General features: G+C 46.1%; 1 protein-coding gene across 1 annotated transcript; it reads right to left on the bottom strand.

Moving 5' to 3' along the window:
- Positions 1–41,452: 41,452 nt before the first annotated feature.
- LOC133883756 (acyl-coenzyme A oxidase 3, peroxisomal-like) lies at positions 41,453–48,066 on the bottom strand. The gene is given in 14 exon segments (XM_062323186.1): positions 41,453–42,015; positions 42,195–42,296; positions 42,374–42,478; positions 42,578–42,724; positions 42,800–42,919; positions 43,003–43,138; positions 43,365–43,495; positions 44,038–44,112; positions 44,308–44,407; positions 44,492–44,642; positions 44,645–44,654; positions 44,743–44,850; positions 44,949–45,066; positions 47,957–48,066. Coding segments are annotated over 14 exon segments (1,662 nt in total). The 3' UTR covers positions 41,453–41,766.
- Between the last annotated feature and the right edge of the window lie 24,023 nt (positions 48,067–72,089).

The raw sequence follows: 72,089 nt of genomic DNA on the forward strand, positions 1-72,089 counted from the left end.
GCATCGCGAGGATACCCTGCAAGACTACGACTCTCCTCTGCAGGCTACGCCCTTCCTGGAGGGCTTTCAGACCCCAAAGCTACCTAAGTTCAAGGGTGATTCAGACCCTGATGAGTTCGTCCACTCCTACGCCCTCGCCATAGAGGCCAACAGGGACGGACCAGCCACCATGGCTAAATGCTTCCCTCTCGCCTTAGAAGGGGTGGCCATACGCTGGTTCTGGACACTGTACCCTAGCACCATTCACGCCGGGTCCCAGCTCCGAGACCTCTTCCGCAGCAATTTCCATGTTACCTTTGTCGAGCTAGTATCCTCCGGAAGCCTATTCACTATCAAGCAGGAGCTGGAAAAAACCCTTCGGGATTACTTCCAAATGTTCTCCCAGACCAAGGCCCAAATTAGGGGCATATCGGACTCTTCGGTCATCGATACCGAATCCTAGGGCCTAGCAGAAGGCCCCCTATATCGGCTGAACCGGTGACCAATACGCACAGTGGAAGTCCTCATGAGCAAGTTCGAGGAATATGCGCGGGCAGAGGAGGTAAAACTCCGCCAAAGGCCCTCGCAAGCTACTGAGACTTCCCGTGTCAACCCTGAGAAGTCACACTCAAAGGTGGGATCGTCACACGCCCCTCCCTACCAGCGAAAAGGGGCTTCGAGGAGGCTCATACCTCCAGGTCCCAAAGGAGGCGGCAATAACAACATCGAAACATCAATAACATCAGCCTAAGCCACAGGGCTCCAAACCAATACCACCGAGGGGATGCGGTTGGGGACGTCCCAGAGGCCTCCTGGAGCGAAGCCGCGCTCCGAATCAATGTTCCGAGGAGGAATCCTAGTGCACACTACACGGCGCATGACGAGGACATAACACCGACGACTATCAGACCCTCACCACCTTCCGAGAAGAGTACCTCGGGAGGCAGGCAGCCTTCGCCTCGACTGAGGGGGCCACCAAGGAATGATCCGAGAATCGCAGGCCACCGGCCAGCCGGCGGGTCGATCATCTGGCCTTTCAGAACCCTCCGCAGCTAGCCCTACCTTCTCCGCCCCAATCATCCGCAGAGCAGTACAGTGATGAAGGGACGCGGAGCAGACAGATCGTCCTTGCCATAACCGGTGTAGGGAGGTCTAGCTGCACTTTGAAATGGCAGCGGTGAGACTACGCATGAGGGGTATACCACATCAGAGCAACCAGCATCCATCAGTAGGCTCTGAATGGGCCGACGCCCCCGTGACATTCACCATCGACGATTCCAAAGGGGTAAAATTTTCCCACTCCGATGCGTAGTTATCTCAGCCAACATCGCAGAAGTTGAGGTCCAGAGAATAATGATCAACAAGGGGATCTCGGCGGACCTCCTCTTCATACATGGCTTTGACCAGCTCCAAATCCCACGAAGCCGGCTTTCACCAGGCCACAGACCCCTCCAAGGATTCAATGCGGCCCCCCTTGAAGCCCTAGGCTAGATAGAACTCCCGATCAACTTTGGCGAGGGCCCTGAAGCATGGACCGAAGTAATCACCTTCGACGTTGTGGACGTACCTTATGCCTACAATGCCATTCTAGGATGGGGAACTCTGAACAAATTCAAAGCTGTACCCCATCACAATTACATCTTCTTGAAGATGCCTGGACCCTAGGCACTAATAACCATCCATGGCGACCAAAACCTGGTTAGGCGCATCGAGTACGGGCACCCTGCTCCACTCCCCGGCCGCCACATCCACGCCGTGACCCAGGAGGGATCCGAGGGCCCCCTATCGACGCATCTCGGGCACCACTGCCCTCCAAGGCCACAATCGGATGGGGACATAAAGTGTGTCCCTGCGTATCCAGACCAACACGACCGGACCATCCAAATAGGGGCGGACCTCACCTCCAGGTAGGTAGCCTGACTTTTGACCGTCCTACAGGGTAACCTCGACACCTTTGCATGGTTCCTGCAGGATCTCCCGAGAGTCAACCGCTCCATTATCGAACACTCTATTTAGGTCAACCCGAAGGCTAGGCCCGTGCGCCAGGGGCTTCGCAAGCTGTCCCCAGATGGGGCAAAAGTCGCAAAAGAGGAGGTTCAGAAGCTACTAAGGGCTGGTGTTATCCGAGAGGTCATCCACTTCGATTGTTTCTCCAACACCAACCTGGTCAAGAAACACAGCGAAAAGTGGCGTATGTGCGTCGATTTCACATCGCTGAACAAGGTATACCCTCAGGATTTGTAACCCCTTCCTAGCATCAAGTTGCTAAGTTTCCTAGATGCCTACTTCGGGTACCACCAGGTGTGGATGGCGATGGAAGATGAGAGCAAGACCAGCTTCATTACCCCCTTTGGGGTATACTGCTACGTCTGAATGCCCTTTAGTCTTTAGAATGCTGGGGCCACCTTCTCTCGCCTAGTGCACAAGATACTACGGCAGCAACTGGGATGCAATATTGAAGCCTACGTAGACGATATCATGCTAAAAAGCCAGCTCGAAGCCAACCACGTTGCTGACCTACAAGAAACATTTGATAGCCTCCGTGCTGCAGGCGTGCGACTGAACCCGGAGAAGTGCATATTCGGTGCTAGGGTTGGAAAGATGCTGGGATATATCATCTCCTAAAGAGGTATCGAGGCTAATCCGACAAGATTTGTGCCATCACAGAAATGTCACATCTCACCAATCCAAAGGAAGTACAGCGCTTGGCTGGCCGCCTTGCAGCCCTCAGTTGCTTCTTCGCCAAATCTACAGAGCACAGCCCCCCTTCTTCAAAACGCTGAGGGCTCCAAACCATTCAACTGGACTCCGGCATGCCAGGCGGCATTCGAGGCCTCAAGGCCCACCTTTCCAACCTCAAAACACTAGCAATGCCCCTCCCCGATGAAGGGCTGCTCCTATACTTATCCGTCTGTGCCTCTGCTATCAGCGCCACCCTGGTAACGGAGGAGAAAAGTGATAGTCGCTCTACCCAAAGGGCTGTATACTATGTCTCGGAGGCCTTAGCCGAAGCCAAGACGTGCTACACCGAGCTCGAAAAGATAGCATGTGCCCTGCTGATGGCCTCACGCAAGCTCTGGCACTACTTCCTTACCTACAACATCATTGTCCCAATCTCTTACCCACATCGACAAGAGCTTCCAAGTTTGACATCCGAACATGACAAGATACGTCGAAGCCATCCGCAAGGCTGAAGCACACTTATGCGGCATATCAATACGGAGCATACCGAGAACGGATAATAGCCAGGCAGATGCCCTGACAAAAGCTGCCACCATGGGAAAAGACCCACCACTGGGCGCCTTACTCAGCACTCTATATCATCCGGCTGCTAAAACCATTAACGAGACGACCGCCACCTTCCTCCTCATTGAAACCACCGACTGGAGAGCTCCCCTCTTATCCTTCCTCACTGGAACAGAAGATATGGAAGACCCGATCGCGCCCCACCACATTCAGCATCGCTCCAGGGGCTACCGTCACATAGAAGGCGCCCTTTACAAGACTGGTGTCTGCACTCCCCTCCTTCACTGCATTACCAGACAAGAAGGGGCCAACATCCTCTGGAAGATACATGAAGGCCTTTGCGGCAACCATTTAGCACCTCGCTCCCTAGATGGCAAGGCAATTCGGTAGGGGCTCCATTAGCCTACAATCACGTCCGATGCAGAAGACCTCATCTGCACATAACAAGGATGTCAGTGGATGGGACGTCGAAGCCACCGGCCCCTGGCTCCCCTACAACCAATCGCTCCCATCTGGGCCTAGGCTCATTGGGGCATGGACCTTATCGGACCATTCCTCTATGCCAAAGGCAACCTTCAGTACAAGGTGGTAGCATTGGAATACTTCTCCAATTGGGTCACGGCCGAGCCCCTCACCGCGATCACATTGAAGAATGCCCAGAAATTCTTCTCGAAGAACATAATTTGCCAATTCAATGTTCCACGATAGCTCACAGTCGACAACGGCACGCAATTCGACTCCGGGCCTTTCAGACAATTCTGCGATGACCTCGGCATCGAATTATGCTTCACCGCAGTTCGACATCCTCAGTCCAACAGGGCCATTGAACGGGCCAACGGCAACATCCTCTCTGGCTTAAATCGCTGACTCGTCAGCCTAGCTCGAGGCCTATGGGTCGAAGATCTTCCTAAGGTTTTATGGTCCCTCTGTACCACTGTCACACGAGCCACAGCGTTCACCCCCTTTCGCCTCCTATATGGCGACGAGGGTGATCCTAGCTGTACACGTGGAGAAAAAGCAAAGCTTGAGAAGATGGATGAAAACAGTGTGTTGACAATCTCATGCAAAAGGGATGCCGGTGAAAAGACACGGCGACCCAAGGGATCGAGAGTGGGAGAGACTTGCGGGTGGTCAAGATCGCAAGATAGAGGACATGCGTCATCATCGGAGTACTAGCTTTAGGTAGAAGCAAGTGGCGGCTAGTCATGCTTTGAGAAGTGTGCTAGGTTTTACTATTTGGCCTCAAAACCGTGGGAGGACTGGAGGAGTACATGGAACCATAGCGCAGCTTGTATTGAGATGAAACTAAGTCATAAAGGCATCGCAGGCTGTGAGAGCCTCCTTGAGCCATTCGTTTGAGAGTTGAGTTCTAGGGTTTTAGAAGGGAAAGAAAGGAATACTTAGCCATGTTTAGGTGGGAGCTGTGTATTCAAAACTACTTTGTAATCAGCCAAAAATAGGGCATTCCTCTGCAAGTAATGAATATTGTGTTTCCTCTTACCCGTGTGTTCATCTCCTTCTAGTTTCCCTATCTTGTCTCCCTTGCATAATTGTATGTTTTTCGAGTTTGTTGTGTTTTTTGTTTTTTGTTGGAGAGCTGAATTTTTGCATTGTGTTGAAGTTATTTTCCTTGTTGCCAGAAGGATACAAATCATTTATAAGTTGGTCATGAACCATAACTTACCTCTAGATTTATCAACTTGGAGAGTTTCTTCACCAAATGCCTAGTTCTTTGGATTTGAGTGTTTTCTCATCGAGTTGCAAGTTTTTATGAGCTATGCACTTTGAATGGTTTTCTATAGAACATAGAGTTCAGATCCATCCTTTGGAGATATGAACAAAGCAATCTTTTCGAAGATGTCCAATTTGATTTATTCTTGTTTCTCTCGGTTTCTTGCTCCCTTTTTTATTTCAGGTGCATTGGGTTCAGATTAGGATAGGTCATCCAAGAATTTGGTAAGTCTCCTATTTAGCCCCCCTCTAGTCACCTTCCTTGGTACTACAAGATTGCCTACCCAGAAACTTTTTCGAGTAGACAGTCGAGGGTTTACCAAATACTAGGTGCTAGAAACAAAAAAATAGATTGTTTAACTTCTGAAAGCCAATTCCAACGAGAAGAGAATGATTGTTATGTTGTGAACTCAAAGTTGCAAAAAGCTCCTTATCATGTTTCATGAGTGACTGGGGGCTACAGCGCCTATTGATGACCAATCTTACGCCTGCTTGAGTGGTAGGCACTCAAGCGGACATAAGATTGGTCATAATAAACACTCTAATTAGCGATTGACGCATCTCGAACTGATCAAAGGAAAAGTCAATAAAAAGACCATGATATGCTGTCAAAAGCTTCTAGCATGAAGTACTCCTATCAACTGTGAAAAGCATTTGAATTCCTGCCAAATTGGCAAAAGCTACTAAGTATTTATTATAGACCGTAGGGTAAAGAAAAAGAAAAATTACGGTGAGGGCATGACCCTGAAGTCCATCTCATCCACAAAAGCTTTGGCTGCTCCAGTCGCCTCCTCCACCTTCTGTGATGACAACTCCTCTGACTCGTCCCTGAAGCCCTCCTGGAGAACGTCAACATCGATCTCTAGGTAGTAGGCCTTTAGTATTGCCAACATGAAGGCAATCGCTTGCTCCACGTTCCATTGAGACTGGCTCAAGAGGTGCTTGACCACCATCCCCTGGAGTCCCTCGTACACCTTGGTGAGCTTGGTTGCCCAGGTGGCTAGCCAGATAGCATCATGTTGCCAGCAGCATCCACTTTGATACCGACTTTGGCAAGCACCTCCTGGAAGATGTTGAGGGCCGCGATGAGTTGTTGGTGGGTGGCGGGCATCTTGGCCTCCTCCTGGGCCATAGCTTCTCGGGCCACAGAGAGTTATTAAGGGCAATATGTCAAAGCGAGAAGGTAAAGAGATGGCATGTCGGGAATACTAGAGACCAACCCTTTATCTGACCCCCTAGCATGGCATCCGCTCTCTCCTTCTCGGTGACAACCTGGGAGAGCTAAAGGCATAGCTCAGCAGCCTCCTTCTCGAGCTCTTCTACCCAGGTGGTAGCCTTGTCGGCATCATTGTGGAACTTGCCCAAGCAATGCATGAACAACTATAGAAACGACAAGTTAGTACCTGTTATTTTATCAATTAACCTGATAACCTGCAGGCATATGCTTACCACAAAGAAGGCATTGAATACTAAGTCTGGGTGGTGGCCTATCCTCCTTTCAACCATATCTCCCCAAGTCACGTCCAAAGAGATCTCGTATGATCCCTTTGCAAGTGTTGATGTAGCCTCTGGGGCTGGGATCTCCAAATCCTGGCTGACAGCCACTGATGCCATGGGCTTGCCAGGCTTGTTCCTGAAGGAGGTGGGGCTTAGAGACTGAGGGAGTTGGGGCTTAGGGGCTTTCGATGGTGCTCCGAGTAGCCTACAAAAAGAAGAGTTTGAATAATATGATCTTATCAACATAGGAGAAGTGTTTATGGCACTTATGCATACCTGGACCGCTTCTTGGCCAGGGAAGGATTCACCAGGATCAAGAGAGGTGTCGACCTCTTGAGTCTACTCTCAGGGCGCCTCATATAGTCCCGGACTCTATCGTTGCTAGGTGAGCACTACTCGAATAACCCATGATAATGATCGCCTTCCCGGGGTCCTGGGCAAAGGGCTAAATGTGCCCAAAGTAAAAAACAATAAGGCTACAAAAGCTCTGGATAAAAAACATAACTTTATAGAGTCGGGGCCACTGCTCTGAGTGCTCGCATCGCTACTGGACCTCCGGGTCGCAGGAGCTGAGGGGCCTTGAGTTATTAGCGTCAGTAGCTTGGAATCACCCATTGGCTAGTTGACCAATGCAAATTCATCCCACTCTGGCACCACGCCGCTAGCAAAGGATGTGGCCGGCAACGTAATGCCACCGCCAGCACTCCCACTCGGACCCGTGCTTCCTGTGATGATAACTTGATCTGGGTCAGCATCGGGGGCTCCAATGTTCTAGGCCTCCAGGTTGGGTTGACCATGCCCAGGAAGTTGTGAAAGTCTGCGACAACCATCTCTATGGTTATGACTACTCGAAAAGAAAGCAAAATTTAAAAAATTAAAAGGTTCATGAGACTCACCACATGATCGTCCTTTGGGCGTTGGGATCCATCTCTACAATGGGTATCGGGACGTTTGGTGAGTTAGAAGAGGGTATTGCATCAAATAGGAGCTTGGTTTTCTTGTCGGTCGCCTCCAACAAGAGCATCGTGGAAAGTGACAAGAAAATTATAAGGACTAAGCACGCAATTCCTTCAGAAATAACTACTCTGGATCGGTAGGTACCTGTCTCACCTTCTCGGATCGAATCCATCTCGGCCGGAAATTGCCAAGCGCCGATAGTCCTCAACTTCAGAGGACTTAGGCAGCACCTAATGAAGTATCTAGTAACATCATATGTCATCAACTTTCTCTCCTTCTTATACCGGATCTCTCCGATGAGACTCCAGCGGAGGGCGGTCATCGTTGGCTTTTTTGTCCAGCGGGCCTCAGCAGCGACGTGAGGCCCTGGTAGGGAAGCCCCGGTGGACTGGCAGGCAATAGAACCAATTCCTATGCCACCCCTTCTAAGAGCACTTGGCAACGAAGTAGATGTACTCCACTGACTTGCCCTTCCGAAGCAGGAATTCGCCGTCACAAGCGACCATATTCTGGAACCCCTTCAATAGGTAAAATAACCTAAAGACACCAAAGGATGGGCAGAAGCCTAGAAAGGCCTTGCATAGATGGACAAAGACACTCAACATGATGTTGGAGTTGGGTTGAGGTGGATGAGCTCCACGCCATAGAAGTTAAGCGCCTAGAGGAGAAAACTGGAACAGGGAAAGTGGAAGGAGTCAAGGAACATCACTGTCCATGTGGTGTTTGAGCTTGGGATCGTCTACCTATTGCCAATGATCAGGGGATTAGAGCCTGAGGAGGAATGACATTGTCAATGTCTGCCTTGATCAGAGCCTCTCTGTGATTTTGGACTCCTGCCAGGCCGAAATCATGCTCACCATCTTGTTGGTGTTGGATCTCTCCTTCTTTATCTTCCTTCAGCCTATGGTAGCAGAGGGATTGGAGGAGGAGGGGTTTTGGAGGCAAAGGCACGAGGAACATGAAGAGGATGACAGAAAGAAAATGATGACTATGGGGTGAACAGTGAAGTGGGCTTCGCCTATGCTTTTATATAGAGCGATGTCTCTAGAAAATGGCTCTTTGACTGACGACATGGCAGGACTCAAGGACACGATCTCCTACTTTACCATCACATCGCATTTAATGCCTGACGCATGCGGAGTCACCATGCCGCCTAGCGTGCACTTTTTTCCCACCGTAATCATGACATCCTACCAGGTAAAAGATTCTCACCACTACCTGTAATCTCTGTTGTGACGGTCCAACTTTTGACCCGACAAGTGATAAGCTTTCTCCTCCTTGTCCTCTCTTGGGGATGGGATGATTTTTATGGGCTAAGCAGAAAACATACTCGGATGGAACACCTTCTCAAGGACTCGCCTAAGAACTCGGAGGCATTCAAAACCCATAGATGATCTGAGAACCCAGAGAACCCAATTTGACGCATTACCCTAATCTGGAACGCGAGTCCTACTCGATGACAGAATCGAGCAAAATGTTTATCTTTGCTGGCCATGTACTTGATCCCATCAAAGCCTCATTTGACGTACTAACGGGGGGCTTGATGATGACTACTGGATAACTACCATATCTGGGCACCACATGGTTTCCCACAATTCTCGAGGCACTTCTGTATCTCTAGGAAATAGACCCCTGGATGCAAGAAAGCTACTCATAGGTACCCAGGGTATTCTGTAAAAATGGAAGTTGATCTCGAAGAATGGGAAATAAGACTTTAGAGGACATACGATGCACCCCTATATATACAAAGGCTGGGGCCCCTGCGGATGACAAGTTTGATAAGCGATTAGAAACCACAAGACGCCATCAGCTGAGTAAGGAAGTCGCCGATTAGGTTTAGATCCAGCTAGGCTAGACATGCACCCCCTTGTACAAGCTCATATCAATACAAGACAAACATGAAATTGGGTTATTATCCTAAGGGAGGCTCGAACCTCTCTATACTTTCCTTTTATCCGTCTACTCTAAGTAGCGCCCTTTTATTCTACAAGTTTGTAAGATTGGCTGTTCACCAATCATCGACAATATTCTTGATGAAAAACTAGGTCAATAGGGATATTGGACCCAAGGATGGCGTAAGCCCATATGGGCTATGCCTAGGCCTAGGCCCAACCCAACTATGGTCCATCCCTAGTCTTGACCTAGACTAGCATGACCCAACCTTGCCCTGATTGGCTCGGCCTAGCCTTGCCCACCATGTTTCAAAGCTCCACTTTGGCTGTATGCATTAGTTTCCTCCTCCTCGGCCACACCTCCCTTGGGTGGATCCTTCAGGTGATTTGGGAGCTAGGGTTTAACCCTAGCCTGTCCAATCCGATAGCCTCGGTGAGCCTGATGGCCTAACAACATAGCCAAGAAAAGATACACGGGCTGTGCAAAAGCTCCAAGTTCCCAAAAAGACGTGCACTTCGCAAAGCATCAAAAACAACACGTAAATGATCAATATGTTCCAACAAAGAGTTGCTGTAAATCAGTATATCATCAAAATAGACAACCACAAATTTGCCTATGAAAGCACTCAAAACTTTGTTCATTAGTCTCATGAAAGTGCTGGGTGCGTTAGTTAATCCAAAAGGCATGACTAACCAATCATATAAACCAAACTTAGTTTTGAAAGATGTTTTCCATTCATCCCCCAATTTCATGCGAATCTGATGGTACCCACTATGCAAATCAACCTTAGAGAACACAATAGCGCCACTTAGTTCATCAAGCATATAATCTAACCTAGGGATAGGGTGACGATATTGGACTGTGATATTGTTAATGGCGCGACAATCAACACACATACGCCAGGAGCCATCTTTCTTGGGCACTAACAAGATAGGAACATCACATGGGCTAAGAGATTAACGGATGTACCCTTTATTAAGTAATTCTTGTACCTGGCTGAATTTCTTTCGTCTCGTCGGGATTGGTGCGATATGGCGCACGGTTGGGCAATGAAGCTCCTAGAATAAGGGCAATCTGATATTCAATGCCACGGAGAGGTGTGAGACCTGTAGGTAAATCCTTTGGAAAAACGTCGGAGTATTCCTGCAAAAGATTAGTGACAGCAGGAGGCACAAAAGTTGGTGCCTCGTCAATCGAAAACAGCACATATGTGCATATGAGAGCATAGCAAGTAGAGGCACTAGCGTCCCACTCATCAAAATTAGCTTGAGTAGCAAGCAAAACAGGACCATTCAGTTTTATTTCTTGTGCTACAATCTGATTCTCAGTTTGTTTACGCTCTCTACTCGCCCTAGCAAGTTCATCTCGCACAATTTGTTCAGGGGTCATTGGATGCAAAACAATTTTCTTTCCCTTAAAGAGGAGTGAGTACTGGTTAGTGTGATCATTATGCACACAATTTGTATCATATTGCCAATGTCTACCTAGCAACAAGGAGCATGCTTGCATACGAACAACATCACAATCAACATAATCATGATACGAATCCATAGCAAAGTGAACCCTTACTGAATGTGTTACCTTCATCTTACCACCTTGGTTGAGCCATTGGATGTGGTAGGGGTGGGGATGTGGTCGAGTTGAGAGAGCAAGCTTTTCCACCAGATCTATGCTTGCCAAGTTGTTGCAGCTTCCGCCATCGATGATGATTCAAACTGATCGCTCTTGAACAACGCCTTTGGTGTGAAACAAAGTATGGCACTGGTTTTGTTCTTGTGGTGCAAGCTGAGTACTAAGTACACGCTGCACTACCAGGCTCAAATACTTGTCGGCATCATCAGCAGCAACATGTTCTTCATGAGCAAATGTATCTTCATGTCCTACAATGTCAGTGGCAACCATGGCATATGTGGCACCATCCAAATCACTAGCTGAAGAATACTCACCATCCTCATGTATGACCAACACACGCTTGTTTGGACAGTCATGGATGATGTGTCCTCAGTGCATCCGGTAGAAGCAACCGAAGCACTTGGTGTTGAACTGTTGTGTGCAGCTTTGGTTTGTATAGGAGGTGCTAAAGCCACGATTTGCTGTTTGCTGCTGGATGGAGATGGTGCAGCCGAAGGGGAGGTCAACGCAGCCGTAGTGGTTGGTTTCCAAGAGTTGGTGTGACCTGCAGAATAGTTAGCTCGTGTCCTCGTTTGACGTCCCTGCACTTCACGTTCAGCTTTGCAAGCAAGATGTAACAAACGAGTAATATTATTGTACTCCTTGTAATCAAGAACATCCCGAATTTCACGATTCAGCCCCCCCCCCCCCCAAAAACTGTGCAATAGCTGCATTGTCATTCTCAATTAAGCCACAACGCAACATACTAATTTGCAGCTCCTAATAGTACTCTTCAACAGAATTGGTAGCTTGATGTAAGCGTTGCAGTTTATTAAGCATGTCACGAGCATAGTAATTTTAAATCTATGTTGCATGAGCAATTTTAAAGCTTCCCAAGTTGTGGGGATGTTATTGAAATGCTTACCACAATGTTCTCACCACCAAATAGATGCAAAACCTGTAAACTCACTAGTAGTAGCCCTAACTTGGTTATTTACAGGAAAAGCATGGCATGCAAACTTTTGATCAATAGCGAGCTCCCAGTTAAGATAAGCATCAGGATCATATTTGCCATTGAATGCAGGTATAGTGAATTTAACTTTAGCAAAAGAACCATCCTGATTATGTACCTCACATCGATGCTGGTTTTGATGCATACCTTGTTGATATGCACGCCGCCAACGGTGATCCCAAGAATTGTGGTTATTGGGAAGCTATTCCTGCTCGGTGTCACCAGCGTAATCGGCATCGCCCTGTTCGTCAATCTCACTATGGGCAGCTTGGCCCTGTACAACATTAGCAAGCTGTTGTGACAAGTCCTAAAGGCGTGTCATGATGTTGGCCAGATTAGTGTTGGTGGTGGTCCGGGCAGTCTTCATCTCATTGAGCATTGCACCTGTTGCAAGCTGGGAGCTCTCAAGCTAGCCCAGGCGCTCATTTGTTGTTCGGATATCATCATCAAGTCCTTCTACCTGCAGCCTCATTTGCTGCTCAAAGTGCTGTATGATGCCCTTTGTTCGAGGAGAATGTGCCATCCTATTGTCTGAAGTATCTGAAGGACCTGTCATTATTAGCACAACAAAACAAGAGAGCAAGGAACACAAGTGTATATCCTACAACTTTAGGGTGTGGTGCTGTTCAGGTTACACACGCTAAAGCCATTATCAAATTCTTACCAATTCTTACCAAGCCGACAGGGGTGACCTGCAACCAGCGGCATCAACCAATGAAGATTGGATGGAGCGATTGCCAGGTGACACAAAGCCGTTCGTTGTAGAAATCTATGTAGCTATAGGAAGGTTTCACTTTGTAGCAAGGATGAGCACAATCAATTCAGCACATGCAAGTTGAATAAGTGTTCAAAATATGTTTCAATGCTGCTGGTATAAACAAGGTGAGAAACTTATCAGCTTGGTTGTGCAACGAATAATGTGACTTGATGCAAGCAACGAATAATGTGACTTGATGCAATGCTGCTGGTATAAGCAAGTACTAGGAGAGACCCTAGCCGACTACTCAAAGCTGCTGTTAGGGGTGCAAAAAAGTTCACACGACGCGAGGCACATGCATATGAAAATGAAGTTCAATGCAAACAGCCCCTAGCTTGAGTAGTAGTATGCAACAGCTAGTCTCGAACGATGAAATGGAATTTTTTTTGGTGCGACGAAGGGTATCAGGAAGCACGAGTGTAGCCTATGCTAGGTCCTGGTAGTGTACTAGGCACAATTTTTTTTGTGGTTGTGGCGCACAGGGGTAAAAAGGTAATTAAAAGGAAGCCTGTGCGCATGGATCAACCTGGGTACTTTCCTTCCTATTTCAATGGATCGGCAAACCCTGGAAATGGCTCTTGCCTTCTATGGTTGAGACAACAAGAGGAAATTACAGCACGACCCAACAACGTTCTGATATGGCAGAAAACTTTCCTATTGCACGACCCCCTTTTTTTCGACAACTAGGTGTGGCTTTTTCTTTCCTTTTTGTGCTGTGCACCTTGCCTTTTGCCTTGGTAACACTGGTTCCTGGAAGAAAAATAGGCGCTGGAACTTTCCTTCCTAAAGCCATTTAAAAAGGAAAGACACCTCGGCGCAGAAATATGAGTAGAAACTATCCAATTCAAAGAGAGCTTTCCTTGCAGGTATGGCTGGGATGTGTAGGTTGTTGCGTGGGAAAACAAGGGTTGTATCGTGGTGCAAAGTGAGAAATATAAAGTTGTTGTGTGACCAGCAACACAGAACGATGATAGAACATAAATTCAACAAAGCAAAAGTACTGAAAGAAAGATGCAATGGCAAAATGGTTTTGGACAGCAAGACTAACCTATCCTTTTTTTTTGGCTTTTATGTGGATGATAGGAATGTAAATTGCACGACAAAGGTAGGGGAACGATCTCACTGAGCAACCTGAAATCTGATACCACTTGATACGCCTAGAGTGCCTGATCTTTCGGTGAGAGGATAAATATCGATTGGGTGGTGGTGACTCTCATGATCTGACTACGAATGAACAGGTCATGAGCGCCTTAGCAATCGTAGAACCAACTCCAAATGGTTATTGACCTTGCTGAAATAACGAGATCAACCTGAACACGAGGTTCAATTCCTGCAAGCAATCGAAGAACAAGCAAGAACAAGATGTAGGCAAACTAAAATCACTCGAATATGGGGTTCTCAATTGCTGTCTGACAGGTGGTCGCTGGACACAACAGAAGATCAATGTTTGCACAATGGCTAAACTTAAACAAAAGAAAACCCACCTCATAAGGGAGGCTCGACCTGGACTAAATAGGAGGAGGGGGAGGAGATTTCGGCCAGCAGCAAAGGCAGGGCGAAATATCCTTCTAACATTTCCTAAATTGCCTAAAACATGACTTTATTACATGGGCCCAGCCCAAAGGATTGGTGGTGCAGCACCCCTTTATTTGTTGCCATGTTCTGGACCTTCATTCCTTAGGAGAATCAAGTAGTTTAGTTCACATGCACGAGCTCGAGTCATCGGTCTTGTATCATTTCTGGAGTTGTGGAAACAGCAGGTGATGTGGCTGGAACTAAAGAGGTGATGTCCTCATCAGTTTGTCTCATGTTGTGCAGGTAATGGATGCAACTTGGCGGCCGAAGATGGAATGATCGGGGCCAAGTGAGGTGCTTGGAGCTGGACGATTGAGGGGGCTAGGTGGAGTTAAGGGTGATCCAAGCTGCATACATGGAGGTCAAGAAAAGCACGGAACGAAGGATGAAGACGGCATGTTGACGAAGTAAAGCGAAGGGGATGCTAGTGCAAGTGACATGGTGGCCCAAGGGATCGAGAGTGGGAGAGACTTGCCGGTGGTCAAGATCGCAAGACGGAGTACACATGTCCACATCAGGATGCTTGCTTAAGGTAAAACCAAGTGGGAGCGAGTCACGCTTTGAGAAGCGTGTGAGCGGTTTCGTGGTTTGTCCTCAATACCGTGGAAGGATAGTATGCATGTGGCATCATTGGTAGCTAGCATCAAGGCGAAGCTAAGTTATGAAGGCACCACGGACGTTCAATTGACGGAGTGAAAAATGGACCAAAATACCTCGGTGGTTAGTAGGAGACCATTGGAAGAGAGGGGTATTTTAGGAACAACGAAGCTTAAGAGCTAAGCAACCTCCCTAGACCTATAAATAGAAGGGTACGACTGTGTGGGAGGAGGGATCCAGCTATTTGAGCTTTGAGTGCTAGGTTTTAGAGGAGAGGAAAGGAGAGTTTAGCCTTTGTAACAGGTGAGAGCTTTTTGTGAGGAGATCATCTTGTAATTCTGCCAAAAATAGGGTTGTCCTCTTAATGAATTGAAGTGTTTGTTCCCCCGTGTACTTGGATTCATCTTCTTCTAGTTTCCTTCTCTTGGCTCTATTGCTTTGTTGCAAACTTTACATTTTTTGGTTGTGTTTTCATTTTGGTTGTTGTGCTGAAAGTTTTCCCACCTTGGGAAGTTCTTCTTCTTGTTGCTAGAGACATAAATTCACATACAAATGTATACATGTGGATCTTGGAATTCCTTGCCTCTAGATCATCAACTCAGAGAACTTCTTTCGGTGATATTTTCGTTGGAGCAAATGTTTCTTTCCTCAAGTTGCTATCTTTCTTTGGTGATGACTCGTGGGATATGTGCCAATAGAACCTAGAGTTCATTTACACCCATGAGAGCCATGTTTGGTGTTTTTCTTAGCAATTAGTTTCTCTTTGTTTTTGCTTCCACTTAGTTTTGAGGTGAGTTGGATGCCCATAGGAGAAGGCCATCAAAGAAATTTGTGAGGTGCCTATTCATCCCCCTCTAGTCGCCATTCTCGGTCCTACAATTGGTATCAAAGTCGGTTTCATCACCAGTTGACCTTAACCAGCTTTGTGATCCATAGGCGACAATGGCAAGATCTCTTTCTTTGAAGGTCGAGACTTTTCGTACTAGAAGGTGCCCATAAAGGCTTACCTCTTGAGCCAAGGAAGTGCAATATGAGAGATTATGGACTCCAATTATGAGATCCTTGTTGCTCGTACTACTCAGGTTCAAATTGAACAATATGAGGCCAAGAACAAGGCTAGAAATATATTGTTCACTAGCCTAAGTCGAAATGAGTTTGATAGGGTTCAGCACATATGGAATGCTCGGGAGATCTGGTGTATTCTGAGTGTCTTTCATGAGGGTACTAATTAGATTAAGGTTAGATGACAAAGCACATACAACCAAGAATATTAGATATTTGTGTAAGAACTCGGTGAATCTTTGGATGCCATGTTTGCTCAATTGATGGGATTGATAGTAATCTTAGATCAACTGGAGTTTTGCCCTACTCTGACCATGAGAGGGTGATCTGGCTTCCGCTATGCTCTTGACCGTAGCATATGGGAAGTTAAGGTCTTGAGCATTGAAGAGTCATCCAGTTATGACATATTGGCATGTGGTGAACTTTTCAGTAATGAACTCTTCGGTAAGCTCAAATCCATTGAGATAGCCAAGGTGATTGGAATAGGCCTAGGAAACCCCCTGTCTCATAATATGGCGTGGGTTCCAGAACCTAGTGGTAGTAGTCCTGATGGAGCTAGCTTTTCTTATGCTAACCCTTCACCCAGTGGTTTTGTTTTGTTTTCTTTGGTTTCTATCACATAGGAGCAAGTGGACACGTTTGATGATGAGGATCTTGCTTTGATGGTGAAAAAGTTTACTCGCTTCTACAACAACAGAAGAGACTGGAGGAGAGATGGTTTTCGTGCTTATTTTAAGTGTGGTGACACCACTCACTTCAAGGCAGACTGTCCAAGGCTCAAGAAGAAGGAGGATCACGTCCACGACTACGACAAGCATAAGAAGAAGAAGCCCTTCTTCAAGAACAGCGATAAGATGGCTAAGAAGGCAGCCAAGGTGGCATCTTGAGATTTTGTGGTGACGCTCAATGACATCGACACCTTTTCACTTGAGGAGGAAAGTTCAGAGGAGGAGAATGAGCCATCTGTGAAGAACAAGAGGAAGAACAAGGACTTCACCGGTCTTTGCTTCATGGTGGACGACAACAACAGTGACCCAAAGTTTGATTCTTCCAAGGTATCACATTCCTACAACCAGCTTTAAATTCAAGTCGATACCTTCAATGATGCGCTTGTTAGCTAGGATAGATTGCTTAAGAAAGTGGTTCATGAAGTCAAGGAACTCAAGTCTAGGCTAGATTATTCATCTTCTAATCTTGAGTTGCTTAGGTCTATCCAGGAAGAAGAAATGTCCACACAATAACAGACCCTTCGATGGGTCGTGAAGCAAGTTGCAACCAGCCAAAGATAGGAAAAGCAGCGAAGGCTGCACCAGAAGGAGCGACCAGAATAGTACAGCTAAATTAGGAAAAAGAAGATAAAAAGGTCACTATAGGAGCGAAGGCTCCAGCAAAGGATCAGCAACAACTTGTAATGTTCCTCTGCGACAATGACGATGTCTTCGCTTGGTCTCCCAGAGACCTGCAAGGAGTAAGTCAAAAAATCATTCAGCACAACCTAAATGTGGACCCCAAAGCGAAGCCAAGGAAGCAAAAGCTTAGGAAAGCTTCAGGAGAAAGAGAACAAGCAGCGAAGGCTGAAGTGGAAAAACTGCTCCATGCCTGAGTCATACGCGAACTATTGCACTCAGAGTGGCTGGCCAACCCAGTGTGAGTAAGAAAAAGCAATGAAAAATGGAGAATATGCATCGACTTCACAAACTTAAACAAAGCTTGCCCTAAGGATGACTTCCCATTGCCTAGAATTGATCAACTGGTAGACTCTATGGCTGGCTGCGAGATGCTAAGCTTCCTAGATGCTTATGCAGGGTACCATCAGATACGGATGGCGAATGAAGACGAGGACAAAACGAGTTTCAGGACCTCCTTCAGCACATACTGCTTCATGAGGATGCCCTTCGGACTCCGAAATGCTGGCGCCACCTTCACCAAATTGGTGCAGACAGTATTAAAACCACAGCTAGGACAAAATGTCTTGGCCTATGTTGATGACATAGTGGTCAAAAGTACCAAAAGGAGCCAACACCTCGAAGACTTGCGGGAAACCTTCGACAATCTGCGAAGAGCAGGCTTAAAGCTAAACCCAGGAAAATGCGTCTTCGGAGTACAATCCGGAAGACTACTAGGGTTTTTGGTGTCGAAGAGAGGCATCGAAGTGGATCCCCAGAAGATACAAGCAATTTTAGATATGAAATCCCCACAGAACAGAAAGCAAGCTCAACGCTTGGCAGGAAGGTTAGCGGCACTGAACAAGTTCATTGCAAAATCTGCAAAGCGAAGTTTACTATTTTTCAAAGTGTTAAAAAGCTCCAACCCTTTCAAATGGGATGCAGAGCAGCAAGCAGCCTTCGATGAGTTAAAAAGCTACTTGATGAAGCTTACAGCACTAACCAGCCCAGATCCAGGCGCGGATTTGCTGTTATACATAGCGGCATCCCCTTCGACAGTCAGCGCTATACTCATGCAGGAAAAACCCGAAGACAACAGACTGCGCCAAGTACCAGTATATTATGTATCCAAAGCTCTAGCAGGCCCAAAAAAGTCGTACACAAAGTTGGAAAAAGTAGCGTATGCACTGGTAATGGCATCCCGCAAGCTTCACCACTACTTCACATCTCACAAGATTACAGTACCAACTTCCTTACCCCTTTGCGACATGTTTGAAAACAAAGAAGCCATGGGAAGAATAGCGAAGTGGGCAACGGAGATCGCTCCATTCATGATCATTTTTGTGGCAAGAACATCATTAAAATTGCAAGCACTGGCAGACTTCGTGGCGGAATGGACACCCTTAACCAAAGCCTCAGATGATGAACCGCCAGAACCTGTCTGGACCGCATATTGCGACGGAGCTTGGCGAGCTACGAGAGCAGGAGTTTCGACAGTATTGTTTTCACCTTCGGGGACAAAGCTAAGATACACCACCAGGATAGAGTTCCGCTCCACAAACAATACGGTGGAGTACGAAGCAGTCCTCCTGGCACTTGAAAGGCGAAGGCTTTGGGCGCCCGGAGAGTGCTTGTTAAGACAGACTTGAAGGTCATAGCAAGTCAAATTAACAAGACATTCCAGGTGAAAGAACCAGAACTGATTAAGTACAGAGCAGCGATGCGAAGCATGGAAAAATACTTCCTCGGATTCACAGTCAAGAGTATATCAAGAAATGATAACTTCGAAGCAGATGAACTAGCGAAAGTGGCTTCACAGAATATGCCTATGCCTTCAAATGTTTTCTATCAGAAGCTGAGTGAACCAGCCCTCGAAGATAATTTGAACCAAACGCGTCTCGTTGCAATAGTCGAAAGCGAAGACTGGCGTTCTCCAATACTGGCTTATTTTCACGATCAGAGAGGCATCGAAGATCAGGTCGAGGCAAAGCGCATGGCCCAGAGGGCCAGAAATTACAAAGTTATGGAAAATAATTTGTACAAAGTCGGGGTCTGTGCACCGTTCATGCGATGCATATCCCAGAAAGAAGGCCAGAACCTGTTAAAAGAAATTCATAGCGGGTTGTGTGGTTCTCATATCGGAACAAGGGCTCTAGTCGGAAAAGCATACAGGCAAGACTTCTATTGGCCGACGGTTGTAAACGATGCGGATCAACTGGTCCGAAGTTGCCAATGGTCCGAAGTTGCCAATAGTGTCAATTCTAGGCGAAGGGGTCAAACAGACCGACGACGAAGACACAACTCATTCCGCCGATTTGGCCACTAAGGCGGTGGGGAATCGACATTGTTGGACAGCTGCCGCCAGCTCCAGGAAATTTGCGGTATGTGGTGGTGGCAGTAGAGTACTTCTCAAATGGGTGAAGGCAATGCCACTCGTGAGCATAACATCAAGAAACATACAAAAATTCCTATGGCAGAATATTGTATGCCGCTTCGGAGTCCCAAGCAAAGTAACCGTAGACAATGGCACTCAATTCGATAGTGCGGGTTTCAGGGATTTCTGCAATGGTCTGGGGATAAAAGTAATTTTTGCATCAGTATACCACCCACAATCTAATGGGGCAGTTGAGAGAGCGAATGGCAACATCTTCGCTAGTGTCGCGAAGCGTCTTCAAGGATTGCCAAAAGGGAAGTGGGTCAAAGAATTGCCCAAGGTACTATGGTCATTAAGAACAACGGTTGCAAGACCAACTGGGTACACGGCATTTCGCCTCCTCTTCAGCGAAGAGGCCATGACCCCAGAGGAATGCAAAACCAAATCATTCAGGGTCGGGAATGAACCAGAGGAATGCGAAGAATTATCATCGAAGGATGCCCTTGAAGAAGTAAGATTGCAAGCCGCAGAAAATTTGACCAATTATCAACTAGAGACAAGAAAATAGAGAGATAGGAATATATCCGAAAAGACCTTCGCCCCTGGAGACTTGGTGCTGCGAAGGTTCGGTACAACAACATCGGTTGGAAAACTTCAGAGTAAATGGGATGGCCCTTTCCTAGTAAAAAGATCATTGAGACCTGGCTCATATCATCTAGCTAATATGGAAGGTAAGGAGCTTCTGTACACCTGGAACGCAGACAATCTTCGCAAGTTCTATGCCTGAAAGCCGACGACTAAGTACGAGACTCCAATGTAATTTTTCTTTTGCAATATTTCTTGTAATCACATTGTAAGGGTACTGCACTCTTTTCCTCACAGGGGGACCCCTTCGTTAGGGGGTGAGGTTTTCAACGAGGCAGGAACCCATGTAAACATTGATATAGTAGTACCCCCAGAAAATATTACTTATCTCAAGTACTAGTAGTTTATCGTCGAAGTGCGCTAACCTAGGGGTGGATTGGCGCACCAATCGACGATGCGAGGGCGGTGCAAAGTGTAAGCAAAAAGACGTACACTTTCGACCTTTAAAAAAGTAATAATATAAAAAAAGAGAGAGAACGGGAGTACAAAAACCACCCTGGGGCTAAGAGTGCCTACCCCGCGCCGAAGGAAAAACAAACCTTCGGAAGAAAAAACCAAAGTGTTGCTTGACCTACGAAAAGGCGGTGCACTTTGCGAAAAAGTCGGGGGCTAAGAGTGCCTGCCCCGCGTCGAAGGAAAAGCAAACCTTCAGAAGAAAAAACCTAAGTGTCGCTTGAACTATGAAAAGGCGGTGCACTTCGCGAAAAAGTATGGGGCTAAGAGTGCTTGCCCCCGCACCGAAGGAAAAACAATCCTTCGGAAGAAAAAACCGAAGTGTCGCTTGACCTACGAAAAGGCGGCGCACTTCGAGTAAAAGTCAGGGGCTAAGAGTGCCTGCCCCCGCACCGAAGGAAAAGCAAAGCTTTAGAAGAAAAAATGAAGTGTCGCTTGACCTGCGAAGCGGCGGTGCACTTCGGGCGGAAATCGGGGACTGAAAACGCTCGCCATCGTACCGAAGAAAAATTAAACCTTCAAAGGATAAGTCGAAGTGTCGTCCAACCTAAAAAAAAGGGCGAACTAAACAATTAAGACAGTCGTTCGTCCAACGGCATAAATCTCTATAGGCCGAAGTTACCTGCGACTAAAAATCAGGGGGGACGGTGTTTTACAAAAAAAATATAACAACACAAGTACTGTGCAATCGCAGGAAACTGCGGCAAAAATCGGGGGAACGGCGTCGCTCGGTACATCGAGTCCGAAGCCCCTCCCTACCATAAGATTTGGAATGTCTCAAATCACAAACAACGCTTCGGGCGCCATGTCGGTGAAGTGTAACAAGTGAACAAGTCGTAATGCAAAACCAATTTATTCCGCATGGTCATCAACATCTGTAATATGAACAAGGGTTCCCGATCTTCCGAAAGGTTCTGGTAACTCTCGATTTGGTGGAAACGAGACACAAGTCGATCCGGCTTCCGAACAACACGATCCGAAACCCCGCAATCGCAGCACCACGTCTCCTCTGGTTATCAACCGGCGTTGCACGGTTGACCTCGCCAAGAAGGCTAAAATCCTTGCCTGCGAATCGAAGAACACAAGCAAGAACAAGGAAGAATGCAACCAAATTGCAGATGAATGATTAATCTCACGAGTTGGGGTCTCACAAACCGACGAAACGGTGAAACTGTTCTTGACAGAATAATCTAAGCAAAACCCAACCCTAATTAAGGTGGCGGCTACTGTATATAAAGGATTAGGGTCGGCCAAGGACCCCTGGACGTGTCCCTAATGGACTCCAACACGATACATGGCCCAACGGACCAAAAACGGTGACGCAGCACCGGGACAGATTCTGGACGCTGACTTGTTTCGACGTTTCCCGTTGACTCAGAAGGAATTTGGACCTCAAACCAACGCCATTGGTTTCCTTATGAAATTATCTTTCCAACCATATGTGAATCGTCAAAAACGGAGTCCGGATGCGTCCTGGACGACCGTTTTACTGCTCACTGATCCTGGAGGTCGAGGCTGATTCGGACTCGAGTTGGACTGGACCTCCTGCTGTTGTTGGACGTCCTAGCTGCTCCTCCACGCCTCCAAGCCTTCCTCTATGTGTCTCCTTGTCCTCTCCATGATTCCTAACCAACACATAATCATTAGGTAGTAATCTATTCTCAAAATTATATAAAGAGTTGCTTAGGAACGAGCTCACCTCTAAATTTAATTGTCGTGCGCGAGCTCTTGTGATTGGACCTTGAAAGTTCAATGGAGGATCATTGTATGTATCCGAGGGAGTGATGTCCTCATCATCCTTCCCCTCTTGAATTGGAGTCGTCCTCGACTCAAGCTCATCATCGGCTCCCAAGTAAGGTTTCAAATCTGCAATGTTAAAAGAAGGACTAACCCCGAACTCGGGTGGCAACTCAAGTTTATATGCATTATCATTTATTTTCTCAATTATCTTATAAGGACCAGCAGCTCTTGGCATTAATTTAGACTTACGCAGCTCTGGAAACCTATCTTTTCTTAAATGTAACCACACTAAATCACCTGGTTCAAGTTTGACTTCTTTCCTACCTTCACTACCAGCAATTCTATACTTTTCATTCATCTTTTCGATATTTATTTTAGTTGTTTCATGCAACTTACGAATAAAATCAGCACGTGCACTAGCATCACTATGTGTTCTTTCAGTGGTAGGTAAAGGCAAAAGATCAATAGGAGCGCGAGGGGTAAAACCATACACTACCTGAAAATGACTTACCTTGGTGGTAGAATGTGTTGCCCGATTATAAGCAAACTCCACGTGGGGCAAACATTCTTCCCACATCTTCAAATTTTTCTTCAAAATAGCTCTCAACATGGTACCCAAAGTGCGGTTCACTACCTCCGTTTGGCCATCAGTTTGTGGGTGGCAAGTAGTAGAAAACAATAGTTTTGTACCCAACTTATTCCATAGAGTGCGCCAAAAGTGACTCAAAAATTTAGCGTCGCGATCTGAAACAATAGTAGAAGGCATACCATGCAAGCGAACAATCTCTTTGAAAAAGAGGTCAGCAATATAAACGGCATCATCACTTTTATGACAAGGTATAAAATGTGCCATCTTAGAAAAACGATCCACAACAACAAAAATGCTATCCCTCCCTCTCTTAGTCCTAGGCAATCCCAAAACAAAGTCCATCGAAATATCTGCCCAAGGAATAGAAGGAACAGGAAGAGGCATATACAAACCATGTGGATTCAAGCGAGACTTAGCCTTTTGACATGTGGTACAGCGTTCCACGAACCGCTCAACATCTCTCCTCATCTTTGGCCAAAAGAAATGTGTGGCCAACATAGCCTCCGTCTTCTTAGCACCAAAATGTCCCATCAATCCTCCTCCATGTGCTTCCTGCAACAACAAAAGACGAACGGAACCAACTGGAATGCATAGACGGTTAGCTCTAAACACAAATCCATCATTGATCACAAACTTGTTCCATGTACGTCCCTCTTTACAGTTCAGCAATACATCTTTAAAATCAGGATCAAGCACATATTGTTCTTTTATTGAGTCAAGTCCAAAAATTCTATAATCAAGTTGGGACAACAAAGCATATCGTCTAGACAAAGCATCAGCAATTATATTATCCTTCCCTTTCTTGTGTTTGATAACATAAGGAAAAGATTCAATAAATTCAACCCACTTAGCATGTCTACGATTCAGATTATTTTGAGAACGAAGATACTTAAGCGATTCATGATCTGAATGTATAACAAATTCTTTAGGCCACAAATAATGACGCCACGTCTCTAAAGAACGTACAAGTGCATACAATTCCTTATCATACGTAGAGTAATTAAGAACAGGGCCATGCAATTTTTCGCTAAAGTATGCAACGGGCTTACCTTCTTGCATCAAAATACCTCCAATGCCAACTCCACTAGCATCACATTCTAGCTCAAAGGTCTTACCAAAATTTGGAAGTTGCAGCAATGGCGCGTGCGTAAGCTTGTCCTTCAAAGTGTCAAAGGATTCCTCTTGTGCCTTACCCCAATGGAACACCACACCTTTCTTTGTCAACTCGTGTAAGGGGGCAGCAATGGCGCTGAAATCCTTCACGAAACGACGATAAAAACCTGCAAGTCCAAGAAAACTTCTCACCTGTTTGATGTTTTGGGGCACCGGCCAACTCTTTATGGCTTCAATTTTCATCTCATCCACCTCAATTCCCTGTGGAGTAATAACATAGCCAAGAAAAGAGACTCGATCCGTGCAAAAGATGCACTTCTCAAGGTTACCAAATAAACGTGCATCACGTAAAGCATTAAAAACAGCACGTAAGTGATCCATATGTTCATCCAAAGACTTGCTATAAATCAATATGTCATCAAAGTAAACCACCACAAATCGTCCAATAAAAGTTCTTAAAACCTCATTCATCAAACGCATGAAAGTGCTAGGTGCATTAGTTAAACCAAAAGGCATTACTAACCACTCATATAATCCGAATTTAGTTTTGAAAGCTGTTTTCCATTCATCTCCAAGTTTCATTCTAATTTGGTGGTAACCACTACGCAAGTCGATCTTTGTAAAAATTACAGAGCCACACAACTCATCAAGCATATCATCAAGTCTAGGAATAGAATGGCGATATCGAATAGTAATGTTATTGATGGCTCTACAATCAACACACATACGCCAAGTACCATCTTTCTTAGGAACCAAAATCACAGGAACAGCACAAGGACTAAGGCTCTCACGTACATACCCGCGGTCCAAAAGCTCTTGGACTTGCCGCTGAATTTCCTTAGTCTCCTCGGGATTGGCTCGATACGCAGCACGATTTGGCAATGTTGCTCCCGAGATCAAATCGATTTGATGCTCTATCCCTCTCATAGGTGGCAGTCCCGGGGGTATCTCAGCTGGGAAAACATCCTCATACTCCTGCAAAAGGTTAGTGACAGCAGGAGGTATCGAACTAATAACATCATCAAGCGAATACAAAACTCGTTTGCAAACCAAGGTGTAGCAAATATCATTATTAGAAATTTCAGCAAGGTCACTTTTTAGTGCAAGCATAACACCACCCTTCAATTTTATGCCATGTACCTTAGAACTAGGTGCAGACGTATCCTTTTTAGGTGGGTAAAGAGAATTAGCAACTTGCTGATTTTCAGATTTAGTATCACGCAAATTAGCAGCTCGTTCTTTATCAGCTTGTACAATTTCAGCAGGGGTCATAGGAACCAAAGTAATTTTCTTTCCTTTATGCATAAAAGTATATGTATTACTTCTACCATGGTGTATAGCATCATTATCAAATTCCCAAGGTCGACCTAATAAAAGTGAGCAAGCTTCCATAGGTACCACATCACAGTCAACATAATCAGCATAGGAACCAATGGAAAAAGAAACTCTGCAAGTTTGTGTTACCTTAGCTTTTCCAGCATCATTAAACCACTGAAGATTATATGGATGGGGGTGTTGGCGTGTGGTCAAGCCAAGCTTCTTGACCAAATCTGAACTCACCAAATTATTACAACTACCTCCATCGATGATGACACGTGCTCGCCGATTTTGGATGACGAAGAAAATCTAGAACAAGTTATGGCGTTGCAGCTTCTCTGGTTGTTGTACCTTTGTGCTGAGCGCCCGCTGCACAATGATGCTCCTATAGGTCGCTGTGTCATCACTGCCCAAGATTTCGTTGCTCTCCTCAACAACTGGTTCTTCTTCTTCTTCAATGTCAGAGGCGCTGATGTACCCATCTTCCGTTGCAATGTATGCCCGCTGACTTGGGCAATCCTTCTGCACATGACCGAATCCATGGCAGCGACGGCATTGAATGCCAGAGGTGCGTCCCGTTGATGCAACAGAGGAAGCACTCTTGGAAGGTCCCTGCAAAACAGAATTTTTACCTGAGCCCGAAGGTCGTGTAGTGACAGGATTTGGTGTCGTAGCTGCTTGTTGCTTGCTCGCTGGTGAGGGAGCCCTGTAAGTGGATGGTTTGGACAGCCCAAATGATGGTCCTGTGCGCGGCGTGTATGTGGTGCTGGCCTTGTACTTGCCCTGCTGCTCACGCCCCTGCAACTCCTTCTCTGCAAGCATAGCAAACTGAAACAACTGGTTGACATTGTTAAATTCTTTATAATCAATAATATCCTGGATTTCACGTTTCAAACCCGAATAAAATCGACAAATAGAATCTTTGTTTCCCTCTACTATGCCACAACGCATCAAGCCCTTTTGAAGCTCACCATAATAATCCTGCACAGATTTATCTCCCTGTTCTAAGCGCATCAATTTCTTACGCAAGTCTCTATGATAAGATGGGGGAACAAATCTATCACGCATAGCAACCTTAAGCTCTTCCCATGTACGAGGTGTGGCACCATCTGCAGCTAAACCAGTCCACCAAATAATAGCAAAATCTTTAAACTCACTAGTGGCTTGTCTAACTCTATGTTGTTCAGGTACTTGATGGGCACTAAATTTTTGCTCTACTGTCATCTCCCAATCAAGATATCCCTCAGCATCATAATGTCCCGAAAAAGAAGGTATAGTAAATTTAACCTTAGCATAAGGATCTTCAGGAGCTCGATTATACATACCTCGATGGTGGTGGTGATGTGGAACGCCACCCATACCTGTGGTGTTAGTACGAAGACGACGCCGTAATCTGTTTTGCAATGTCGCCGCTGGATCAACATTAACATCGTCATCATACAACTCATCACCGGTGTTGCTTCCATTCACATCTTCGTTGTGCACAGGACGGTTTTCCAAAGCATTTACCCTGTCGGTGAGCTCGGATAACCGTTTGTCCACCCGCTCAACCGCGTTTGCGAGTTTCATCTCAATTATCGCTTCAGTGACAGCCTTGATGACTGTCTCCCTCATCTCCTTCTGAGCATTGTCTACAACAGCTTGTAGCTGCTCTTGGCTGACACACTCCTTGAAGTCCTTTGGCGTTTTATCTCCTTCAACTGACATTGTGGAAACAAACACAACAACAAACAGTGAAGGTTATCCCTAATAATCGTACTACAAAGATGGAGTGGTGCCTCTCAATCAAGATCAGCAAAGGTAGACACCTTACCAAGCTCTTACCAGGGTTCTTACCAGCAAAGCAAAGGATACCTGGAAGGCGTGCGAGCGATTGCAGGGATGCAAACCAGTGCTGTTCAGAAGAATCTGTGGGGCTTGGAAGGCACACAAAGAGAACAAATATGTATATGTGGAACACAAATCAGAAACAGATAGTAATGCTGAATTATAGTCCCAAGTACTTGTTCTCGTTGCTGGCCTAAAGTGTTGCAAGTACCAAGTATGTGTGTTAAACAAGGTGGAGAAACAAGTATGATGGATAGCAAGAGTAACAGAAACAAAGAACTAAACAGCACACGCTAACAAAGCTCACTTTGCCCTTCTCTATGTGCTCCTCTAGATATTGTTCCTCTTTTGCCCCTCTCTTTTTTCTATTTTTTTGGGCTGTCGTTGTTTTTTTGGGAAAATTCGACTTTTTCTTTTTATTTTTTTGATATTTTTTTTTTCACTTAGGAGCACACAAGAGGGAACCACAGAAAATTTGAGCTTAAACAAGTGAAAGACGTGACCTGTAGAATTTTCTGAAGTTCAGCCGTAAAATGAGAAAAATATTTGGAAATTGAAAACTCAAACTTCGGAGGCGAATTTGGGAATTCTGATTTCGCCGAACCCGAAAATGCGGGGACGAACGGATCCAAAACGCTGTTTCGATGCGAAAAACTCTATGACTTTTCTGAAAACGGAGTTCGTATGCGAAAGTTATGCCCGATTTGAGAAACGACTCCGAATTAGAGGACAAAACGGGAAGAAAGTGGGGAAAATATGCGACGGAGGCTAGGGTTTGATGGAAACGGTGGGGGAAAACACACGAACTGGACTCTAACACGACCTAACCAGCAACAAGACCTTGACCAGGACACAAACTCAACACGACGAACTCTGAAACTGAAATATGCAAAAGCTAAAGGCGCGGAAGGGTTGTAGGACAGGAAAAAAAAACGATATGGCAGTGGACTATGGAACGAAGGCGAAAACACTCGAAACTAAGGGTAGATATGAACCTGACGGTATACCTGAAGCTCTGAATACCACTTAATATGAACAAGGGTTCCCGATCTTCCGAAAGGTTCTGGTAACTCTCGATTTGGTGGAAACGAGACACAAGTCGATCCGGCTTCCGAACAACACGATCCGAAACCCCGCAATCGCAGCACCACGTCTCCTCTGGTTATCAACCGGCGTTGCACGGTTGACCTCGCCAAGAAGGCTAAAATCCTTGCCTGCGAATCGAAGAACACAAGCAAGAACAAGGAAGAATGCAACCAAATTGCAGATGAATGATTAATCTCACGAGTTGGGGTCTCACAAACCGACGAAACGGTGAAACTGTTCTTGACAGAATAATCTAAGCAAAACCCAACCCTAATTAGGGCGGCGGCTACTGTATATAAAGGATTAGGGTCGGCCAAGGACCCCTGGACGTGTCCCTAATGGACTCCAACACGATACATGGCCCAACGGACCAAAAACGGTGACGCAGCACCGGGACAGATTCTGGACGCTGACTTGTTTCGACGTTTCCCGTTGACTCAGAAGGAATTTGGACCTCAAACCAACGCCATTGGTTTCCTTATGAAATTATCTTTCCAACCATATGTGAATCGTCGAAAACGGAGTCCGGATGCGTCCTGGACGACCGTTTTACTGCTCGCTGGTCCTGGAGGTCGAGGCTGATTCGGACTCGAGTTGGACTGGACCTCCTGCTGTTGTTGGACGTCCTAGCTGCTCCTCCACGCCTCCAAGCCTTCCTCTATGTGTCTCCTTGTCCTCTCCATGATTCCTAACCAACACATAATCATTAGGTAGTAATCTATTCTCAAAATTATATAAAGAGTTGCTTAGGAACGAGCTCACCTCTAAATTTAATTGTCGTGCGCGAGCTCTTGTGATTGGACCTTGAAAGTTCAATGGAGGATCATTGTATGTATCCGAGGGAGTGATGTCCTCATCAATCTGGATCAACAAAATCCTTATACCAATGGCTGAAAGCAAATTGAAAAGCAACGCCTTCGCTGGCGTGAAAATGCGTCGTTGGGGCCGGGGGGGGCACAACATGAGTCGAATATGATGGGGATACCCGGACATCATCTTCGCCACCGTTGTGCTTTACTACTTGCGAAGAGGGGCCATGGCGATAGCAAAGTTGCGGTCGGCGCAAAACAGGCTCTTCGTCCTGTGGCTCAACCTTTGGCTCAAGGAGCACAGACGTGCCTTCGACGTCTCCCCTCGCTATACGGCGCAGATCGCGTTCAGCTCCACGACTAGCTAGCGTCGAAGGACTAAGGGATTTCCAAAAAGCTTTTGTCCTAGCATTCATATCATCATATGACCTACACTTCGCATGCCAATACCACTCCAGCTCGATATCGGCATAACGACGGTGAAAGGATTCCCAACAAAACCAAGACACATAAAATTGTCCCTCATCATGGTCAAGGGGACAGCTTCTTCGGCTACCTGTGCAGTGTCCGAAGGAAGGACCTGCGCAGGGAGCGCAAAAAGTCAAAAACACTTTGATGTAAATATAAGATATATTACACAACCAATGTGTTACATCGGCAATCACAAAAGCGAAACCAAAAACAAGATGACCCTTCGCGCTGAGTCAGCCCACCTTTCCAGTATCTTCGGCTGTCGCGGTCGTCGCCTTCGCCGAGGGGTCATCCCTCACCTTGGCCTAGAAAAAATATGTTTGATTACAAATAATTTATTTATAACCTTCGACCAGATAATAGAATAGGTAACTCAGCATACCCGTTGTCGGTTCATCTCAGCTTCTCGAAGAGCGAGCTCGCGGTCGTGCTTGCACCAATAGTTGGTGGTAGATGATCGAGCGGTGCTCTTCGGCGCCTTTGTAATGCCCAAGGTCGACAGATCCGCCAGATACTGGAAGGAAGGCCTCTGGAGAGCAGTATGATGGTCACAACCCGTCATCTCGACAGACTGCACGAGACTTCGAGCGGCAACCATCGCGTAGAAGTCGCCATAAAGTTGCGCGGTAGGCAGGAGGCTTCCGCTGGTTTCGTTGATCCAACTTATAAGTCCCCCCAGCCCGACAAGTTCTATTGATGGGGGAGTCACCGAGGCGCCAATACCTTCGAAGGTATGGCTGATGGCTTCGCACGCAGCGACTGCCTTCGGCTCGAGCTCCCCAATAACATTAAGGGCATCATCGGAAAAAGCCTTCGCCTCACTCAATTCGGATTGCAGCCGCTGCATTTTTGCCTTCTCTGATGCACAAAGTGCCTGCAAGTCGCACACTTGCGCCTCAGAGGACTGTAAGTTTTGGCGAAGGTAACTTACTTTGCTTTCGGCAATCTGCTTCTCCAAGCGAAGGGTGCTGAGCTCTTTTTCAAGCTGTTCCAGTCGTGATTCAGCATCCTTCGCTCTGCGCGACAACTCGCGCTTTTGGCCTTTAGCTTTCTCTGCCCGTTTTTGCAGCATGTCAATCTGCGCGTGTGCGCTCCGGGCCCGGGCTTCAGATTTCTCAGCCTGCTTGCGCTGAGCCCGCGATAGAAGCAAAGCCTGCAACATCGAACACAAGTCAGCAAAATACTAAGTATAATAATGTAAGAAAATAAATAATATACCTTCGCAATAACCACGTCAGAGGCATCGAGTAGCTCGTTGGTGGACTTCTAGGCGAGAGGAATTTTGATTTCGGGGAGGATGAAGGTACCAAAAATCTTCTTCGCGTCACCAACCTCCCCGGCACTTGGCTCAAAAGCAGCAGGCCGCAACGCCTCAGGCGCAATGGCCTTCGCGTCAAGCAGCCCACCGAGGCCCATCAATCCCTTCCCGCCGCGGCGGGGTGCACTCGGCGTCGATGCTTTAGTCTCAGAGGATGAGCTCGAAGGCGAAGAGGGCGAGGAGTACGCCACCACTTCAACGTTGTCGATACCCTCAGCTTCAGGCTCATGAGTGGTGGCCTCGGGTATCGTCCCCACCTCTGTCAACTCCACGTCAATGCTCAGTATCAGTGTTGGAAGATCGACGCAGGAGCAGAACAATGATTTTGAGGCTTGGCCCTCCTGCGTGCCTTCAGAACTTTCCCCGCCAGGGCATATCGCGTGAGGCAGTGGAACCCTCCGGAAATGTTTCTGCATGAAAAACTTCAGGTCCGGCTTCGTGTGGCCTCTTCCGGAGGGCGAGAGCTTTCTTAGTCCAGCCTCCCCTCGGCGATTGCTCAGGGTGCTTTCTCTTCATTGAAGGGCTAGTGGTGGCCTCTTCGCCCACGTCTACTGCTGGGGAACCTTCCATGCCACTCTGCAGCACGGCGGTGATCTTCGGCTGTTCAGGATAGGATAGGCCTCGATATTCGAAGACTCTATTCAGTCTTCGGATAAGGCCCTGGCCAGCACAGAGCTGTGCTTCACTTGGTGTGAACTTGCCGACCAGCATTACAATCTTGGCCTCTACTTCAGCCACTGACAAATCTGGAAAATATCAAAACCGTTAAGCAAGTACATGCAAATTGTATGAGCAACTACGGATAAGAGAGTACCTGCGAAGCCATGTACAGCAGGGTGGGGCCGGCAGAGCCCCTCGGGCCCTTTATCCCCGAACTCCGGAATAGCCCAACCACGGCTCAGGGGCCAAACTCCGGTAGCTATGAACTCTTCTACCAAGTCACGAGTTGAAAGATATTTCGCGCACCTGGCAAAGGCTTCGAGGGCCGTTTGTTGCGATGACTTCAGTCGCACATCTGGTGCACGATTCCCTTTACCTCTTCGCATCTTGATACAAGATATTCCTCGGAGTCCACCTTGTGGTAGAACCACCACTGGGTCCAGTCGCTAGGCCACTTGTTCTTGTACACCACGACGGGCGTAGACAGCCCAGCGCGATATGCGAAGTTCAAGCACCCATAGTGAGCCTTGCTCTGCACTCCGCGAGCAAAGATTGGCTTCGGTTGGTGATGCAGTCGGTGTGCGGCAGCGAAGGCCCTGGCAGACGACTTCACACCCTCCGAGTGAGCTTCCCAGGTGAAGAGACCCATTCTCACTATGGCGTTGGGGATCAGTTGATGCAGATAGACTTCAAACAATCTCAGTACTTTAATCACCATGTCGTCGCAAGGAAGGCGAAGACTGGCTCAGAAATAGTGGACAAACACAACAGCCTCGTCATCATCCGGCTCCGGTATCTCCTGTTGGCCGGGAAGCCGGACTTTCGAAACATCACTGATTAAACCTTCCCTCACAAGGCCGGCCAAAACTTCATCGTCCACTTTGGACTGCCCGATCTAGTAAGTCTTCGGCCGAGAAGATCGAAGCTTTGGTGCCATCTGGTCCAAGGAGTGCCTTCAACAGCAGGTCGCGCGAAGATGTGAGAACCGGGGGCTTCCTCCAAAATGCTCGAGAAACTTTAGTCAACTTCGTACAAGAGCGACAGCTTTAGCAAAGGCGCGGTACAAAATATTGACAGCAGCCCGATATTTATAGTGCGAGGCGGTGGCGGTTACAATTGCCCGCATAAAAAATTGAACCGGCACCGAAAACCATGCTTAGGCATACATCGAGAACATTAAATGCAGGCAGTTACTGGGAACTTTCGCCAGTTACCAAGGAGCCATTTGTAAATAAAAAAAATTATACACAACAAAACGGCATGCATTGACCCTAGTATACTTCTATAGGCTGAAGGGGACGGCGTTGAGATATCTCGCAGGCTACAGGCTCGGCCTATCGAAGATAAACCTTGCCAGTAGGGGGCTACTGTTGGGGACGATCTCCCCCCCCCCCCACTTCAAGTCTACTGGAGATGCCGCGTGATAGCCTGTGGTTTTGTCACAGGGAGTTCATCTGTTAGCGGCGAAGATCGTGGAGCTGCGATTGGTCGAAGGGTGCAGGCATGCACGCATCTTCGACTTCTCAGAGCAGCGAAGACAATGGATTCCTTTGCCTGAAGAGCGAAGCTCGGGTTCGCAGCCTGTATCGTTCGCAGCGGGCAAAGACGCAGGCTAACCCTCACCGGGGGACGAAGGCAATCCGACAAGCATCCGAGCGAAGGAGGCTTCGACGCCCTTCGGAGAGATGAATCACCTCGACACAGTGGGCCCGATTTCGGTCGCCTAGGATACTTCTGTAATTATGCGATTATGCTTATTTGTACCATAATGCCCCCGGATATTCCGGGAATGTAGCAGGTAAGGGGGTAGGATTTGTAAACAGCACCTGTGGTTGCCAGGTATGGGCTATAAATAGAGCCACAGTGCAACGGAAAGATAATCAAGAAAACTGTTTTACCTCCAACACGTGTCGCTCTGAGTGCCCTTCAATATCTCCGTATCCGAAGGCTCTCCCTGTCTGGGAACCCAGCCCCAATATTGTGAAATAATAAATTTATTTGACATGGAAATGATGGTAATTCAACATAAGGAACTTCATTTTTAATGGATTGATCATTTACCTCAAGGCAAAGAGACACTTTTTATACAATACCATAACTTTAGATGATTTTGGACCGTTAGATGCAAGATGAAAGGGTTAGATTTCTCACTACAATATATGTTGTACAATACCAAACAATAAAATAATAGTATGATCGAAAGAATGAAGTAAGAGAACAAGTTGAAAGAATGTAACTTTATGTTACTCATTTATATCCCATAGAAGTATTTCTATGTATTTGGATTCAGATATTATCCATATTCAAATTCGTCTCAATCGGATACAGATTTTTCTTACCACTTTTATGTTTGACCAAATACAAATATTGGATAATATGGATATCTACTATCCATTTTCCACCCCTAGCAATTATGATGTTATTTTATGCGGGCTATCTGTCATGCTCCGAATTTAATTTGGAGGCTGAGTTGTGGTCGACTTTGGGGCTGGTTGGACTCCAACATGAAGGGCTGACTTAAGGTCATCCGAATAGCACTTTCCCCATATTTCTAAGTAATAAAACATAAAAAAATATTCATTTAGTAGCACCCCATACTCACAATTATGAATATGGAAAGTGAGGAATGAGCACACCTAATAATTTAATTAGCGTGTATAAGCTCGTGTCATAGGACCTTGCAACAGTGTAGGTGTAGCAACCAAAGGATTACTTGTCATGTTTGTATATGAGGGAGTGATGTCTTTATCACTAAGTTCAATTTAAAGACAACATCACCAACTCTAGTACCATACTAAAGCATTTCATGGTTTAACACTAGACATGAGTATTTTATAGACTTCTTACTGCAATTATCCAAAACTACTCCTACGGTGAAAATGTGGGTTTCAATGTCACTACAATTAGAAGGCATAAGACTCAATTATATTTAATATTATCCTACAACATCATAGATTATAAGGCATCCTGAACCACATTAAAAACTATACGAAAACAATGACCGGTTACATAAGGTTAAACAATGTATATCCTTATATCATCATTAAGTAGTAACATTACTCAAATAACCAGCATACGATGGCTCATCCATAATTCCATTACATAAGAACCGCTGCACTCAACTTTAGTAGTGTACTTTAATTGTAATTTGCTATCGCATCACAAACCTGCATTCAATCCACAATTTCAATGCAAGGTATCGCTGCATTACAGAGATGTATTCGATCCACAATTCTAATGAAAAATGTTGTTGTATTGCAAGGATGCATATGAATGCACATGCCATGTTGTTCCTCATCCTTACCCCTTCTCAGGTAAGGTAAAGGTATACACCATACCCCTTCTCGAGTAACATACGATGTTATACTAGTACGGTCGTGAAAGCTGCATGACATAACGTCCAATGCATGATATGCACATGACATGCTTTGTGCATATTTAAACAGCACAACTTCCAACTTACTTATGGGCTGCCTGAATTTTCTAATGAAGAATATGAAGAACGACACAATCCATTTCCTTAACCTCATGATTGGTGAATCATATAAACTTTGGACATGTTAATAAGTAACAATCATAAATTTAGCTCATTGGAATATATGTATGTGCTGCAATTAAAGAGGTTGAGGTAATCTAATAGTAAGATAAAGCATGTCACTACCGCTGGGTTCACTTGTATAAGAGTGGCTAAGCAAGTGCGTAAGACATACTTCATTTTAACAGTACTTCGCATTACATATTCTGAACTTCAACTCTTCCATGGGAATGAAATACAGGCAGCCATCCTCATCTACGAAAGATGTCACAAAGACATGGATCTCAAATGTAAATACTACACACATGCCATGTTGCATATGACAACTATAAATGATGCACAATTTGGACTTCAACAATTTCATATGTGAAAGACAAGTAAACTCCATCTCCTATGTAGGGTGTATTAATGACAAATACTTTATTCATATTTAACTTCAAGAATATCATTAAATTAGTAATCATGCTAGAGCAGAAAGAAACTCATCATATTCTGATTATTAAGATCATCATGTGCTTCATTCTAAAGATGGAGGTAGTAAAATAACAAGTTATAGCTATAACAACCACCGCTACATTTACTTGCCTTTTACTGAAGATGATGAAGAAAGCTCGGCTAAGCACGATCAAAGGTACTACCACCTTTACAAGCATATTTTAGCACCAAAACACAATTGCACTACACAGAAAAAAAAAATGCTTCATATGCTCAAAAACTATGCATACAAGGCATTACCAAAGTTATGGAAAATTATCTACCACTTTGCTTGTATGATGTTGGGTGGGAACTTGAAGACCGAAGAACAAAGAAAATTGCATGGACTTAAACTCGACGGATAACATAACTATTTTATTAACCAAAATGAAGGAGTCTGGCACCATTGGAATGACATTGACGAGACCTACAACTTTCTTTTTAATCATAGAGACAAATTTGAAACCAAATAGTCTCAGTTTTCAAATTAAGCTGCTACACGTCAACAGGATCGACAAATCCTGAACTCTGTTGGAAAATCCTTCCATCTAACTTAACTTACCATCAACTACGGACTAATTAGAGATCAACTTCACAGTGAGGGAGTTGAATCGATGAAGAATCCGACGAAAATGTGAATTCCAATCCTGCCTTCTCCTACTCCTCCTTCTTATTCCTCCTTTTTATTCCATCCAATGGTCTAGATTTACTAGGCTCGCCACGAAGTCACCAGGTATCCAAACGGGACACTTAGATTTGTTGTTAACAATATTTGTGATAATTGTCATCATGACGCACATTTGAGCAACATGGATTTGAACATGGGAAAGCCGCTAGGTTATTCAATCCATCTTAGAGTCTGTTTTGAGCATCTTGAAGGCAGCACTACCAGCTTGTTTTGTTTGATGTTCAGTTACAACCATGGTTTTTAAGGCGGGAAGGCGAGGCATAGCGACCCACCCCCTTCTAGTTGCCTAGGCGAGTATGGTGCACGGCGAGGCGATGCTATACTCACATCCTAACCTATAATTACTCCAAATTTTAGTAGCAATTTAGCATATATACTAACATTTGTGCTACCAATGATCCAAGCTCTCTTCTCTCCTCTCGGCTTCTCTTCTCTCATCCCATGCAGCAACCTATACAAAAATGGAGCTCAATAGTTAGCACAACACAAGTCTGAAATCTGAAAATTACATGTAATGATGTAAGTGACAAATCTGAAATCTAAGAATTAATTAGCAAAAGTCCAATAGCAGCATTACATAACAATAACATAAGTCCACAACCACAAATTTAAAGTCCAATAGCATAATAAGAAAAGCTTCTAGTGTAGCACAACAAAAAGTAGCAAAAACCAACTCTCATCTCTCATCTCTCAAATCTCAATACCCATCATCAAACTCATCACAGATCTTTGCAGCTTCCATGTTTTCTCCACCATCATTGGAACCATTAGGATCATCCTCACAATCGGTCACATCTGCATCATCATATAGATCTTAATTTTCTTCCTCTTCATTGCCCGAACTCAAGTCTTCAACCACGGTTGTAGAATTTCTTGCACTCTTGTAGGTCAATAGCTCGCCACGGTTGTTTCTATGAGCTCTCCTTGGAACATTTTGACCTTGAAGAGAACGTGAAGCACCAATAGCTTCATCAACAAGCTCCCATGTGATGTCGCAGTCGCACCCGCGACCACCTTGAGTGGGTACAGGCAATGAATCAACCCATTCATTGTTCCAATCAAACTCCTCAATGATCAAAGGGTCAAAACTTTTCCTCTTTTTCTCACGTTTGTTTTGAAATCTAGTTTTCATCTTTCGATTGTAGAAAACAAAGAGAATAGCATTCAATATCTTATGCAGCAACTGGTTCCTTTTCTTAGTGTGGATCTACAAGATAGCAAATATGGTCAAAACAACAAGAAATAGGAAAACATCAAAACACATGGATGGTGCTTTGTAACTTACAAATTCGAAGGTACTCCAGTTTCGCTCACAACCATATGATGAAGCATAAGGACTAACAATACGCCTACCTAACCTTTGTATCTCAATAGCATGACCACCATATGAATGTCTACAATCAACTAAAATTGCAAATACAAGCATATATTAGGAGTTAGGAATGGAATACATTTGCTGGAATTAAATTATTGAGATGTAAACTTGCTGAAATTAAAAGCAAATGCAGCACTTACGAGGGCTCATTGACTCGAGATTTTGTTTAGACATTTTACTTGAAAATGCATCTCCTGTAAGAAATTCATAGTTCATGACTTGAGCATTAATCTTGCCTCAAGTTTCCTCATCCTCCACCATTCTTCCAAGCACATCAAGGAAACAACCTCTTAGCTGCCCAACAGTGGCATCATCATCAACTCTTATGAGGGGATGCAATTTTCTGGGTTTAAATACAGTGCAGCCCCATACAATGGATGATGCATTTGCTTCTCCAACGGCGCTCAATAATATCCATGATCTTCTTGAGCAAAGCTTTCTTCGATTGGATAGTGAAGCTTAGCTTGATCTTCTCCTTTGCATGAGTCATTAGTGCTATAACCTCAGGCATTGTAGGCTTCTCATCATCATTAACCACCCTAAGCATAATAAGGAGTGGGGCTAAAGCTCTAGACAATCTTCAATTGAATTCCAAAACTCTATTGAGAGTACAATGTCATGCACATCCTCACCAGTTTAATTCTGACCAATCTGTTCCCAATCCACGCTTCATTGACAGAAAAGCACTTCAATGCACCCTTATGCTTGTGCAAACTCTTCAAAGTAAGAAATGACGTGGCAAATCGAGTGGTTGAGGGTCCCAAAGATCAGCCCCACCTGTCTTTTCCCTAGCTACACTAAGAATCCTCCCATGCCTATAGATGAAAGTTGTGACACGTCTTGCACGTGTAATCGGCTTCTTAAATTCCTTCAAGTTTCCTATGTCTTCCAGCATTAGGTCCAAACAATGTGCAGCACATGGACTCCAAAACAATGTAGGAATCTAGTCCATTAGAAGCTTACCTGCTGCCTTGAAGTTAGCACCATTATCAGTGACAACTTGAACAACCTTGTCTTTTCCAACATCCTCAATTTTCTACTCCAACAAATCAGCAAGCGTGTTTGTATAATGTACATCACTTATGCATTAACAGACTCCAAGAAGTAAGTCCCCTTAGGGTTGTTCACCAGAAAATTAATCAAGTTGCATCCCCTCCTATCGGTCCATCCATCCGACATAAGTGTGCAATCATAATGCTTCCATGCCCACTCGTGGTCCTCTCTCATGGAACTTGTCAACTTCACAGCATCCTGAAGCAATGGCTCCCTAAGCTGATATGGTGTAGGAGACTAGTACCCTAAACCATATGTGCGGTGGCCTCAATAGCAATATGCAATTGTCTTGCGGCTACTACATTAAATGGTATGCCACACTCATAGAAAAATAATGCCTATTGCATATTCACATAATGCTTCTCCTCCTTGGTCTTTGTGCTAGACTGAATTGTGGGTTGAAATGCCCTGAACATCTTTGGCTTGGTTGCCTTTGGCTTTGATGTGGTCTTGCTTGTTGGTGTTATCTTGTTTGCTGACGCATGCCTCCTCTTGGATGATGTCCCTGAACTTTGCTGCACTTGCAGGTATGTGTGCGTACAACAAAACCTTCTACATCTACTACCACCTCCACCTCATCTTCTTCTCCAACCTCCTCATGCAGGAAGAACAATGGGATTATTCTCTTGTTGGCTTGCAAGTATGCTTCCATCTCCCTTCTGATTGCACTAGACACCTTCTCACCAATTTTTGCATCTGCACAGCCACCCGCTAGATGTTACTTGAGCCTTTTTATCGCTCCACGAACCTTGACATCACAGAGGGTGCATGTCACCTCATCCCTAATTGTTAGGTCCGCTCAATACCCATACTACCAGCTCGGATCCTTGGACTTTGCCTTCTTGGCTGGATCAGTCTTGGGATCATACTCAGCAACGACAAAAGATGGACTCGCCATTGCAATGTTAGCTCCTGCTGTGTTGCATACAAAAAAATAGAAGGCTTCAATCAGCTCAAATTTCAAAATCAATAAAGTCTTGTGTGTTGCTGCTATGCTGAAACAAAGCTAGCATATTTCAAAAATCAATTAAATAGAGATGTTGCTAATGTGTTGCATAAAAAAAATCAATAGAGTCTAGTCATGCTCTAATACTCATGGCAAAACATTGCTAATCAATAGAGCTAGTCAAACTGACCTCCCGTTTGGATAGGCTTTTTTCTGAATTTTCCCTAAAAAAGCTAGAACCTATCGAAACTACTGGCTTTTAGCCCCAGCTTCTGGTGGCTTTTGGCTGGGTGAGGAAGCGGCTGTAGCTGAGAAATTGCTTTATCTGCAATTGGATGAAAGGGAATGAACTAGAAGCTGAGAAGTAGGCTAAGATGAGCTTTTCTTGATTTTGATGTGTTGAGAAGCTAAAAGTTTATTCTAAAAACCAACAATCAAAATTCAATAACCACATCCGTTTCCTCAGCTAGCTAGAAGCTCTAGAGCCACAACCTATCCAAATAGGGCATGAAACATGCTGTTGCAGTAGAATTGGAGTCTAGAAGACACAGAGCTAAATAGCTATTGTGCTCAATTGCAAAACAGAGATGCTACTTGAAGCAATCTACTCACTGCTCAGTGCTCAATTGCAAAACATAGAATGCTTGCAACTGGGCTAAACATAGAGCTAGAAGACCTAAACATAGCTCAATTGCAAAACAAACTAAACATAGATTGCAGCAAACAAAAAAACTAACAAGGCAACAATTCCATACATTGCAGCAATCAAGAAAATTAAAAGGTAGCAATGCAATACATTGCAGCAATACATATACATTGCAACAAAAACAGAGCTAACAAGGCAGCAATGCATCTGCTTAATAGGAATTCTCTGTGCTCAATCACATATTGGAGTCAACAGATCACATACAAGTTGAATCTTCATCTAAAAACTCAACATCCATGCTCAATCACATATATTAGTAAAGCTATGCTGTGAATGCATTGCAATACATTGCGAAAAACCCGAAAAGAAACAAGACAAATAACTTACAATGTCTGGGAGCAAAGAAGAGCAGCACTGGGAGCTGAGAAGAGCAGAGAAGAGAAGCATCGGGAGCTGAGATGTCTTCCCGCCATCGCCGAGAAGAGCAGCACCGAGAGCTAAGAAGAGCAGCATCAACCGATGAGAAGAGCAGAGGAGAAGACCTACTGCAACTGAGAAGACCTGCTGAGGAGAAGACCAGAGGAGGTCCTGTTGAGGACAAGAGGTGTTCCACCGTCGAGGACAGGAGGAGATCCACTGCGCAACCCGCCTAGTAGAGCACAGGAAGGACCAAAGCAAAACCGCCGCCACCAAGTTCTTGAGTTGCATTGTCGCCGTCGCCGCTGCCACCGCCTCCTTACGTCGCCCTCTCCCTTCTCTCCCTCTGTCTCTAATTAAGTTTCCCCCTCTCTCTCCCTCCCTTCTCTTCCCGCACGGCGCGTCCATGCCATTCCCGTGCAGGACTCCTTTCTCATGTGTGCCTGCCCACCCACGCTGGCTTACTAAATGGAGTCTGCCTCATGCTTCTAGGCACCAGAGAGATGCCATACCGTGCCTAGGTGACACCACGGATGCCCAGGCAATCGCCATACCTACGAACAAGGCAAGAGCGACACCCAGGGCTGCAGCCCGCCCGGACGACAATGCAATGCTTTAAAAAGCATGGTTACAACACCCAGTAATTTATTTACTCTGTGAGCCACATTATATGTAATATAATGCTACATCCGGTTGTTCAAGTATGTCTATTGCGAAGAACATATTACAACAAACTCCCCTTTCGCAGCATCAGTCTCTTAAACTATACACTGCACAACAATTATTGTAAACTGTGTGAACTACAGAAAGCAGCAATGCACCTGTTGTTGTATGTTATCTATGTTTCTGCCGTCCATCTTCAGTACTTTTACAGGACAACCTAGTTGCTATAATGAAGACAACCTGGCTGTTACATGGCAGTTTGATATCAGTGGCTCCCGGAAGACATTGCATTAGCCTCAATCCAGTCAAAAGCAAGTGGACTGAGGAAAGCATCAGGAATTCCGAAAGAATTGACAACAGCAAGCGCATGGGGCCTCAGTTCACTGCACAGTTTCATGACGTCTTTCCGCGCACCGGCTACATTCTCATGTGACAAATACCCGTATCTTAGAAAAGATGTAGATTCATCTATGCTAACCATGACATACAGAGACCTCAGCAAGCCCAGCACCTCCTGCAGACGATGAATTAAAGGTTATATTATCATAAGAGGTTACAGTATCACTAACATTTACATGAGAGGATCATAGATAGTTCCCATGCCAAAGAGAAAAGATTGATCAAGGATATATTCAACTATCGTGGACACCAAACAATACAATTATAGATCAACAACAATTGAAGGAATATTACCTTTAGGGAACCAGCAGGAACATTCATCTCATCCTCCAAAAATATTTGGAGGATCGTACGCTCAGTAAATGCTCTAGCTAAGTCTTCGGCGAGTTGGTAGCTCTGGATAAATGTCATTTAAATCAATGACAAAGGAATTTTACATCAGAAAATAAAGAGCAGTAAAAACTGAATTTTACCAGCATCAATGCCTTTTCTCTGATTTCTCCTTGAGCCAGATGGTGAGAAATTTCCTCAGCAAACTGCTTTAGTAAATCTTGCTCCCTTAAGCAGAACAAGTCCATCTATTCATGTGCACAAACCCACACACAACAACTAGATTAACATCATGCCAGAGATATATTCATAAAATAGAAGTAACAAACTGAATCATGGTTCTTTACCTGGAATTTGGAGCTCCTTAATATGCTACTCGTCAGATTATCAGGAATAACAGGGCTTGGACCATTTAAGTGTTCCAACCCCAATCCCTTGAATGGCTTCTTCTTCTTTTGTGCCGCCAAAAGTTCAGCATAAAGTGCTTTGCTTACCTAAACAGGTTTAATTGTTATAACCATAAGAAGCACCTTTGACAAAATACTTGGATGACTGAAAACAACAATAACCTGCTGCATTAGAACATTATTATCACCCTCAAATGTGGACTGGACATCAAACTCAGCTTTGAAGATTCCTACACGGTTCTCTGTTTTCAAACCTTGGCCACCACAGGCCTCACGACACTCCTAATGCATTTAAAGAAAATCCATTGAGAAATAGTGACCCAAATAAACAAACATAATGATACCCTTTCAAGTTTCAACAGTACCTGAAGGGTAGTCATATTCTGCCAAGTTAGTGTAGCTTTCAGAGCACTAGAGTAGATGTGTATGGCTTTGCTCATTTCAGGAGTCCTCTTAACATACATCCTTTTCATAAAATTACCAGCACTGCTCATCAGGCATCTGCACACAGAAACATAGGGATATGATGACTGCTACATAAGTAAAAACAGTAAGAGGATAAGAATCAGTGATCTCAATTAGAGTATGGAATCTTTATACGACATAAGCCACAACTTTGTAACTAGATTAGAACAAAAATAGCCAAGCTAGACTAGGAACTATTCTTATGACGAATTAGTAAATATTCACTGTAGGTACACAAAACAAAAGCACACTAGTTGGTTACACTTTTGCTAGCAGTGGTAGAAGGCGTCGCTGGTGGCTGGGATAATCAAGTAACAGCATTTCAGGACCATCTGGTGTAACTGAAAAGGCTCTCCTTGACAAACTGTACCTTAAAGCAATCGCTAGGCTGACCTGCATGCATGGAAAATAAAGAACATATAAGTGTGTTCGCTACATATCTAAGCTTGAACAGTGAACACAAGGCACAATTCTCATGGGGACCAGCAATTGTCAATGGCTTATTACTGGCAGTAAATGGTCCAACTTTGGTCAAGTTAGTCCTTTTAGAAATAAATAGATCATATTGACCTTATGTTTGCTAGCAAAACCGGAAACAGTCGGTTCCTTCAAATAAACAATCAAGTCCCAGATAATTTCCATCTCTTGTTAAATTGTGCTAGGTTTTGGAATTTATTTCCTAGTATACTTATAGCAATGCTTTCAGAAAAGGTGCACAAACTTGTTATCTATCCCTATCCCAGATGAATGATGTTCCACTTCGGTCTAGCTGGTTAGTTTACATTTTACTGGGACCAGATTCACTAATTGCCCAGTTAAATTCTAAATGCCAGTGACTGCAAGCTTGGGGGACTATACTTCTTGAATCCATCAACAAAAAGTGTAAACAGAACATTTTTTTCTGTGCTTCCAGAAAAAAATGCCTCGCAACACACCTTTGAAATGTAGACCGAGTTAACTGCAATGTTTACTCGACCAAGAGTAAGCGGAGACAGAAAAGCTGCAAACCTCTGCAAATCAGAACATGGTCACTTCTTTTATTATAGAAATGTGTGTGTGTGTGTGTGTGTGTGTGTGTGTGTGTGAGAGAGAGAGAGAGAGAGAGAGAGAGAGAGAGAGAGAGAGAGAGAGAGAGAGAGAGAGAGAGAGAGAGAGAGAGAGAGAGAGAGAGAGAGAGAAGAGAGAGAGAGAGAGAGAGAGAGAGCCTGATCTGGATCATCTATCGTGCTAACATATTGCCCATCTGGCAAAACGTCAGCAACCAAATTCAGCAAGTTCTCGCGAGGAACACATATATTATGAAACCTGGTATGGAAGTAAAGAAATTGGATTGGTACAATGCATAAAATACAGAATAATAACAAAAACTAAAGAAATACAATTAGTCACCAAATCCTCCCATTATCAACACCATTCAATCCAATCTTATGGCCACAGTCAGCGATATGGATATTAGGCAACACATTTCCATCTTCATCCCTAATTGGAGCTACAAAAGCATGGACTCCGTTTTTCCCATTTATAAGAAGCTGAGCAAAGTATGTGTAGCATGCTGCAAAAGGGCATGAACATTTTTAGTAAGTTATAACCAAATGCAAAGCGTAGATGCACACAGTTAGGTAAGTGAAACTTCATCTTACGTTAGCAGCTCCACCAATCCAGTACTTCTGAGCAGATTCACATGGAGTATTTAAGATAAACTCTCTTGTTTTTGAATCATAAGTTGCTATTGTCTCAATGCCTCGCACCTTTTGTAGAAAGAAAAGGTGAAGCGAAACTTCATCAACACGGTTACGGAAATTAAACAGTCAAGAATAGAAATGCCTAACACAATATCTTCACATACATTGCTCCCGTGACCTAGTTCTGTCATGGCAAAACAACCCTTGATTACATAATTTTCCGTGGCCACCAACCACTTGTCATGATGACGCTTCGTTCCAAGAAACTTGATAGCGCTGCCCCTGAAATACATAAAAGAAAACGATATAGGGACGAGAAAATTATCAAAAAAAAGAACTCCATAAAACGTCATCCTTTAATTGGTATAAGAAAGGGTTTTGTTTCCAATTTTTATACTTAACATGCTCGATATTCCATGTGAGAAAAAAAATTCACTAAATAATTGAATAATTCGTATTAAGGGCTCAAAACCAGATCCAGACCAATATCAGTTCCTTACATTTGGGTGTGAATTCAGCTGGCAAAGTTTAATAGAGGGCTGTAAACATCAACTGAAGTCTAGATGTTATCGAAGAGCAAGGCTTTCAGAGAAACTTCTTTTTAACTGTAAACTTATTAATAGCAAAACTGGAAGAAAAAATGTCCATACATGGATTCTGCAAGGACGAGACTATATTATTGCTCGATCAATGCTTAACATGCAAACGGAACTGCCAAGGGAACACAAGAGGCATCTGTTTTATATATGAAAATGGGTCTTAAGAGCCACAACAAAATCTTAGAAATGATGATTTCCATCGCTCCAATTGTCTGAATAGGACTGCCTGTTCCACTACATAATACACGTCATACAAGATTCCAAAAGCATACTCTTTCACTAAAACACCAACACACAAGTGTAAAAAAAACAAAAAAAAATATCACTAAACTTGAAACCAAATTAATTCTGTAATCAGCAAGTATGATTTTAACTCTTTGTTTAAGCTGTATGCTAGATTAAGAACAATTAAGATAACTCCATAGATTAAGATAAGTCAAAGCTATGAACAATTATAATCAGAACAAAAATCCATATCTCGGTACCAACTACAGTCATAAGGTAGGTACCAGATTTTTGAAAATTCAATGTACGATCTGCTTAACCTCAAACACTAAATTGATAAAACAGCAGCAGGAGTCAAAATTTAAGTTCTATTAGAAACACAATACTGAAAGACCTCCGCGTGCTGGCATGACGGCAGCACCATTACCATTAATTCATCAAATTATCAGTTCTGTTTAATAGTTACCAATCCAGCACAAGAGAAGGGCAGATGTCACACAACACAAGTAACCGAATGGATTGGGAAACTCAGAATTTCATGTCCTGTCTATCAATAACACCCTATAGAGCTTGCAGTGTCTTAAATTGAAACCAAAGCAAACAAAATTTGCCAATTTGGCTGGACGCAAGCTTGGGCAATATCTAAGCAGTAATGTAACAGCCTAATTTCATCATAAATCAAAAAATCCTTTTAATACAAAAGAAAAAAAATAGAATAATTAAAAACTTAAATAGTATATATGCATATATGTGTATATACAAAAGGTTTTAAAATTAATTGCAATTGTTTGATTTGCATTGTTTGAATTGCTTGATTATATATATTGCTTGCTTTATAGTATATTAAATAATATATATATATACACGCACTGTATATACATATATGTATGTATAAGTGTATGTAGATATTCAAGAAAAAAGAAAAGGAAAAGAAATAGAAAAAGAAAAATTGAACCAGGCCGCCATCTTTTCCTCCAGCCCAAAACTCACTCTCCTCTCCTCTCCTCTCTCCCCGGCCTGCTCGGCCCGAACAGCCCGACCTCCTCTCTCTCTCTCTCTCGCTTTTTCTTCTCTACTGGCGAACGCAGGTACCATCGAAACTCAAATAAAGTTTCCATGTTAGTCTTCAGCGTTCATAACCTTTGTTGCTGCCAGCCACACTCTAGTCGCTGCTGTGAACTTACCCTCCCATGCTTCCTATGTTTCTAGAGTCTATACCATGCATCTAGTAACCTCAAGACTTCATACGCATCTTTCGAGTGTCGGGTTCCAAAGGACCTAGGCTTCTATGGTGCCGAGCCTTGGAGCCTTAGGTGTTTGGCCAGTTTCCTCTAGCTCAGCAATGAAGCATGGTTTCAGTGTTGGGCCAAACATCACCTTAGTTAATCAAAGGATTAGGTGGGCAACGGACTATTTTGTTCGTTCGCGGTGAAAGCTAAGTATTGAAAATTTGAAAATGATTGTAGCATACATTGTTTCGATTAGGTGCAATTAGTGTTTGAAATTGTTGCAAGCAATATGAGCACATTTGTTGCAACAAGCATAAAAAATGTTGTCATTGTTGCAATGTCGTTCAAGCAGTGCAACATTTGCAAACACTGCTCGCCACAAATCCAAAGTAGGCTTGTGACAAATTCTAAAGTTATCAACACTTAGCCCATTTTTACTAGATATGCCCCCTACTTCCTACAACATATAGCCTTGCATAAGTTACAAAAGCACGAGACACCTAGAATAAAACAAAGAAAATCAATGACATACTTAGAATCAAAATAGGCAACTAAACAATCAAAGAATAAACTTTGAGCAAAATTAAGCCTTATAAAGCCATACTCCAAAGGTTGGTCCACGCTAAGTTACACATGTAAAGATCGTGTAGTGTTTATCACATCCCAGTATGGAGCAGACCAGACATTTCAGACCAGAATCAGCATGGCTACTCAAATTGATCAATATCTTAACCAACCGAAAGAGAGCTGCAACAGAAGTTCTTATAAGAGCAAAATAGTTAAGTTGATCCTAAATTCATCAAAACAGAGAGTTAAAGCTCCCCTGTTCTGTCTTTCAAAAAAGTTCCCCCGTTCTTGTTTTGAGAGTTAAGTTTTTGTTACAAAACAAATTCACGTGAGAACAAGAAATCGTCTGAGTGTGCAATTAACGCACATTTGAATGAACAAGAAGAATACCATGACCATGGATGTGCATGAGAAGTCAGAGGGCGAAACAGAGGACACATATATCCGCACAATATTCCAACGGTTACGCTCTAATCTTCCGTAGTTGCAATCAATCAATCGATTAAGGACCGCATGGGGTATTCAATAAAAATCAATAGGCAATTGGCGTACCAGAGAAAGAAGTGGACGCCGATCTTGATGGCGAGGGAGTGGTCGTAGACGCCGAGGCACTCGAGCAACACGAGCTTGCGGAGCTCGGCGTCAGCGCCGGGTTCCGTCATCCACCCATTACCTATTTTCTACTTTTCATTAATCTCCTCTATAATCAGTGTTAAAAATAAGAGAGAATAAAAAAATTAAAGTACCTTAATCTCTCCATAATACTATAGCAGCGCTATAGCACTGGAAATGGCTGTACTGGAGATGGCCTAAAACTTTACACAAAGATATTTTACTGTAAGATTTTCTATTTAGCTAAAATTTAGATTGGATTCAAATACTTTTTTCATCACTTTTTTTTCTCGAGTATACTTTCTTAATCACAATTCAAACAAGCTTCTAAGAACCTTCCGAGAAAAAAGAGTACCTAAGAATTAAAGTTAGCATTGTGTGTTTAAGTCATATCCATAATTTTAACAGAAAAGTTACTATTTTCTTGCTAAACGGTTCATCCTAGGTTTGATGTCCGAACTCCATTTTGACATGGTCAATTGTACAAATTTAGATACACCGAAGTTTCAGAAAACATCGAATGACTTACCATACATATATTTTACTAGTTGAGACTTAACCAGAGGGAGGAGAGATGACGATTCATATAAGGGTTAGTAGTAAGAGTTTATTTATTTTTATATTTTTTTATTAAAAATTTAAATAAATAGATTCCCCATAGAAGAATTTGCAAAACTAGACGTCTGCAGGCCTGAGGGGCGGTTAGGCCCAGAGAGGGCGGTTAGCCCCTTACCGCCCTCTGAGAGGGTGGTTAGGGTTTTTCTTCTTTAAAAATGTAATTTTTTGTGTAATTGAAGAAATAAAAAGGAAGGGGTGTAAGGAAATTAAGAATTTAAATTTGGAGTAGGTTATGTAATAGTCAGAGAATAAAAATTCAGTAATTAGCAGTCGCAACATTTTACGTGGGTATGGGGTGCGAACGAGGACAACATAGTATTAAACATAGGGTGAAAATATTACAATACACTGTAACCGTGACGACACGATGAGGAAACAAAGGTGGCATGTACGGTTCGCACTAAGACCTACTTATTAGTGCGTCGATCCTAATCATAACATACCTTAGGGAGGGAAAGTATGTCGGGTTACATTAGGTACTCTCTACTGAGTGCATCTAGGATACTTTGCCTTTCGGAGGGCATCAGGACCTGCCGCCTTAGCACGGCGGGCTCTCTCCCACTTTCTTTCCCTCTCAGCCTCCCGAGCTTGAGCCACGGTAAGGTCGTGGGCCACCTTCCTCATGCGCGCTTCTTCCTCCCGCTTGAGGCGAAGTTCCTCTTGCTGTTGCTCGTACTCCCGACGTACGTACGCTTCCCTTCTCCACCTCATGTTCATGTCGACCCACTGCTTCTGTGAGTCATTTTGCTCATTGTCGAGCCACTGAATAAAATCACAAAGCGGTGGAGGGGACTGAACAAATGGAACAAGATGAGCGATTAGTAAAAGAGGGTGCGAAATCGGAAGAGATGAGGCGGATATCTGTTACCGTACCGGTCGATAACCAGTTGTTGCATATTGAGGCTTGTCATACTCATAGTTGGCATACATGAAGAAGCGCAGCCCATAGGTGTGAGATGTCATGCGACTCGCGGAGCTTACAAAGGTCACCACAGAAGCACATTGGTGGTTCGAGACCTTCAGGTATGATAGTCCCCCAATATTTCTTTGGTGGGTTTGATGGAGCTGAGGAAGACATTGCACTTGAGAGATATGAGAAATGAGTGATGCTTCAACGTAAGGAGGTTCAGCTATTTATAGTTGGGAGAGGCAAGAGCATTGGATTCACTCGTGAAGAAAGGAGTGAGGGCAGGGGCGTAGCTGGTGGCAGGAGCATCGGATTCCATCTTGAAGAATGAGAAAGTTGTGTCATTGATTATGGTCAGATATTCCACATTTATTGGTACCCGTGTTGTCATTTATTGTTTGGAAAAAGCTGGGTAGTATTGTCACGTCTTGTTTAAAGCCTGTGCAAGGAGGCATGTGTTGTCAAGTCATGATTAAAGTTTAGTAGTGTGGTCACTTCTTCATTGAACGTGTCTGAATACGAAATGTATTTACAAAATGCTAAGTTGACTATACAAAGTAAACGTGTCTGAATACATAGGAGTACATCACGAAGCGAATATGCATATGTAAGTTACATAAAATGTAAAATTCTACTACTGCCTCCCTCGTTGCCGTCGCCTGTGCGCCCCATCGTGGTCCCGATGCCACTGGTTAACCCTCACATGACCCCTGGAGTAGGTGAGGGGGTCGGGTGGACCGACGTGTCTGGTAGGCCTAGTAGGGACCACCGGTGTCGAGGCCTTGTCCTGCGTGGGTTGTGTCCGAAGGGAAGCACTGGAAACCTAGGACCGCTGGAGGACGTCGTAGTCAGGTGTGTCCCCGAAGAAGTCACGGACGAGGTCGTATGCAGCGTCCGGGCCAGCCTCATCCTCTTGACTAGGGTAGGAGGACTATGAAGGCTCCGTAGGCATCCATGTGTACTGGCTGGAGGAGCCTACGAACAAATAATCACGTTAGATACGAACAATGTGGTATTGGAAGTAGTAGTAAAAATTGTATAATTGTACCTGTGTGGTACGACGGTGCAGCAGAAGAAGGCCACGCTGTCGTGCCGTAGTATGGCTCGTACGTTGCGGGCGGGATCGGGCGTGGGGCCGCCGAAGACGAACTGGCCTCATCACCAAAGTAACCTGAGCACAATATTAACTTATTTTGCTGAAAGTATTACAAACTAGGATGAAGTGTGCCGCCAGTACCTGAGAGTGGACGCACAAGGCTCGATCTACGAGGCTGCATCGAGACTTGTGCAGGCGGACCTAATAAAAGTTTAATAATAAGTAAAGGATATTGTTCAATATTATTCAAAAGTATAATTCGTACCAAGTTGCTCCAAGTCTCCATGACGTGGTAGAAGGGGTCGTGTGGGTGCCGACACGGATGAACGACGGTGCACGTCTGACAGCTGAGACGACTCGGCGTGGATACCACTGGACCTGGGAGGCGCCCCTGCTACATCTGTGGTATATCGGCAGGAGGTAAGCTTCAAGGCGCACGCTGTCTTGTCGGAAACCTGCTTAATGAAGCTCGCAACATCCGACGCACTTAGGTGGTGCCCTTGCCGGAGGCGATCCATGGCACCAGTTGCATCCCTATGTACATCATAAACGATATCTGCATGCGGATACGAACAGAAGTAAACAATTATAGGATACGGTTATGTTCGTTCAATATGGACTACTAACTTCAAAAAATAACTTACTGCTAATGCGACGTCCTCGTCCCAATGCACTGGGTATGCCTTCGTTGTCGACGCGATATGGGGCCGGACACCCTCTAGGGTGTAGGTGACACGTGTGCGCGTACGTGGAACGTACCACCGTAGGTACTCGTTGAAGTTCCACTCGGTGTGGGGACGAATCTCCTCCACGACATCCTACAGCGCTTGGGCCCATGTTGCCACGTAAGGGGCCAAGCGCTCTGCCCAGAAGTTGCCAACTGGCTGGCCTTTCCGCGTGTACCTGCATTTGAACCACGGTAAATGTAAGTCACAGTAAAACGAAGGTTGCGAAAACTGTAATTTTGCATATGTACCCGTGGACTTGCACAGGGACAGTACGGATGTGGACGAGAGAGAATGCCTGGTGATGGCCAAACTGCCGTATGACGCGGTGCTGTGAGTACTCTTCGAGGTAGATGTCGAAGACAAGGGGCGCCTTCGTGAGCCAGTAGTCCTCGTCGCGGGTACACAATGGTGACAAACCCAATCCTGCACGCCCCTGCACGGCCAAGATGCTATATGGCTCCCATACCATATCGTAGCCTGTCAAACTGAGTACGAAAATGCTCGTACACGCTGCGAGGCTGCTCGTGCGTCCAGTGTGGCTGCGTGACAAACATCAATACAAATCTTTAAAGGGAAAAAGAACACGAAGGAAATTGTTAATGTAAAATACGTACCCGACGACGGCACCACATCGAGGCCATAGTAGGCGCGTCCTCGTTCGGCTCGCCGTACCATTCCTTTGGGTACGGGGAGTGGTCCACCACCAGCCTGCCTATGGAGAAATGCTCGTATGACCACAGCTGCAGAAGAAGTGGACACCCGGCGAAAGTGGCTAGTGGCTCTTTCTTCGTGCACACGTCGCAGAGCGCCCGATACGTCGCAGCAAGAACAGCGGATGCCCAACTGAACTGCGGTACGTCCTCCGCATCAGCGTCCGCTATCGACCGGGCGTACGACACAAGCGTCCTGGCAACCAGGTGGCCTTGGCTACTAGTGAACATTACCCACCCAAACAACCAAAGCAGGAGTGGTAGGAGTCCGGCCAAAGTAGAAATGACGGGCCGCAACCTAGGGGTTCTCCGTCGATTGGGCCTCGACCAACCGGCAAAGCGGTAGGAGTTCGGCCGCTGCCAACCTATAAGTGTTGCAGTATATCAATAATATGGAACAACATCGGTGATATGGCAATTTCGTATCAAATTTTCAAAGTATCTGTGCTTCCATCGCTCGTCTATCGTCAGCAGCTCTCCAGGGCCCCGTGGTCGAAATACTCCTAGCTCCGTCTGGTGCTCGGCGGATAAGAAGCTGCGATACTTCTTGTCCATGGCAGGGTCTAAAAGCTCGGGGATCGCAGGGTCAGCCATATCTGCAATTGAAAGACATGTACATTAATACATTGTTAAATAAATACAGTAACAATATACTTTGAATGCAAAATAACTATATCACTATATGCAACATTAACGAATATTAAAATGGTAGAAAACGAGCACAACGCACGTAAAAGTCACCTAGACAACAGGTGCATCACCAGATGCATTTTTGGGACAATACTTGTACGTGTGACCTATTTCATTGCACTGACTGCATCGCTTCATCCTAGGGTCAGCCTCGGATTCATCCATATCATTGCGAATCCGATGAGTTTGTCTTCGGCCCGGTGCGTTCTTCATCTTTTCCAAATCAGGCACATATATTCTTGCAGGCCCTGGATTACTTGTAAAAGTATCAACAATACCGTAACCATACAACTCCTGGTTCCAGGTGTTGAGTATTTGATCTTTCATAAAATACTTTGACACATATTGCTGGGAAGCATATGGTGCTCCGCACACGCAGCTATGACGTGTGTACAAGGTTTGTGGAGTAATTATGGCTTCTGACAACTATAGATGCATGTCCCACTCCTCAACACACAGTCTTGAACATGCCGCTCACGTCTACCCCCCTCCGACCCTTATCCCGACACAGGACACTGAACCTGTGCTCCGCAATACCCTCTTGATTTGCGCAATGCATGTGGGCCTGCAATAATCCTGCATGTCTATCATAAATGAGACACACATCTGGTTGGTCAAGAACAATTGCATGTTTAACCCGCTCTAGGAACCAATACCAGCTGTTCCCGTTCTCACTCTCCACGAAAGCAAACCCTAGTGGCAGGACTTGGTTGTTACCGTCGACCCCAATTGCAAACAAAATCTGCCCTTTGTACTTCCCAGTCAGGAATGTTCCATCTAGGCATATGATGTGTCAACAATATCGAAATGCTTTGATAGTTGCAGCGAATGTAAAGAAAGCACGCTGCAACACTCTTTTTCCGCTGTACTCCACATCAGTAGAGGGGTAATGCTTGATATCATAGTAGCTGCCTGGATTTCTTCCACAAATTGTGGCTAATTGACAAGGTAGATTGTGATATGAATCTTCATATGTTCCGAACCTCATCTCAATAGCCTTTTGTTTCGCCCTCCATGCCTTTGCATAGTTTATTGTGTACTGGAACCTTTGCTCAATAGCACGGATTATTGATCGTGGCTCATACCTTACGTTGTCCACAATCTCTTCGTACATAACATTTGCAATGAAAGCAGAAGACAGGTTCCGGTGGGTGAACTCTATTTCCTCAATGTGACAATTATGTTCCTTAACTATTGAGCATTGCTAGTAGTCTACCCATTTCCCTCTGAATGCGTGCACCCGCCAAGGGCACTGAGGCACCAAGCACTTCACATCGTACTCCCTTTTACTGGATTTAACAACCTTGAATTGCAAACGAAGAGACAACGACCAGAATTTCACTGCATCAATAACTGCCTCTTTTGTAGGGTACATAGCACCCTGTGACACCTCGTTCTCATGGTACTGCCATGGTGTCCGGTCAGCCTCGCTAACCACCAGCTTCGAAAATTCATGATCCCGCCACTCTGCAGGAACTGGAGCATTTCCCTCCTCGTCAGACAAATCCCCATCGGCAAGGCCTTCCTCCAACTCTTCATCCTCCAAATCCATATCTTCAATGATGCTAGGGATGTGCTCCCCTTCATCAGCTACACCTGTCGGTTGCAGCTCTGGAGCATCACCAACTTTCTCCCTAGACCCGACATTAGCCGCCTCTGATTCATCTTCCACTGCCTCACTTGGTCCTGCTACTGCTTTCGCAGAGTTCACCTCATTTTGATCTTTCAGGTATGCCTCAGCTAACAAAACAAGCGGCAGGCCACGTTCACAATATATATCTACATACTGCCTCCAAGTTGATGTGGCTTCGATGGGAATAAGCTCACCAAAGTATCCATGACTAGCACGGCTGAGGACAGCTTTCAACTTCAGCTCATGTTGCTGCGGAATCAGTTGGAAAAACCTCATGAGCCATTTGCATACACCAACAATGGTCCTCTCATTAGCTTTACTAAGCCCCTTCATGACATGACGAAATCCAGATAGATCTACACCGTTAGGACCGTACCTAATTTCACCCTCACCATAATATATCTGAAAAATTAATTTATCTGCCATCCCTGGAAACACCCGCAAACATAACCAATGTTAAGACAACAAACTATATTTCTAATTATCGGATAAAATAATTTCTAAATGCTATCCTAGGTTCGCAAATTATCATATACTGCTACCTCCTACGTCCACAAGTACAACCCCAATATAGTAAAATTAATATTCTACATTGCACTGGTATCGTACCATTTTCTAAATAAATTTGACAATTTTCTAAACCCTAGGTCATACATGTCTAAAACCTATGTCATATACTACTACTGCACTAATTAACAACAATAAAAAGGAAAAAAAGACTTATCCAAAATTATTCTTCAAATCCGCGGCCCAAATGCAGCAGGACTTCACCGGCCTCTCTTCCTCCCCTCTCCTCTCCTCTCTTCTCCTCCCTCTTCTCAACTTTTTCTTTTTTCGGATTTCAATGAATTTTTGGCCTTTTTATAGGAGAGGGCGGCCGGGCGGGCAGCGCGGCGCGGTGGGCGGGGAGGCCCCTTACCACCCCCTGAGAGGTCGGTAAGGACCTCTACCCGCCCCCTCAGGGGGGCTCGGGCGGGCAGGTGGTACCCGCCCTCTGAGGGAGCGGTTAGGTCTTCTAACCGCCCTCTCAGAGGGCTGTAGCCCTCTCAGAGAGCTGCAGGCGCCTAATTTTGCAAATTCTCCTGCGGAGAATCTATTTATTTAAATTTTAATAAAAAAATATAAAAATAAAAAACTCTTAGTAGTAATGGTCAAATAGGTTGCATGGCCCAGCCCAAGCACTAAGGAAGCACAGCCTATTAGGCATGGCCAACTTTAGGCACGATGTGGCCATAATGCCCTGTTAGCCCATGTGGCGATTTTAGCTCATACGGCCCAAGCCCAAAAAAAGATGGGCCATATGGTCATGGTTAGCCCGATGGGCACATTTACCCATTAATAGGCTAACAAAAAGGCATGATTAGCCATTTAGGCATGAAATATTTGAGTAAAAATTTAGAAAAAATGTGAAAATATATTATACACACGTAATTATAAATAAATAGTTAGTTTTATTAATATTTTGTCTTCTCCCTAATTTGTTCTTTTTAAGCATTAGTATTTCTTCTTCCAACGGAAAAGTGACATGCATCAGGGAAGAAATGGAAGGAACCTTAGAGTCTTGACTCACCAACAATATATTCCAGCATAACCTCATATCTTTCATCATCTAGTTCTAATCATAATGGCGTACCTAGACCCGTTTTAGTCGTAGAGCAGCGCTCACTTCTCCTTCGGCACATTCTCAATCCACTCGCTAAATGACCTGGTAGATGATCCGGTCCTCCGCGTTATGTCAGTTTAATTATTCGTTAGTAGGGACCCAAGAGATACTAATTCTTCCTCTGTTCACCTCACAGGCCTCTTTGCACGCTCCTATATTTACTTCTTCATCAGCTCATCTAGTATCTTCCAAAGAGCACCAAACTTCCACTATTGGTTTTGACTACATAGGCTCTTGAACATGTTCATGAGGTTCTTGATCTTGAATCATTCTTGATCCCGAATTTTGCATATCCTGAATTCATGCCTTGTTGTAATTTATAGCATACTTGTGCTCCTTCTAAATTTATCTAATTATAGACCATGTGAAAGTGCATCTAGCCCTTATATGTGGTTTTGGTAATTAATAACAATACCTATTGGGGGTCGTTATTAAGTACCCCCGACGACACCTTGGCTTAATTAGCTCAGTCTCCCAAAGGTTGAGCATGTTCCTGCCTTCTGAAGCCCTGGCCTTCCAGAGCTCAGTCGCCCGAAGGTTCGGTCTCCGAGGCTTCGACCGCCCGAAGCCTCCCCTTTTCGAAGCCCCAGCCTTCCGGAGCTCCACCTCCCGAAGGCCCGGTCCCCGAGGCTTCTGGAGGTTATTGGGTGAGTCATCAGGCCTTAGAAAAAATCTGCTAAAAGGTAAGAACTAGTCATACTTTGCCTACGAGGAAGTGACCGGTATTAAATGCCTAGGCTAGTGAACGCCGCTCTGACACCCCAGCACGATGGTACCTATCCTGACACCCCTAGCGGTGCGGCGCCAGGCAGCAATTGGCGACCGGCTCGCCCCCTACAGGGGCAGACACCATGATAATTATCACGGTGGATATTTATCTCCTGATAGGATAGAAGGTAGTCATCCGGGATAAGGCTTGGTAATTTGACCGGATCCCAGATATTTGAACATTATGATAACTTATACGCCAAGCTATGCATGGCCCTATAAATAGGGGGCTATGGTCCTGTGGGCAGATGACGAACACAGAACACGCATCACAACAAACCTGTGATTCTCCCACAGATCGATCCATTCTTCCTATCATCAATATACTCATGGTATTCCTTCCTCTCAAACTTTGTATCCAAGCTTGAGTCTCCTTCTTAGAAGAAACTCTCGCCGTATTTGCTAGGGAAAGAAGAACTCTTGCTCCAACAGCACACCGTCCATGGGGATTCAAACCCGCGTTCCGAGGAAGAATCCTAGTGCACTCTACACAGCGTGGGACGAGGGCATAATACCGATAACTGCCGAACCCTCACCACCTTCCGAGAGGAGTACCTTGGGAGGCAAGTGGCCCTCAACTCCAACGGTGGGGCCCCCAAGGGGCAGTCCAAAGATCGCAGGCCATCGGCCCACCGATGAGAAGACCACATGGCCCTACAAAATCCTCCGCACCTGGCCCTACCTTCACCACTCCAGTCATCCCTAGAACCGCACGGTGACAAAGGAGCGCGGGGAAATGGATCGTCCTCACCATTACCGGTGGAGGGAGCTTCGCAGGCACTTCAAAATGCAGCGGCGAGACTATGCCCGCAGGGTGCACCATATCGGAACAACTAGCATCCACCGATAGGCCCCCAACTGGGCCGACGCCCCCGTAACATTCACTGTCGATGACTCCGAAGGGGTAAAATTTCCCCACTCTGATGCCCTGGTCCTCTCAACCAATATCACCGAAGTCGAGGTCCGAAGAATATTGGTCCATGAAGGCAGCTCGACGGACCTCCTATTCATGCATGCCTTCGACCAGCTCTGAATTCCGTGAAGCTGGCTCTCACCAAGCAGCAGACCCCTCCAAGGATTCAATGGGCCTCCCTCAATGCCCTAGGGCAGATAGAACTCCCGGTCATCTTTGGTGAGGGCTCTGCATCATGATCCGAGGTTATCACCTTCCACGTCATGGACGTAATGTACACCTACAATGCCATCCTAGGACCGGGGACCCTAAACAGATTCAGAGCTGTACCCCAACATAATTACCTCTACCTGAAAATACCCAGCCCCAGGGGCTAATAACCATCCATGGCGACCAAGACCTGGCTAGAGGCATCGAGTGTGGGCACCCTTCTCTGCTCCCCAGTCAACATATCCACACGGGAGGACTCGAAAGATCCTCCGTCGGTGCACCCCAGGCACCACTGCCCTCGGAGGCCACAACCAAAAGGGGACATAAAGCTAGTCCCCATACACCAAGACCAACTCGGTCGGACCTTCCAAATAGGGGCAGACCTCACCTCCGGGTAAGAAACCCAACTTCTGGCCATCTTACGTAGTAACCTTGACATCTTCGCATGGTCCTCACAGGACCTCCCAGGAGTCGACTGCAGCATCATCAAGCACTCGCTCCAGGTTGACCCGAAGGCAAGGCCCGTACGCTAGGGGCTTCGCAAGCTCTCCTCGGAGTGGGCAGAAGCCGCAAAAGAAGAAGTCCAGAAGCTGCTAAAAGCTAATGTTATCCGAGAGATTATCCACTCTGATTGGCTCTCCAACACCGTCCTGGTCAAAAAACATAACGGGAAATGGCGTATGTGCATCGATGTCACGTCATTAAACAAAGTATGCCCCTGAGATCCGTACCCTCTCCCCCGCATCGACCAGCTGGTGGATTCTACTGCCGTCTGCGAAATGCTAAGCTTCCTCGATGCCTACTCCGGATACCACTAGGTGTGGATGGCAACGGAGGATGAAAACAAGACCAGCTTTATTACCCCCTTTGGAGTATACTGCTACGTCCGGAGGCCACGTTCTCCCGCCTAGTACACAAGGTGCTGTAACAACAGTTGGGCCGCAACGTTGAGGCCTACATAGATGATATCGTGGTAAAAAGCCAACTAGAAGCCACCCACATTGCTGACCTACAAGAAACATTCAATAGCCTCCGAGCCGCTGGCGTATGACTAAACCTAGAAAAATGCATATTTGGCGGTAGAGGTGGAAAAATGCTAGGATATCTTGTCTCCCGAAGAGGCATCGAGGCTAATCCACGCAAGATTCGAGGTATCGCAGAAATGTCACCTCTCGCCAATCCTAAAGAAGTACAACGCCTGGCCGGCCACCTCGCAGCCCTCAATCGCTTCCTCGTGAAATCCACTGAGCACAACCTCCCTTTCTTTAAAATGCTAAGGGGCTCCAAGCCGTTTAGCTAAACATCGGACTACCATGCAGCATTCGAGGCCCTAAAAGCACACCTTTCCCACCTCGAAACACTCGCGATGCCCCTCCCCAGCAAAGGATTACTCCTGTACCAATTCGTCTCTGCATCCGTCGTCAGTGTCGCCCTGGTACGAGAGGAAAAAAGTGGCGGTCGCCCTACTAAAAGGGTTGTATACTACATCTCAGAGGCCTTAGCTGAGGCCAAGACACGTTACACTGAGCTTGAAAAAATAGCCTACACCCTACTGATGGCCTCGCACAAGCTCCGGTACTACTTCATTGGCCTACGATCATGTCCGACGTGGAAGAACTCGTCCGCACCTGCCAAGGATGCCAATGGATGGGATGACGAAGCCACCGACCTCCAACTCCTTTGCAACCAATCGCCTCTGTCTGGCCCCTAGCACGTTGGGGTATGGACCTCATCGATCAATTTCCCCGCGCCAAAGGAAACCTCCGGTACGCAGTGGTCACATTCGAATATTTTTCCAAATGGGTTGAGGCCGAACCCCTCACTGCGATCACATAAAAAAGGTGTCCAAAAATTCTCCTGGAAGAATATAATCTGCCACTTCAGCGTCCCACGACAGTTCATGGTGGATAACGGCACACAATTTGACTCCAGGCCTTTTAGACAGTTCACTGACGACCTCGGCATCGAATTATGCTTCGCAGCAGTTCCACACGCTCAATCCAATGGAGCCGTCGAAAGGGCCAATGACAACATCCTCTCCGGTTTAAATCGATGCTTCGTCGGCTTAGCTCGAGGCCTATGGGTCGACGAATTACCCAAGGTTTTATGGTCTCTGCGCACCACTGTCACGCGGACCACCGGGTTCACACCCTTCCGCCTCCTATACGGAGACAAATCCATGACCCCCACCGAGGTCAAGGCCTGCTCACTCAGGGTACAACACCCACAAACTGACAGAGACAGGGAGCTCTCCCTCGACCTTACCGAAGGCACGCGGCTCCACGCCATTCAAAACCTAGATCACTACATTAAGAAAACTAAGGCTTGGTACGATCCAAGGGTTGCACCGCGAAACTTCAAACCCAGCGAGCTCGTGCTTCGACGTGCCCTAGCCCCGAGAAAGCTACGCAATAAATGGGAAGGCCTATACCTGGTCCTCAAGTTTAACAGACCCGGCTCCTACCAACTGGCCGATATAGAGGGGACCCCCCTCGAACACAGTTGGAACTCCAAGACCCTCTGCAAGTATTATGTATAAAGAACCCCAACCTCAACACACAAAAAAAACCCAGCATCTTGGAGGCATAAGCCTCCGTGCTAGACAGGCATTCCGTCCGCCATCTTTAAGGTCTCGCTAACCTACGTGGCAGACAAAGACCGCTCTAGCATCTTGAAGGCATAAGCCTCCGTGCTGGACAGGCATTCCGTCTGCTATCTTTAAGGTCTAGCTAACCTATGTGGTGGATAGGCAAAGACTGCTCTAGCCTCTTGAAGACAAAAGTCTCCGTGCTGGACAGGCATTCCATCCGTCATCATTTGGGCCTAGCAAACCTAAAATGTCGGATAGGCAAAGACCGCTCTGGTATCTTGAAGGTAGTGCCTTCATACCAGACAGGCATAACACCCCACATCATTTGTAAGGCAAGGCCGCCCTAGGCATGGCAAGGGGATAAAAACCCCAACAAAATTGAGTCTATCACCCGAACCTTCCAATGCCCCTAGAAGTCTCGCACCCTGTGGCCGCCAGACAACCACAGGATGCGAAGGGGCTGGGACAAGGGGCACATGCGAAACGTCAGCGGGATCAACCATAAAAAAGGGAGAGGAAAAAGAACATACAAAAGTCTTTTTATACAGTTAACCATTATACATCGAATCAATGCTCAGCAAACTGGCTAGCCTACTACGCCCCCTTGTACCACTACGGGAAGATGAGGGTGCCCAACCGCCACGCCTCCTAGACACACCACGGGACCTGGAGAGTCATCCATGACAACTGCGCATGAGAGGCCGACGCGAGCCCCCTCCACCAAAGGGGTTGCTGCCCGAAACAAAGACTCGACCCTGGGAAGACGAAAAATCCACCAGGAAGGATACGAGTCGAAGGCCGAGAAGTCCAGCTCTTCCCCCTACCCCACCGACAAGGCCTCCGCGATCTGTGCCTCCTCCACCTTCACGTCACCCAAGGTAAACTCGAGAATTTCCGAATGCACCCTTTTGTCAGAACCCCGGGGAAGGACAAAGCCCCGTAAGAAGCGTGAGCCGGCAACCTCCTGAGATGTTCGGGCCACACACCAGTCATCTCTTGCGGTAAAGCATACATCCAGAGCGGACACCGAGAGATCCTCTGGCTTGACCTGAACCAAAATGTCGGCAGCCACCTGTGGGTCAACATGCCCATCGGAATCGCGGGGCATAACAAAGCGACTCCACCAACGAACGAATGGAGTTGCCCCCGATGCACTAAACGCACTCGATCCCTCCCTAGAGGCACTATCCAAGGTACGAACGAGGCCTCCTCCGGTCTCGGGCCGCTGTACCTATACACGCAGAGCAGACTCTAGTTAAAACTCAAAGGCTCAAACGTCCTAGAAAAAACACAGGAAAACATAGGAAGACAGGCGCGGTTCCCATCAAATAAAGGAAAGATTATATACATAAAGCAGATGGAGGTGATCAACATACTAGAACTCAGCCCCCTTCCCCGAGAAAGAAAAGAAAATAAAGACAACCGCGATAGAGCTACACCTCCAGGGCATCCACGCTTGGCTCCGGAGTGGCAACAACGCCAGACAAAGCTCTCATAGAGGGCCGTGAAGCACACGTAGACTCCGTGTGAACGAAGAACTCGGGCGAAGGCGCCCCGAGGCACCTGGAGCCCCCTGACCGGCTATAAAGTGCAATGTCATGCTCCGACCATGCTTCACCCATACGCCGCGACGGAAGCTCTCCAAGGCTGCGCCAATCTCCATTGGAGGTGCCTTTGGCTGGAAGGCCTCAACCACGGAGTCTGGCCTCTACTGCTCTAGTGCTTCGAAGGGACCAACCCCCGCCTGGTGCAGCAGGGTCAGCTGAAGTGCAACAACCACACAAGCGCTGGACCTCGCATAGGCCTCCCTGGCCCTAACCATAACCTTCGTGGCAAACCGAAGCCAGAAGAGCTGCATGACCGACGCCTCCGAGTCGGAGGGCAGTGTTGGACATCAAGCCCCTAGGTCGCTCAAGACATCAGAAGTAATCCGGGCCACCTCCAACGCTAGCGCCGTTAACTGCTGGCACTCCGAATGCAGTGCCGCCTCTGATGCCCGAACCTCCTCCAGCTCTTGCCACATATTTACCACCGCCGCCCGAAGGATGTCATCGTCACTCTTGGCGGACACACGGGCTACGTTGACCGCATCGGCAACCTCCTTCGCCTCCTGGAGGTCTTCGGCAGCCTTCCGCGCCTCAGCCTCTGCATGCTCACGAAGCACCATCTCCTCATGAAGACGGCCCTCCGCGGAGTCCGCCTGTTTTTGGGCCTCTTCCAAAGCCTAGTGTCCGCCACCTCCTAGCGCCCTCGTCAAAATTACTTGTTGCAAAGCACCACATAACGATGGAAAAAGATATGATAAGCTACCCATGACCCAACACCGGACCCGGTGATCATAACTAACACTACCGACTTGAAGGGTCGCCACCGCCAATTGCGCTTCCAGCTCCTCCAGGGGACGCTGGGCCAACGTTCTCTCGACCTCCCCACTCCGAAGCAGAGAGGAGGCCGCAGCGAAAGCCCTTGACTCCTTTGGGCATAGCGCAAAGTTGTCCGGGGTCAGGATCCCGAGGCCAGCCCCCACCTCAACCGCTTCGAAGGGACTCCTGGCGGAGGGCACGGCATGTCGAGCACCAGCCACCGTGGGTGGGCCACCAGCTGACTTGGGGCCCCGTAGGAACGAAGGCACGTCCCCCAAGATGGCCCTCGGAGACCCCTTTGTAGGAGTCCACGATTTCCGCTGGGCCTCTGAGGCCCCAAGGGGTGGAGTCAAGGTCGCATCCACCTAGAAGGTCGGTACAACAAAAAAGGAAATACAAATTAATATCCCAACGCACGACCAAAAGGGTATGACTAACAAAGCAAACCATACCTGGTTCCCCCGAACCTCTTACAAGAGGACTCGTAGCATCCTCAGCATCCGAGTCAACAAGATCGAAGTCGAAGTCCACAGATGCCCTGCCTCGCCGTTGGCTCTGGTCATGACCCGCAATATCCGAGGAGGCCCGATCCTTCCCCCAGCCATCGCCGCTGCCTTGGCCCTTGCCTCCGAACTGATCGCTCACACTCCCAACCCGCCTCAGGCGCTTCTTGCGAACTAGTGGTGCCTCCGAAGACTCGGACATCAAACCAATATGAGAGCCTCCGAATGCTAAGGTCCGCCGGGCCTAGAGCATCCCTGTATGAACAGGGGGGCCATTGGGCCACCCGCCGCTCCCGCTCCACTATAGTAGAGGGGCCCAGGATCACCTCAATGATCTCCACCGCGTGCTCCAACGGGAGGCAGCTCTCTGAAAGAAACGGATGGCTCACATCGGCAGATCGAGAACCTAACTACAAAACGAACTCACCAGTGCCAACGGGCGGACCAGAATACACCTTCGGCCACTTCTCCGCACCTTGCTAAAAAATGTAGTTCCAGCTCGTTTGGAGGGGCCGGACACGCAACATGGTGAACTCCTCACGAGGTCACTCATGCTCATCTTCTCGGCCACCCTTCAGAGAAGAACCAGCCGTGAGGCGAACTGGTCATTCGTAATCCCTATCTCCTGCTCCAGAACATACGCGATATCCTGGTTCATGGAACAAAGGAGCGATGCAGGGCCGACGTTGTAGTAATACCACCGCTGCATCCGGCCGGTATACCACCGGTCGTTCATGGCCTTCGCCGGGAAGGCGTCACGATACTGCCAAAACTGAGGGGCCTCTTCATTCCCTCGACCTTGATCAACTTCGGCTGGTAGCTATCAAAGTGGTGGGCCCTGAAGAAATCCGTCCTCCCTTCACACCCCTTCGCCCGCATGGCCCACTCAAAGGTGGCCAGGCGGGCAATGGCATTGGCATGGAACTGCGGGAGCTCCACGTAGAAGTGATGGAGCACCTCTTCAAGTAACGACACTGAACGAAAACCCAGGCCCACCTCGAAGAAGGCTTCAAACACCACAACCTCATGGGCTAGAGGCTTCGGGACCTCCTCACCCAGTGAAGGCCGAGCGACAGCTCGGGAGGGGATCTTCTCCTCCCTAACCATCCGATCGAGTTCCTTGTCACTCGTGATAGATAATCCCAGCACTGTGGTTTACCGGGAGTGGCTTTTGCTGGCGCGCTGGAGCTCCACTCCCGGCGGCATCCCCATCAGCAACAAGGAAGCCGATGACACCTGAGGGTCCCCAACCGTGGCTACTTCGGCCATCTCCCCCGCTGCCCAAGTTTCGGCTTCACTGGGGGTACTTAGGCCAACCATATGAACCACAAGAGGATGGCGAAAGGCGGTAAACTACGAGAGAGAGGGGAGTAGAGATCAAGGAACAACTCATGCAAGGCAAGAGGTGCCGAAGATAGAGGCAGATGAGAACGAGGAGTTGGCAAAAGGGTTGCTCTGGGCAATCCCCCTCCTGCTACAAATAGGGAGCAACTTGCCCCCTCCAAGCGGCGGGCGCATGCGCCGTCCTTTCGTTTGCCAGGCCAAAATCATGAGGGAGCGAAATTGACTCCCTTGCCCCCCAATGACAAGATGACACACGTCCCACGCCCTGCCAGATAGGGTAGGACTACACCTCTCCCTAGGGCGCAGTCAATGCCCCCTGTCACCAACGTCATCCAACACACCGTTCCCTCAGCCGGGTCAAATCGTCCAGGGCAAGCCAAGCGATTCTCGAACCATGAGCCATCAACCACAAGCTAGGACCACCGGGGGCCCTGCCCTGAAGGAACCGTGGGCCCGACCGCTCCACTGGCTGCCCCCGCAAGGGGCTACTATTGGGGGTCGTTATTAAGGACCCCCGACGGCCCCTTGGCTTAATTAGCTCAACCTCCCAAAGGCTAAGCCTGTTCCCGCCTTTCAAAGCCCCATTCTTATAGATCTCAGCCTCCTAAAGGTTTGGTCTTCGAGGCTTTGGCCTCCCGAAGCCTACCCGTTCTCAAGCCCTGGCCTTCCAGAGCTCTGCCTCCCGAAGGCCCGGTCCCCGAGGCTTTGGCCTCCCGCTACCCAGGCCGGCTTCCCGGAGGTTACTGGGTGAGTCATCAGGCCTTAGAAAAATCTGCCAAAAGGCAAGAACCAGTCGTACTTTACCTACGAGGAAGTGACCGGCATTGAATACCTAGACTAGTGGATGCCGCTCTAACACCCCAGCACGATGGTACCTATCCTGACACCACTGGCGGTGCGGCGCTGGGCTACAATTGGCAATCGACTCACCCCTTTCAGGGGGTAGGCACCATGATAATTACCACGGTGGATATTTATCTCCCGACAGGATAGAAGGTAGTCATCTGGGATAAGGCTCAGTAATTTGGCTGGATCCCGGATATTTGTACATTATGATAACTTGTACGCTAAGCTATGCATGGCCCTATAAATAGGAGGCCATGGTCCTCTGGGCAGACGACGAACACAGAACACGCATCACAGCAAACCTGTGATTCTCCTCCCAGATTGATCTATTTTTCCTGTCATCAATATACTCATGGTGTTCCTTCCTCTCAAACTTCATCTCAAAGCTTGAGTCTCCTCCTTAGAAGAAACTCTCGCCGTATTTGCTGGGGTAAGATAAACTCTTGCTACAACAATACCTATGTTCTAACTATGTTGTTAAGAATTATTAGTAGGATGTTTCATGGGTGATGCATGGAGATCAATGTTTTTTAGGTGATGCTCAGGTAAGTGATGATAATACCTATTGACTAACAATGATGTTGAGAATTATTATTAGGTTATTTCATAGGAGATGCATAAGAAATGAAGTATGGATTTATTAAGAAATTCCATGAGTTCAAAAAGTTAAATCAAAATCAATGAGATATTAGTGATGTTCATAAGAAGAAGAAGAAGTTTGAAGAATGAATTATAAGTTACTTGTGGAGATCAACTAACTAAAGTTATGCCATTGTCATTAGAGTTTTATGGACTAACCATGTGCTTTGTGCTTGAGAGTGAGCTAGGGTTAGGATCCATAAGAAGCTATAAGTTGAATTGAAATCGTATATGCCAAGAGTGAAGAACAAGATTGGACTCCATATATGATAAAGTGAATTTATTAAAGATGTCATATAAAAAATAGTTTTCTTTAGTAAGACGGAGAAGGGCAAGTAAGACTCGGTTGGGATGGACCATCCGGTGGTGAAGGACAAGCAAATGGCTTGGCACTGAAGGACCAAGACGATGGTGAAGAGCGAGTAAAGGTTTTGCGCCAATAGAGCGTATGAGGCCATGAAAATCTATGGGTGACTCGCGTCAATCATATGAAGAATCAAGAAGAGATGGAGTGAAGATTAATAAAAGTGGGCAACCCTCAAGGTTTGAAAGAAAGAAGCGGTACTTGAAAGGATTCAAAGGCTCAAATTGGTTCAAACAAATTTCACATTTGAATTTGAGTATAGGTATGCCACACTATTAAGAGGGATACAATGTGAGCTATTTGTTGTGTCTCAGTGCTCAAGAGTTTCTAATAAATCCAAAGTGAGAGTTCACTTTAGGAATCCGGTGCAGAAAGTGCAGAAGTGTTTGAATTAGGTTTCAGAGTGTTACTAGTTTGATCATATGTGTTTGGGATCATGAATTCAGTTGAAATGTGTAGCGCTCTAAATAAGCTTTCTGTAGAGTCCAAAATCATCGAAATTGGACTTCGAGATCAAAAGTTATCGCTGTTTTCAGAGGGTGAGCTGTGCTGAATTCGTACTCTTCGGGTTGACCCAGATACTCCAGGTTGACTGGAGTCTTCGGGTTTAGCTCCAAGTCAAGTGGTCTATTAGGGTCTAAGTGTTTCACCCGGATACTTCGGGTTGACCATGATACTCCGTGTGGTCGGAGTCTTCAGAGTTTCCTCCGGCTAGGACTCTCGGTTATGCGTTCTAGTGCCAACTCAGAGACTCCATGTTGAGCCAGATACTCCGGGTTAGTACAAAAAACTATGTGACACTAGTTTTGGGATTGGGTACATATACCCTCTCACCCCCATTCTTTGTTGCTACTGCTTGGACATGAAAGAAAAACTTTTTAGAGCCAAAATAACTCCTTCCCACTCTAATCTAGTGAGTGATTTGAGAAGAAAAGTGAGTTGGGTTGTGAGATTGAAACATTGAGTGCAAGTGAGCTAAATCCTATCTTGAGCACTCGAGTTCATCGGCAAGAAGTTCATCATTGCGTTTGTTACTCTTGGAGCTTTGAGCTCCTAGGTGGCTAGGCATCCCCGGCGAGCTCCCAAGGTTGTGGTGTACTGTGTGAAGTTTGTGATGGCTTCGATTTTACCTCTGGAAGGGAAGAAATCAAGAGTGGAAATCAAGCTCAAGTGCGACCTAGCTTGAAAAGAAAAAGGGTTGAGAGAGACCTGACTCAAGTATGACCGAGCCCCTCAATGAAGACATAGGAACCTCTAGAGGAGGCGTCCGAACTTCAAAAAATAAATCTTGTGCCTCCTCCCTTGCTTTCTTGTTCTTATGTTCTTGCTCAATATTTAGTGTCACGGCCCAGAGTTTCTAAACATGTAATTAAGTGCTAATGGGCATCATGAGCATCATTTGTTTTTGTTTTGAGCAGTATAGACCTGCAATGTGGATTAAACCGAATTTGATTAAACCAGGTTTAACTGATGCGTTGTGAAGCATCTCCCAAAACTTCTATGGAACATAGGGCTAGTGATAATTTTAGAAATTAGTAGATGACAGGAGAAGAATATAAATGAATTTTCCCAAATTTTTGAGAAATATTTAGAAGGCATAAAAATTATCACAATTTGGAAAAGATAGCATCTTTGAACAATTTTTATTCAAAATTGGCTCAAGCATTCTGGGTCAAACAAGTTCAAATGGGTTCCTTATGAATTTTAGTTTCAAACAAAATTTGTTTTACCAATTTTGAACCTTGGGAAGGCATTCAATTGGATGGATAAAGTAGTGGGGATATTTTGCATTGCTGGCACTATTCACAGCCCCACCTGTCATCCCCTTCGCACGCGCAGCTCGCTGCTCCCCCTTCTCCCGCTCTCACAGAGCACGCGGCACCGCCCTTGTTGACTGCGGTGGCCAGGCCACGTCGCCGGAAAACCGGGACACGGCACCGTGCCTTTATCTTCCCCTCCCCGCCCTCTGCTTTCTCTCTCTCTCTCTCTGCTCCTCCTCTCGCACAGCCGGCGCAGAGCACATACGCACAAGCACCGGCCATCGGCAAGAATCACCGCGCCGCCGACGGTTTCCGTCGAGCCCGAGCCCAGTGGAGCCGCAGGGAGGAGCGCCCCGAGCTCCTCCGCCGTTTCCCCTCCTTCCCCAGCCGTTTTTCCGCACGGGTTGAGCCGGCCGCGTCTTCTTCCCCAACGACGGTAGCCGTCTCCACCCTTCTCCGTTGAACCGGCGAACCGCTGCCTTTCCCCGGCGACCGAACTCACTGTAAGCATCGCCGTCCCCCACTGAGTCTAGCGCGCGTGTCCGTTGGGGCTTAGCCTGTCGCTGGCGCGCCTTCCGCCGTGCAACCGTGCGCCGCCGCCAACGGCGCACGCCGTCGGCCGTGCCACCGTCGAGCTCCTCGTTGTTGGGCCACCCCATTTGGTCCACGCGCTCTCGTAGAAGCTATAGCTCCCCTCGTCCGAGTCTGTTGCGTCGCCGTTCGCCGTCGGCGCGTCAAAACCGTGTCGTCGCCTTGTAGTTTCCGCCGTCCGCTGCCGCTGGCCATCCTCCGGCCGTCGCCGGTGACCACGTATGCCTCAGCTGGGTCCACATGTGCATGCTGGAGCCGCAGCTGCCCTTCCCGGCCGCCTGGACTGCGCCGCTCGCCGCCGGCGGGCGCAGCCCGAGCCACCGGCCGGCCGCGCTGCGCGGTGTGCTGGGCGGGGTTCAATTTTGACCCTAGTCAAAATGAGCCCGGGCCCATTGTCTGTGCCTGTGGCTAGTTGGGCACCGGTGGAAAAAGGCGTGGGCCCATTTTAATATTTGAGGAAATCAGAAATTGCAAAATGAATATCTGTTGAGTTGATAAATCGGCTGAAATCTTGAAAAATGCATAGGAAATTATGTAGAGCTCCAAAATTCATGAAACAAATTTTGTTGGTTTTGTTATGACATGATCTATCCATTAAAATACCATTGGCCATGAAATGTGTGCTGTGAATTATTGAATTAATGAAATATGTCTAGGCTTTGATAATTCATAGTTAAATTTTGGTATTTCCAAAATTGATGAGTCCAATTTTGTTATTCTTGTTTTAATACTCCCTGTCCAGAAAAAATAATCACCCACATGTTAGGTGTTGTTAAAATTCTATATAGGGTTAAGCTTAATTAATCCTAGAAGTGTTCAAACGTTTAGCAGTAATCCCATTTAAGAAAAATCTTCGATGCTTTAGAACTCGTGCCCCGACGATTTGCACTGTTATCGCATTCTATGGAGCATCCTTCATTTCATAACATTCATATTCATTGCATTGCACGCGTGATTCTTTTAGGGAACTTCGACCCGGCGAACGAGGCTGTCCCCGGAGGTTCCCGCAGTGGTGATCGTGACTCAGGTAGCTGTGAGCAGCAGCTAGGGCAACAAGGCAAGCATCTATCATATTGCACCGTGTCTACTTGAAAATCTAATATGTTATCTACGCTTATGTATACATTGCATGTGTCGGGTACCGAGTTAGCTAGAACCTATGCCTATGCATTCTCCCATTTCGGTCACGTGTCATGTGTTATTCCTTGGAGCCTAGTGGTGTCGTCGAGGTCTAATTATAGTTTCGCTATGCTTAATGGTACTTAGGCTTTCCGGTAGAAGTCGACGACGGCGTCCACCGTTGTCGCGAGCCTATGGCTTATTACTTGTTCACACTTGTGTTTGTGTTGATGATGAGTCGGTTTGGTGAGTGGTGAGTTGAGATAAGGTGTGGGCGGTGTTAGGGGTGTCATCTGCTCACGAGGAGTCCTCAGGCAGTTCGGGGAGGGAACTCGGACACCGTAGACCGCTTGTACCGGTTAAGCACCGACCGTCGGTGTAGTCGGCTTTAGCACTTATCTTACTCACCACATGCTGATACAATGGTAGGCGAGCTGATTACCTTCGCAGACGTGGTCATGTGGGCCTCGTCATAGACGGTGTGAGTCCGGTTTGAGTCCGGGCTTTTAGCGGTATTGGTTTGCTCGTGGAGTAGTTCTAATACCGTCGCGCTGAGCTATGGTTGATCCACATGGTTGGGCCTGGTTGGGAAAGGTTGTCACGGGTACCCCCTTGTGTGCATCTTAGTGGGTGGCACAAGCCGTATGGTCCCTGTGTCGTGTGGGTCCAGGAGTATCCCCCTGCAGGGTGTATAATCAGTTCGAACTGCCGCGCTCTCGGTCATGAGCATTGCTATCGCTTATCTCCACCGAGCGACCATGTTTTGGTCGTAGAGTTTCGATGTGGGTTGTGGCATGGTTGGTTTGGGTGGTTTGGTCGGTATGTGGTCGATGGTTTGGTGGTAATGGTTTACTTTTATACACTTGTTGTTTATATATCTGTTCTGATCAGTTGGTTGGCAGGGTTTGAGTCGGTAGTTGGTTAAGTCAGTTGCTTACACCTAGAGTCTAGGTTGCTTACCGCTTAATGAACTTAAACATGTCTTAATCCTTGCTACAGCTTTAAATGCATGATCCTTGGAGTCGAGAATATATATATACTCATATTGTGTAAGACTTGCTAGTACCTTCGTACTAAGGGGTGCTTCCCTTAAGTTGCTTTCAGGTTCGCAGGTTGGCGAGGAAGAGGTAGTGTTCGGCTACTTTGTGCCTGCCGATCAGGGTGGCGGGCAGGAGTAGCACCTTCTACTCCGAACTCCGGCGCTTTTGGTATGGAGCCTAAGGGCATACGGTTTTTCTTCCGCTGCATAGTTGTTGTTGTTCCTCTTTTGTTGTAAATTGTGGAAGCAGTTGCATGTTTAATAATTATAATCTAGTTTAATTACTTGCTCTCTATTAAACTGTGTTGTGATATTTGAGTTGGAAGGCATGTGTTCCGATCCTGAGCACAAAACACGTGACAGGACTACCGGAATGGTATTCTGGTTAATCGTCGAGGTTGTGATTATGAATAATGATCCTCCTGATGATTAATTAGAATACTATTTGGACGGTTCCTCACATTTAGATTGTATGTACTCCATGGATCTATTTGGAATCATCTCTTGGAACACACGACTTCATTTGGTTTGAGCTAGAACTCTTTAGATGTACTTTAATTCCAGTTTCAAGTTCTTTCTGTGCTGAACCCAGAGTATCCAAGTCAACCCAAAAACTTCAGATTTTGTACAATCTAAACCCGGAGTATCAGGATGAACAGTGTCTAGCATATTTAGGTATTCACTTGTGAAAAATCTGTTAGTTCATTTTCCGCTGCAAATTTAGGCCAACGAAAAAAGGGGACGAATTTTTGTAAAAATGCCTATTCACCCTTCTCTAGGCGACATCACTGTTCTATCAATTAGTATCAGAGCCCGGTCTCTCTTTTATGGCTTCACTGCCTAGAGAGTAAAAATGTCGACTATTGGATTAGTGCACATGGAATCACTTCTAATAGATAGCTCTAATTATATTGAGTGGAGTAGTCGCGTGCTTTATAATTTTAGGACTATGAGTCCTCAAATAGAGCGAGTTATAGAT

Source organism: Phragmites australis, chromosome 10 (assembly GCF_958298935.1).
Source record: "Phragmites australis chromosome 10, lpPhrAust1.1, whole genome shotgun sequence".
Lineage (NCBI taxonomy): Eukaryota > Viridiplantae > Streptophyta > Magnoliopsida > Poales > Poaceae > Phragmites > Phragmites australis.